At 36.7% G+C, this 72,089-nt stretch overlaps 1 long non-coding RNA gene across 1 annotated transcript; it reads right to left on the bottom strand.

The window, feature by feature from the left end:
* Positions 1-25,230: 25,230 nt before the first annotated feature.
* LOC139144154 (uncharacterized) lies at positions 25,231-44,024 on the bottom strand. Its single transcript, XR_011554766.1, has 5 exons — positions 43,914-44,024; positions 29,385-29,542; positions 28,303-28,425; positions 26,320-26,758; positions 25,231-25,916 (listed from the first exon to the last, which is right to left on the bottom strand). It is a non-coding gene; the product is annotated as an uncharacterized lncRNA (long non-coding RNA).
* Between the last annotated feature and the right edge of the window lie 28,065 nt (positions 44,025-72,089).

Below are 72,089 nucleotides of genomic sequence, written 5' to 3'. Positions count from 1 at the left end.
AAATCATTAAAAATGTAAACAACGTGTTTTCTCTACATATTTACAGCTTTTATTCTATATATGTTAGTAGCTAATGCGTATACCATGGAGGCAGTGACCTCTATTGCTACAGACTGTCTAACTACCTTTTGAAAAACACAGCTGGCAATCATCATGGTGTGGCTTGAAAACTACACACTTCAGGCTTGTACGGAAATTACCATGGTCCTCATTCCTAAACCTACTCAATACCTTCCTACAGTTTGGGCAAATTAATGTCGGGTGAACGTCTGGGTGGTCTAAGATCATATTTACACCGAAGAGGTCATTTACCTCCGTTGCGTAGTTCTTAGCCTCTCTAAAAGTTTCACTCGAACTATCGCTAAATCTACTACGGGAACATATCCTACACCTATTACTGATTTCATTTTTGCGGTCAGCCATTATTGAAATTCTGGAAACAACAAAAATAGCATGACATTCAAAATCGCGGCCATTGAAAAAGAGCTGATCGATCGTGTTAAACTATGTTTTCCTGGATGCAATGAGCCACGGTCTTTGACAGAAAAATACTAGGTTTCCACTAAAAAATGCGGCCGATCAGTTATACAGTCTTTTTCTTTAGACAATTTTGGCGTCCAAAATAACGATGCTTTTAGAAAAAATTTGAAAAAATGGCGAAAACTTACCTAGTTTCTGAAGTAGATGCCCGTTTTCGGCCCGGTTTTCGACGTATGGTGGAGGACTATTACCCTAGTTACTGGTAGTGTGTTTTGCACATGCTCAGTAGTCATTCATAGGGGTTTATGGGAGCAAATATCAGATAGAGTGGTTACGGAAAAGGGTAGAAACGGTAAAGTATTTAAATTCACCGATGGTGGCGCTACACATTTCAAGCTAAAATTACAAACTCTGATTGGCTGAAAGTTGGCGCATGCGCGCGTAATTGAACAAGCAAATTTCTAAAAGAGAATGCGATGTGTGCTTTTGATGACCTTGAACTTCTGAAGTTTCAAACATTTGTCTCTTCAGTGTGCTTTCTCTAAGTACGTACAGTCTCAACTTATTCAACAGAACTTACTTGCAATGTTAATTTGAAAGTTAAAATTTGCTTGGTTAATAGGATGAAAATACTGATAAAAAGATAACCAGCTTAAGATTCTTTATAACCTGACAGATATGCTGTTTTTTATGACGAAAATCTTGATTTAAGCAAGTCTTGTTTACTTTATAATTAGAACGTAATTAACTCTCGTTTATTAGCTCCTATAGGTAGTCTATAGAAGCTATTGGATGGGTATCTGTCCGGCGTGCACTGTCAGTATGTATGTATGTATGTATGTATGTATGTATGTCCGTTTGTGAGGCATCCGTCCACTCAAACATCTTGAGAACTGTAGTTCTTACTGATTTGATATTTGTTGTGTGGATAAAATATATGATTTTGAGAAACTCTTTTTATTAATTTTTGATATTGTTGAAAATATGCAAATTAGCACCAAAAAAGGCGTTTTTGGTAAAAAATCTTCTTCTTCATAACCACTGGTCAGACAGCTTTGTTATTTGGTATACAGGTCCCTAGGGATAACCCAACTTAGATTTGTTAAAATTGTGATGAAATATGCAAATCTTTATTTTTACGAATTTTTTTTCCCATTTTTGGTCAGGCCATCCTGAAATGAGCTATCAAAGATATCCACCTTCTTCATCAATACATGTGTCACAAAAGGTTATTCTCTTCATAACACAGCAGAGCTCTGTCAACTGTTGAGTCGCTTGTTTTTTCAAAACCGCTGGTCAGACAGCTTTAATATTTGATTTACAGGTCCCTAGGATGACCTAAGTGAGATAATTTCATACAGTCAGGAAATACTTAATTTTGTATCCATGTCTATAGTAGCTTCAGGGACTTTGGCCCTATGTTTACAATTTGTGGTTCCTAATATGCATTTTATACCTCCGCGATCACCTTAGTCTTTACCCATAAACTGACGTTACACTGCACGTGTAGTGTAAAAAACTTGAGTGTGAATGTACTGGTATTGTCAACACAAGCCATTTCATTGTGTATTTTCCATATTTTAAGCACTAACCCCAACATGCCTCAGCCAATTTGGTTCAAACTTAGGCCCGGCTATATATGTATTGAAATATGATTCAAACTGGCTGTCTGGTAGCCATTTGTAGCTCCGCTGTCAGCGACACGGAGCTTATCAGATAGGTGGACTGTCCGTCGTCGTCTGTCCGTACTCGCCGTCAACATTTTTGTTCAAACGTCTTCTTCTCTGAAAAGCTGGTCCGATTGTTTTGAAATTTTGTATGCAGCTTCCTTAGGGATGACCTTAATAGACAGGTTGAAAGCCCTCAATATATGTCAGAAACAATAGCAAAGTTCCCAAGATTTAAACAACATTGAACCGGTGAAATTGGCATTGAGCATAATTCCAAATGTCATAATGACCCCTACAGTGCCAGAGATTTCACAATCTTTATGTCATGTCTCTGTTTATATTGAAGTGATAACATTAATTAAATATCCCAGTAGGGCTCAAGTTCATGGAGTAATGGGGATGGAAATGCACATTAGCTGTATTTTAGATTTATTTTACATAGTAGACCATTTTCAGCCAATATTTCTATATGAGCCACACTGAAACTGCTGTCAAAAAAGAAGACCTTTGCGCTTGGTATCTGGTATTATGCTGTGTACTTCTTCCAGACCATTCCACATCTATAGTAGCTTCAGTGACAAATTGTCGCTATTTGTAAAAATTCAGGCATAAAGAATGTTTCATGGCTATACAAGAATATAAATAAAGAGTGCACAGGCACATATTAATATGTCTTATGTTGGGTATCTTTTGACAGACTGTTCTAATGGCTATTTTCATTCGTTATAGCAATTTATGGTGGTGAACTTTGAACTGAAGCAAACAAGGATGAGAGGAAAAGAGATGGAAGAGATGATGACATCACAAAACACAATGACAATCAGAATGCCAGTGATGACATGGGAGAGGGCAAGGACAATTAGACTGCGGCTGATAACATACGGAAAGACGACGATGGCGAGATTTCCGCTGAAGAAATTGGACAGGATGACAGTCAAATTGCTTCTGATGTCCCCAGAAAAGCAATTTATGGTGGTAAACTTGGAACTGGAGCAAACAAGGATGAGAGGAAAAGAGATGGTAGAGATGATGTACATCACAAAACATGACAGTCAGAATGCCACTGATGACATGGAAGAGGGCAAAGACAGTCAACCTGCCGCTGATAACATACTGGAAGACAACGACGGTGATATTTCTGCTGAAGACATTGGACAGGATGACAGTAAATTGTTTCTTCTCTCACCAGAAAAGACAGAGACAACAATGATGGTCAGGATGGCAGTATGATAAAGAAAAAGAAAAAAAAGGCCAAGGCAAAAAAAGCTTTAAAGAAAAGGCCATGTATGTTTACAGTGGCAGTGCAACCGGACGTAAACAGTTTAAGAAATAGCCTGCCCATTACAGTATGGTTGAGTCCTATTATTGTCCCCTGCAAAGTCTGAAAAATAGATAGGTATCCATCATGTATTAATTATTCTAGTTAATAGGTCCATTTTATTTATTCTATTGCTTTCTCATGAAGGACTTCTGTTGGCTAATTGTTGTTGTTGTTTTTCAGTAGGTAATTTTTACTGTCGCTATATTAAAGAACAACAATTGTCCCATCTGTGCCTGGAATTTATTTACTTCAAGGTATACGGTCACCTATAAACAAATAGTAGCCTTCCCAATACTTCCATCCATTACAAATGTTCTCAGTTCAGAATCATTTTGTAATGGACTGTAGTGGAGAGACTTGTCATGTAAGAAACTAAAAAAAACAGTCTTTTTTAGCTCCACGGTCAGCGACATGGAACTTATCAAATAGGTTGATTTTCCATTGTCATCCGTCGGATCATCGTCGTCTGTTGTCTGTCAACAATTGCCTTCTCCTCTGAAACCACAAGTCCAATTGCTTTGAAATTTTATATGCAGTTCACTTGGGGTGACCTCACTTGAGGTTGTTCACATCGTGGTGAAATTTGCATATTGTATTTCTGGGGCATTTTTTGGTGTTTTGGTAAAAAAATCTTCTTCTCTGAAACCTCTTGTCTGATTGCTTTGAAATTTGATATACAGTTTGCTTAGGGTGACTTCAGTCAGATTTGTTCAAATAGTTGTGAAATTTGCATATTTGTATTTTTAAGGCAATCTTTGTCATTTTTGGTAAAAAAATCTTTAAAAGTCTTCTTCTAAACTGCCAGTCAGGTAGCTTTGATATTTGGTACATATGTCCATAGGGATGATCTATTTCAGATTTGTTCAAATTGTGCAGAAATATGCAAATATGCATTTTTAAGGCAATTTTGCCATTTTTGGTCAAAAAATGTATTCTCAAAAAGTACTGGTCTGATAGTTTGAAATTTGGTATATTTATTGAAAATTATGATGAAATCTGCAATTTTGTAATTTTGGGGCAATTTTTGCCATTTTTGGTCAAAAAAAGGTTTCTCAAAAAGTACTGGTCTGATAGCTTTGAAATTTTGTATACAGGTTCTACAGATGAGCTTAGTAATATATATTGAATTTCTGATGAAATCTGTACTTTTGTATTTTGGGGGCAATTTTTGCCTTGTTTGGTCAAAAAATGTGTATTTCCCAAAATACTCATCTGATAGCGTTGAAGTTTGGTAAACAGATGAAATAAATGATATTTATTGAAATTATGATGAAATCTGCAATTTTGTAATTTTGGGCAATTTTTGCCATTTTTGGTCAAAAAATGTGTTTCTCAAAAGGTACTGGTCTAACAGCTTTGAAATTTGGTATACAGGTTTCTATAGATGAACTAAATGTGATCTTTTGAAATTATGATGAAATCTGCAATTTTTACTTTTGGGGGCAATTTTTGCCATTTTTGCCAGAATATTTTATTCTCAAATACTACTCATCAGATAGCTTTAGTTGACATGTTCTTAGGGATGATCCTATGTGATATATTCAAAGTATGATGAAATCTTCAATTGTGTATTTTTGCAGCCTATTTTAGCCACTTTTTCTGGCCATTGCATTGAGCTATCAAAGATTTCCACCTTCTTAGCTCACATTTGGTATATCAATGTGAGGTAATCGTATAAGCTGAATCAGTTCATTTGCATGCCATTTGCATGTCTGTATGTATGTATGTACGTATGTATGTATGTATGTATGTATGTATGTCCGTCCATGTCAAAACAGCTAAACCGCAGCACCTACTGTCTTAGTATTTGGTGTACAGGTGCACCTAGGGTGGAGATGTGAATTTGTTCAAATGAACATGTCAGTGCAAACAATATGCAAATGAGGGGAAAAAAGGAAAAACCCTGCAAGTTGCTAAAACTCTGTAAACGTTGTTTAGATTTAGCTGAAACTTTGTGTGCAGGTTCCTTTTGGCATTCTAAAGTAGGTGTTTACAATTTGGGATGAAATTTGCATGTTTCTATTTTAGGGTTATTTTTTCAGTTTTAAGTCAAAAAATGTTTTTCTCTGAAATCGCTCATCTGATTGCTTTGAAAATTTGTATACATGTTCCTCAGGATGACCTCAGTCAAGTGTAAACAAATTGAATTGAAATTTTAATATTTGTAATTTGGGGCAATTTTCCAAATTTTTGGTCAAAACTTTTTTTATTGAAAAACTACTAATCTGATAGCATTGGTATTTGGTATACAGGTTCATTAGGTTGATTAAAATCATTTTAATGAATATCTTGAAGAATCTCGAATTTTGTATTTTTGCTGAATGTTTTGGTTACTTTTCTCATTTTAAGTAAAATTTCTTCTCTGAAACCGTTAGCCCAATTGCTCTCAAATTTGGATTGGATGTTTGCAAGGGTGTTACCCTTCTAATTGTTGAAATTACAACAAAATTGGAAATATTACTGTTTTGGGGCAATTTTTGTCATTTTTGGTCAAAAAATCTTAAAAGATATATTCTTTTTAAAGCCCCTGAACAGACAGCTTTTATATTTGGTGTACAGATGTCCAGAGATGACAATAGTTAGATATGTGGAAATTGTCCTGAAATATACAAATTTGTATTTTTAAGACAATTTTGTCATTTTTGGTCAAGAAAACTTGTTCTCAAAATTACTTGCCTGATAGCTTTGTAATTTGGTACAAATTTGTATTTTAGGTAATTTTCTTTTGTGACCTTAAATGACCTACACCAACCCAGGACATGTTGTGAGAGAGTTTTGAAGGCTGTGAACATAATTTAGTCACACTGCGGCCCAGAACAGTGTTCATTTGTTCGGTATTCCGCGAAGCGCGAATAAGGTCATCATTGGGGTCACGTTCGTAGCAACGAACTAACAAAATGGCGGCGTCCATATGCGATGTCTCGAAAATCGTGAAACGAAAGCTACGAGAGGCCAAATTTCAATTAATTAGTAAGAAGATCGATCGTTCCGTCAACCTGCACGATTGCTTTGATGAACTCGAAGCTGCTGTTGATGTGGCACTTCAGAAATCCAGAGCGACGATGATGCAACTGGCGAGGATGCAGGAGATCCCAGTTTACCCAGTATTTGAGAGGGAGATGGAGCACTGGCGCTCTACAATACAACGTAAACTTAAACCATCTCCTTCAGTGCGAAACCCATGGAAGGCCAGCTTTGCGAGGAATGTTCCCATCGAAGTCTTTGACGTGTTTAGACAGTGTGCTACTCGAAATTCGATGGGAATTCATGATCGGGAAACCCCATGTATTGTCACCATTCGATTTACCTGGATCAACAAGGTGAACTACGTACTAGGCAGAGGGGTCGACTACCAAAACCAACAACTCCTTGTGAAGACAGTGAGTGCTAAGCGGGTAGAAGTGCTATGTACCGATGAGAAACCCATGATTGTGAAATACAGGAAATCTACAGAAGTGGCGACTGTACATTTTCATTTTGGATGCTGGAACAAACATGGTGTCGCCCAGCATGTTTGAAACCCTTTCATCGAGTGGTGCTGTTGACCATATTTCTTCCATAGACTTCCTTCGTGTTTCCAGTTCATCTACGATATTTTTTGACATTGGGAAACTGTTGATTATTTTTCTCTTCATTTTCTGAGCTTTGATCAAAATATCATTTGTTGTTAATATCCAAATCCACACATGTCATGCATGCTTTAAATATTAAATGAAAATAAATCAAAGAAAATATTCAATTGACACTCATGAATATCTGTAGGATGTGAATCAATTCTCTTTACAGTATTTATTTTAGTGATGGATCCGTCTATAGAAATAACAGTTAATTTCAAAAAAATAAACCACAGTACTTAAAAAAAGAGAATTTTTTCATGCATATAAACTTGAAATTCAGCCAGGGAGTAACACACAAGGCAAGTAGGTAAAGTTTGATTTTATCTGAGTAATTATAGGAAAATCTTTAATATACAAATGAACCATAAAAGAAGTATCTGTTGAAAGTTTGCCATAATTCTACATTAAACAAGTAAAGCCAGAATGAAAGACCTGGCATTATTAAGAGTGAGTCAATATCGCTAAATCTTGCATAAAATCAGTAGCATACAAATGACCCTATTTTCCGTAATTATCATATAATAGGCTATATGATTTCCAAGAATTTCAAAATTATTTGATGGTAATCAAATAAAGCGAAAGAAAGCCAGCCGTGCAGAATGCCCGGTCGTGACGCCTGTAATTGTTGCAAGTTATTATGTCTACTAGTGGACGATCCAGTAAACAAATCAACATGAAAGGCGCCGCATGATTTCACTGCTTTTGCAGTGACTGAGTAATTACATGGAGAAGTGGCCAGAGTAGTTTTAATTAGGGATGGTCAGGGCACATAAAATTTACAGATCTATTATTTTCGTGAAAACGAACAACTTCAGTGATGAATAAAACCACTGTATTTCATTCAGTCAGTGAATAGTAGTAATATCAAGCCAAGTTTTGCAAAGTTATCAGTAAACTTCAGTCATCAGTCATGAAGTGTAAAGTTTATTATAGTTGCTGACAACCCCTCCACATTTTTCGGCATAACCAATCCCAACTTTCTCACCGCGCTGCCCGAATTGTACGGCGGGAAATCACCAGCTTTCCGTACTGTTCTCATCGAAGATGGCATACCAAATTCAAGTCCGATACCGTAACAAAATTCGGCAGTTCTACCTGAGTAAACAAGTCGGATATGCAGAGTTTTATTCATGTTTGCGATCCAACGTCCCATCGTTGTGTGACGAAGACTTCCAAGTTCTGTACACAAACGATGAGGGATCACAGATAACTTTATCAGACAACGAGTTTGACATGAGTGACATGTACCGGTGCGCTGCTTCGGTGTCCAATGCTGAATATCTGAGGATAAAAATTGGAATTGTCGAGGGTTGTTCACCGGCCACAATCTGTGCCAGGAAAGGAAGTGAGGACAAAGGTGAGCATACACTGGAGCCGAAAAGACTCAGGTTCGATGAAACGCGGGTAAATGAAAGTCACAAAACGGCGGCTGAGACACAAGTTGAGTCCAACATTCCGGAAACTATCCCTGATTATGTTCTTCCTCAAGAACTTGACATACAGCTTAAGACAAGAGAGATGGATGAGTTAAAGGTTGAATTAGAATGTGTACAGAAAGCTATCGACGCGATTCAGACAGATATTCCTCAGGTACAGAGAGATCCTACTCGAAGACGATGTGGACTGTGTCACATGCAATCAAACCATACACGTGATAAATGTCCGAACGGCCGTTGTGTATCAGCCAAAGTGTGCGGTGACATAAACCATAGAGATCATATTGATGAACGAACAGAATTAAATAAGCTTGGAAAACAACGTGATGATTTACAAAAACAGATTGACAAAAAGTTGGCAGAGATTGACACGCGTAAGAAGTTATTTGACGCTGTAAACTCCAGTTTCGAACGGCAGATTGAGGCCAGTTTGATTAATTCAGACAAGAACCGCTACTTGGTGATGACGTCAATTGGAAGCCAGCCGCGCCGCTACCTCTTAAACGAAGATATAAGCATCCTGAAAGCTCATTTTCATGGTAAGGTCCCAGAAAATCTTACGAAGGAGAAAATGAAATTCCAGACGATTCTGCAAAGTTACCGTCAAAGGCACCAGAAAAAGCGACACAATCCTGTGCGGGAGCTATTGGAAAACAACACCAAATACAATGTTCGATTTCCAACATCGTCGCCCAGATTAGGAAACGATCCAGAAGATAGTACAGTTGCAAAACCAACAGCAGACACTGTATGTACAGAAACTCCACGCGACGAAGTGACACCGAATCGATCAACACCAATGCCCATTGCAGCTACTAATACTATGATGGCCTATCAACACTATCCACAATGGATGTATCCGCTGCCATATTATTACTATGATGCAACAGCATCACTTTCCTCGACTCCAATACAACAGTGCTACTATCCCCACGTACCGGTTGCAGCCACAGGCAAGCTCGGTGTTCACTCCAGGTTGTCACCATATGGATGCAAGTTTACCAGAAATCAGCATGTTTGTTCCTTCTCTACCACCTGACCGACAAGCATCACAGCAACCACCGCTGCCACCGTATTAAGCAAGCTCAGACAAGTACTTTCGTAAAGGCACTTCTCCAAGGAAATAAAACGTGCAGCCAACGGGGAGTGCATTACAAGTGTACATTTGCTTCATCGCATCACTGTCTATGGAACTATGCATCTCTGTGAACTCGCTTGTCATTCAAGTTGTTTTGAAAAAATATCTAATGTTCGTATTTGTTCAACATTTGAGCACGTCAGTTTGGTGTTTCTTGTTTCTGAATCTTTTTTCCCGTAAATGAGTTTATGCGAAAACGTGTTTGGAGCATATTTGATCATGAACGAACTCTAAGTTTTTTTCTCCAGCCCGATTTACGCGAACTTATGTGGTTGGAACTTGAACTCCCTGGGTGGATTTCACTTTTTTTATGGATTTATCGTTCCATGCATTAAATGTTATGAAAATTTATGAGATGCCTGTAGTAATTTATTTTCAAAGGTGTATGTTCAGATATGTGTTCGTCTTTCTGCTTGCGTGTCTCTGTGTGTAGTCTAGAGGGATCTGCAGAGACTTTGAACACTTTATGACAACAAAAATCAATGGAGAGACCAGTGGATACGTAGGTTTTCATAAAACTGTCTTCATTATATTTAATCGCAGCAAATTTCTAAAATCGTTGAAATGTATCGTTAGAATACTAGTCTTGAAAACAATCCAGAAAAGAATGAGACCCCAATTGTCAGTACAATTATTACAAAATAACCCGAATATACGGAAGTTCTGTTTATATTACGCATTGTCCTCGACACAGTGATTCATCCGTTGCTAGTCACATTGATTAATTAGAGAAAATAAACACGCCTCTAGAGTGAAGTTCACTTGTTACTTCAATGGTGATTTTCGCCTAAAAATTTCGGATGTATCCGGTTGCTTGGAAATAGCCAGCTGTATCTGCTGGTGTGATATCGTGGATCGCGTCGTGTATGGCGAATGCCATGTTTTCATAGACAAGTGTTCTACGATCTGGCGCGAGCAGAGATTGTTTTATTTTGCTGAAGCAAAATTCAGCCGGGTTAAATTCTGGTGAGTACTTGGGGTAAAAATATACTCTATTCCCTGTATGTTCAACCATTCAGCAAGTGTCATCGCCATATCACTGATGAAACGGGGCATTGTCAATTACTAGGTAATCGCCAACTTGTAACGCCGGGTAACCATCTTGAGAAACTGTGTTAACACATTGCTCTATGAAGTTTGTGAACGTGGCTGAATCCGAGGCACCATCAATTACCTGGCTGTGCACGACGCCGTTCAAACCTACCAGCAAATTGAGTGTCGAATTGGGTCTTTGATGGTAGCGAATAACTTCCACACAGCGATCTCCTCGAGGGCTAGTACCGTACTTAGGATTACCAACGTTTGGAGTCTTGAATCCAGATTCATCCATAAACTTTAATCGATGTGGTTCGACTTCATGCAGCAAATCCATAAATGCCTGAGTATACATTAAATTATCTTCGGTTAGTCGTTCTGTGGCAACTCTAGTGATCTTTTTACGTGTCCACTCTCCGCCAGAGAAATGTTTCCGTACGTAATTACTTATTGTCCGCACAGTTACTTGAGTTGGAGAAACTAAACTGAGCTCATCACGCATTTCACCGTAGGTTGCTGATGGCCTTTGACGTTTCATAACTTCGAGGAAAGCTATGTCTTGATGCAATAGTGCCCTTTGATTCACGCGTCGCTGTTTGGCAGTGTAGTCACCTGTTGTGCAGTACCTCCACCATATCTTTCGGACACCGGAGTCAGACAGTCGATATTTTTCTCCGACTTGCTTCAGTGAACCCCTCGGTACAACACCGTTGGCTGAATTTGCACCAAGCCGTTGCAAATCGTCCACGATTACTTTGCAAATCTCTTCACTCAAAGCTTTACCGTTTTTGTACCTTCTTTGGCGAGCGTTTGTTTGCATGCTTGTTTATGAAGAGAGACAGTATTAACAGCGTTTCCGTTACGATTTCAAAAGTTGCGTATGATTCTACGCTAGTGGGTTTTTATTGGGTAAAATGTACCAAAGCGTAGAATACTATGAAGTACCAAGGAAGGGGCTGTCAGTCACCATGGAGGCTCGTAAATTTTAGATGAAGTTTATTGATGACTTTGCACAACTTTGCATAAAATTAGTATTTACTGACTGACATACAGTAAATGTATTCATTTCTGAAAAGCTGTTCATCTCAACAAAGAGGACCTTTAAAAGTTAAGTGACTCGACCACCCCTGATTAAAAATCGCCCTGACCACTTTCACGTGTAATTACTCAGTCACTGCCAAAAACAGTGAAATCATGCGGCGCCTTTCATGTTGATTTGTTTACTGGATCGTCCACTAGTAGACATAATAACTTGCAACAATTACAGGCGTCACGACTGGGCATTCTGCACGGCTGGCTTTCTTTCGCTGTAAGTATTTTATTGTACATTTCAAATAAATTATCTCTTTTAACAAAACAGAGTATCATTGAATTTGCCTGAAGCAATCAGTCAATTGAATTCACCATATCTTGCTGTAAAAACTACCAAACCGCAAATATGTATTGTCCCAGTAAATGTTGTATGTCCTGTAAAGTAGGAAAAATGAGCACATTTTCTCAAATTGATGACAAGACAAAAAATAGCTACATTGTTGAAACTGCAAACATTCAACCTGACAGATGATTTAAACAAGCAATTAAAAAATAATATTTTCCTTTTTTACTTTGAAGACAACAATTACATGCTGTACATGACATAATATTGGTATAAAACTTCATATTTACATCGGAAAATTACAGTGTGTACAACTAACTGTCCCACAGTGATGTGATACAAATGTACTGGGTCCTTATGAAACCAAGCACTGGTACAGTAATCATTCCATTTGCACCTTGAATCTGAAATTCACACTTTTTACACATTATTTCATAATTTTCTTTAGTTTTTTTGTGATCTTACCACTCATTGCAGACTGTTTTATTTCTGTCATAAATTCACTGCTGCATATTTCACAGGAATTTGAGGGCTCTTGTTTGACATTTCCACAATAGCAGTAGGAAGGGTCATCATAGTATTTATCTGGGATATATTTCATTACAGTGGTGGCTTTTGAACCGCCATCCCCTTTGTAGTTGTCTGAAGTGGGGTCACACATACGTAGCCAATACAGCAACACATACTCATGTCTGAATATAAGAGGCCATCTATTTTGAGGGGTTGAATTCTGGCTATATTCAAGAAGGCGTAGATGTTTAGCCTCCCTACCCTCCATTGTATTAAGCCCAAGCCCCATTTTGAACTGCTCATGGATTTGAGCTACATGGCAAGGCACAACATAGCCTATGTGCCAAATGGTGTTGTTTACAGTGAGAAACAGTGCATGCAAATTGAAATACCATCTGCACTTCTGCTTGAGAACAACAATATCATTCTCATGCAGGGTAAATCTGGAACAGAGTGATGTAATATCTCTGAGCAGGACACCAATGTAACCATACAGGGCCAATTTTGCTTTCTCCTGTGCACTGATACTAGGTGTCCTGAAACACTCTATTAATGACATAAATGACCATGCAATCTTCCTAGATTCCTCCCCTGTAAAGCGGTGAACTCTCACTGATTGTGTGTTGGTACTTACCTTGTTCTCACCAAAATACTTGACAATTTGATAGTATAACTTACCTGCCCTGACTGTATATTTTAGTGTGTGGAGGAATTTAAAAAGGCAGGAATTGTCTGGCAGTTTTTCCAATTTCACACCATTGTCAATATCATTTTGATCAGTCTTAGCAACAGCATTAGTTAGAAGCATCTGAAAGAAATACTGCCAGGCATTGTTTTTTAGATGTAGTGGCTCAACTTTTGCACACTGTATATATTTACCTAGAGGTGGAACATATTCTTGCCTTGATTTTCTGGAGGCTATGAAACGTGTGACCTTTGAACGATCTGTTGTTTTTTGGGACTTACCTTTTTTCTTTGTCAAATTTGCTTTGAATTTTGTTACTGCATTTGCGTCTGTTACTCTTTTGTCATAGCTCCAATTTGACCACAGTTTACCAGGCCCAATATCAGCCCCTATTTTGTCGATACTGCTCTTTGTCACATTAGCAAAAGAACTGAAGTACTCTGCTGCATTAGATAATTCACCTGAAACTGTGGCTAACCCCTTTTGGTCAAATGGCAGCAAAGATACTTTGAACTTTACATGGAGGTCATTCACAGTGTACTCTTTGGCCTCTATGACCTCAAGCTCTTTGGCTAGATTTGAAGCATACTCTATCATGAGTGGATCATCTTCCTTGAGATTAGCCCCCAGCAATAGGAAATTATCATCTGGGCTTGCTAATCTATGACCAACATTGATAAAACTGACAAGCCAGGAAGTAGCCTGACCATATTTCCCAAAAGGGGCCCCATCAGCACCAACAGCAATTTGGAAAGTGCCCTTTGGTTTGTCAAACCAATTTAGGATGGTAGGTTGGTGCTCACTCAAACAAAGATACATATCAGCAACTTTCAAAAGCATCTGCTCTATATTTCTCTTCATGCCAACTACTCTGCCTGCGTCTGTTATAATTGGTTCAAGAATACCAATATCTAAAGCCCTTACATAATCAATGACCTTGTTGTATGTAAGTAACCTTGGTATGTTACATCCAAAATGAAATTGCAACACTTTTCTGGGTTGTTTAACTTGAGACAGATTCATCTCACTTTTACGTATGGCATTGTATTTTCGTTTAGACAAAACCCCATTCTGATACAAAACTTGCACACTCCTAGTCAGATTACCTTCACTTTTCTCAAATTTAGATATAGATTTCTTTAGCATAGCTGGTATGACCAAATCATTAATTTTAATTGATGACTGAAGGTACTTCTCCATCTGACTAGGACTGGCACAGTTGATCAAGGTATACCATAGCCCATCAAGAGCTGCCTTTGGTGGATTTGTGCTGACATTTCTCACTGCTGATATATGTGTTACTGATGATGACTCATGTATTATTGTTGCTGCTTGTATTGTCTGACTTCTACGTTCACACTGCTGACTTCTGGATAATGTAAGGCATTCACTATTTTCAGCACAAACTAGACTGCTTTTATGAACCCACTTCTGTTTCTTTGGGGATGTCAAATCTGCAATCTTAAATAAATGTAAAAAAAACATTCATTCTCAGTATCATGCCTACGTCAAACAGTAAGCTTCATTGTACATAAAATAATCTATGCAATAAACAGAAATTGACAGCCAACTGTACAATGTCAAACAGGGAGGTATGTCAAATCCCCAATGCAATACACATAAAAGAAAACCCCTGTGTCATGACAATGTCAAACAGGGAGGTATGTCAAATCCCCAATGCAATACACATAAAAGGAAACCCCTGTGTCATGTAAAGGTCAAACAGGGAGGTATGTCAAATCCCCAATGCAATACACATAAAAGGAAACCCCTGTGTCATGACAAGGTCATCAAACAGAGAGCTATGTTACAGTGCAGTGTGCAATTCAGGAAACAAAAAACCTTTTCCTCTATTTCAGGCAAAGTTGAAACATTTTAATACCATCTGCATTAAGTTTTAATAGTTGTTCGAAGAATACTCAAAAGTATGTCTCTGGTTCATAATAACACTAATTAACCTACATTCCTTCTTGTTAATAATCTTACCTCATGATTGAGCTTAACCCTACGTTTATTTATTCTCCTCTGTTTCTTTGCTAAACTGTTAAGATGCTTATTGGCCCTATCGACAAGTTTCTTCTTTGTATCTAATTTCTGCATTTTCTCTTTGTACTGATCTATCTCTGCCTCACGTCTACGCTTTCTGTCTCTTGCCCATGTTCCTAGGGTTAAACCTATGCAGTTTCTTTCCCTTCTCTGATCTTTGTAGCAATGAATTGCTCTGAACTTTTTCTGACACTAGTGTAGTTGCTATCTGAGCCTCTAACAGTTCTTGTTGTTGTCTCTCACTAGCTATTTGCCTTGCTTTCTTTTGTTGCACCGCATATTGTCCGATGTCAAAATGGTTTGTCCTTTTCCTGTTAGGCATGATTTCAGTATACTGTAAACTAGGAGGGACTTTCACAAAGGAGCAGAGCCTAAATCAAAATAAACAAGTGAAAACTAGTAAAGTGCATGTACATGAAAACCTGTTGTACAGTGTCGCTTGTCTGATAGCATCTTATGTACTGACTCTAAAGAACACCCGGGGTTAAAAAAAAGTGCATTTAGTGATCATGAGTCATTGGCATACAAGTGAACTGAAGTATATGGGCGCTTTCTTCATGTATGTAATATACTGTGAGCGTGAATTTAGCCGGGCGCTGCACGCTCATGGTGGGCGCCCGCGCCTTGTAGCTATAGAGCGCCTTTCGAGCGCTGCACGAAAGCGCCCGTCGAGAACATGTAGTCTGGAAAACTCTCTCGTTCAATTTTTTCAATTTTAGATTTTATCCCGGATTTGTCACATCAACATGTTCGATACTGAAAATTAAACAATCTGCTCGTTTTAGATTTTCGAATTTCCGCTTCAAACTCGAAAAAATTGCAGATCTGTTCACCTTGACAGTCAAACCTTACGCAGCTGGCCATTGTTTTCAATGGTAGAGCGACGCGGAGGCCGAACGCGGCAAACTCCATGAATTTCGCTTGGTTCAATTTCTACAAATCTTCGTTTTTGAAAAAGAAAATCAGCGTACATACTTAAAAACTTGTTGAGAACAATCGTATGGTTTTGAAATATTGAATTATGGACTGAGATTCGATATATTCAACGTATTTTCTAGATAGATATTGGTTGCTATGTTTCTATGTTTACATAGTTACCGATGTTCGTAATATAGAACCGGTTCAGATTTGCAACGAAGAAAGCATATATATTCCAGACAATGATGTACATAATACCTTAAGCAATCAAAGAATATGTCATAGTGCAGCAAACATTGTAAATCGATATAGTATCTGAAAATACTTACCAGTATTATCATTGTTGTCATTGACGAGAGAACCTTCCAAGCCGATGATGATTGACCTGATTAATTATTCATGAGGTTCAAAAAGTAGGGACAGAAATACCGGACAAAGAGGGCGCGCGCTGGGCCGCAGTGTCATATTTAATATCAATTTGTAGTAAAATTTGATCCAGAAAACAAAGCTGAGGTAAATTTTTTATTGCTAACCTATTTTTGCAACTTTTGCATGTAAGACACACAAGAACTGATGAGAAATTTGGATCCAGGATAATTCCAGATGTCGTAATCGCCACCACAGTGGAAGGCATTTGGCTATCTGTAACTGATTTAAATGATGTTTACATTCGAATGATAGCACTCATAGCATTAATTAAAACATCCCCAAGGTTGTAAATACATTTCCTGCCATGCCAGCTGGTCTTATGTAAGGGGTGGAACATTTTATATTCAGGAGGGGGTAGGGGATAGAAGATTGATGAGGTAGCATTACTTTTTACCAGATCCCTTGTACATTTTTTCCCACTCGTTATTTTTTGGCAAGCTTCTCTGGCTAATTTTTTTTGTTGACATTTGCTTATGTATGTAGGATCTGCTTGTTCCATTGCTATAGAAGTTGATATGCATGTTCCTAAAGATGACGTCCAGTACATGTACCTAAGTTGCAGACCTTATTTGCTTTTGTCATTCTGGTTTTTCTGGTTTAAATATTTCTTGAATTTACCAATTCAAACCGAATGTGAGCACACTGTCCTTGACGGTATTTTTCATCAACATGTGTCAAAAATAGTTATTCTCTACATAAACACAAAGGAGCTATATCAGCCGCTAGGTCGCTTATTAAACCGTACTAAAAATTCCTACAGGAGTCCTATATGGCTACCTCTGTTCTATAGAACTCATCCTATAGGACAACATCTGTGCTGTAGGATTTATGTGTCATGTCTTATGGGTTAGTACTAGTCCTATAGGCTCATATTTGTGCCATATAGGACACCCTACAAGATGATTCTGGCTGACTTTTAGGACTGTAAAACTTATACAGAATACAATTGTAGGACAGGTGACAAATCCTTCAGGGCATTCATATGAGAAATAAAGCCAGTTGCACAGCCAATAAGGAGGCAATGCATTATACAGGACGATATACTGTACCCCTTGCAAGATTTTTCTGAGTTTTCTATAGTTGCCATGAAATATACTAGTAATGAGCAAAGTATAATTGATGCCAAACATTTTCCACTGTGATCAATTAGCAGATGACAAGGTTGCATATGTTGCAATCTCTTGATATACCAGTACAGAGTTGAATATTTTCACCTGTTAGGGAACATTCTATTCTCTGTCCTTGATGAATCAACACACCACAGTCAATGACCACACACAATTTCAATGGTAAGGAATGTTTTTATTTCTTATGCATTCTCACTGTGGTATAGAAGCAAGATCTAGAAATGTGTACAGTAAATATAAAGCTAATCAGTAGAAGACAAAAGCTTTGGTAAGGCAACTTCCAACATAAATAAGGCAGTCTAGCATGTTTTACAAGTTATTTTTACAGCCATATACAGATATTATTTGTCGTGAAAAACAAAACTCCTCTTGCCCTTTTAGATCTTATTTCTTTGAAATCATTGGCATCTCAAGCCATAAGGTATATTACAAACTGCTGAGTATTTCTGATGATCTAATCTCTATTCATGTTCAACAGAGTTTGCCAAAGGAATAACAAATATGCTACCTGCAAGACAAATATAAAAACATTTTTTCATAAGGAAAGATGGCCTGCAAGCCCTAGTAAATTCTGTCTGTCTGTATATCACAGAGAAAATTTGAGGACACATGAACAATGTTATCAGAAAATAAACTGGCGCCTAATCGTTCATGTGGCCTGATAAATATGAGTGGCGTTGCAACACAGTCACACTCATGCACATCACATAAACAGAAGGGCTTCAAAACAGCGAAAGATTTGACAGTATATTCTCCTGTCTGATACCATAAAACATCTCAGATGTATACTATTTTCCAGAAATTACAACTTTGATGAACCATCATACTTGTATTCTGTACTCTTTGACCGAGTAACTGTTCAATAGCAATTCTTTCCCTAACTGACATCTGTTGCTGCTCTGGGACATTAAGGGAAACACATTCATGGCTGTACCTCACAGGCCTACTTTGTTCAGTTAAACTATAGCAGTTTGGAAAACAAAAGTTTTGACCTTGTTACATTTGGAAAGGCTTCCTTACTTCTACGTTGGATCTCTTGAAATGGAAAATGACTCACAATATGTTTGCAATGCAGTATACCGAGTACCATTGAATAAATTCTTCAAATGACCATTATTATTTCCCTCAAAAAGAAGGTTGAAATTGACAACAGTGGGCCCCAATTTCTTACGCAATCACCAAGATGCAGCAACTGATTGACATTAAAGGTAATCTCATGATTACCATGAAGCTCTTGCATTTGAATAACAAAGTGCTGCAGTGCCAAACTTGCCCTGTCAATTTCCCTTGCATCAACTGTATCTCCTAATAAAGTATAAATCCCAAATACTAGCAGAAACCAATGCCTGAGATACACACCAGGGAGGAGACCTTTCAGTACTATCAGTGAGTAATACAAAATAAGTGTCCTCCTTTCAGACTCTTTCCAAAATTTCTTCAAAGACAAACTTCATAGACGACTCACTTCAGAAGGCGGTGTCAATTTGGTCAATCTGTTGTCTTGCTGCCTTTGTCGCGAGGTGGAAGATACCAAGGTTTTGCATGATTTTCACTGTCAGTCCATAACCCTACCATTTGTCGAACCACTCCTAACAAGACACAATGTAAATAATCTGGAACTAACCCTTCAATTATGTTGAAATTTGGGAGTAGGAGTGTCTGCACACTTGGACCTTTTACACCAAGAACAGGTTCATCTTCCATCACAGCTTGTTCTGCACACTGGATAAATTTGTAATGTGTACAATCTTCAGGATTGTCATCTAACACAGTGTACGCATGAACAAAACCATTACCTTTTGGTACACGTTCACCAGGGTGTTCACACCAGTCACACCCATACTGATCATTGAACTGTTTAGTATTTCTAATAAGTGGTCGAGCAACAGAGTCAGAGGAACAGATTAGCATGTGCACTTTAGTTACATTTACTGTACCATTGACCTCCCAAGTAAAACCAACATCCGAAAGATTTATACATTCATTTACAAAGGGTCTCAAAAAACAGTCAATTCTTGGCTTCTCTGTCCCAAACCAAATTCCAGGTAGGATAAAGTGTTTTTGTTGTAGACTTGCAGGCAATTCATTGATTGTACACTGCAGCGGCCAAATTGAAAAGGAGGATGAACGGAAAGCTGGAATGCCATCGCAATTCCATAACATTGTTATGTCATTAATGCCAATAATATTGTGTTCTACTAACTTCCTATATTCAGTTCCATGTGATATAGCTGCTTCCTTGAGTTCTTCATGAACGTGATAATTTTCATAAAGATGTTGTAACTGATTTTTCATATGAAAAAGAATGAAAAACACCCTCATTCAAAGATATTTCAAGTGCAAATGCTTCTTCACAGTCAGGGCACTGCTCTGGTAAATCTGAGTTTTGTTCTCCAATGTACGAATGACATACTTTACAGTAAAAATGTTTCTTATAGATTGTTAGTGTATCTGTAAAAAGTTTTCTAAAGAAGTATGTAGAACTGGGTGCAATAGTTGGATCCAGTAAATGGACAAGCGAAAGCAAATCTTGCAATGCTGCCTTGGTTAAATGGTGCTTCGAAACAAATGCTTGGAGTATCAATGTGAACTGATCAGAAATGAGTCGATCATCAATTTGCTGGTCGCCATCATCTTCTCCATTGTCTGAATCATCCATCTGGAAAAAAAAAGATTGTAAAACTTTGTTCATAATTCCCAAATAAGGGCTAAATTTATGTGGTTTGATTAGTATCAATGCTAAGACAAATGAAAACTCATTAGGAAAATTAGGACCATGGCAGGAAAGTTGACTAACTGAGAATTTCTCAAGTAGCAGCTTTTAAATAGACAAGGACAATTTTATGAAAGCTATACTAGAGTTACATGTAAAATTCTCATCATTATCTTGGTATCTCGCTGTGCTGTGATCTGGAGTAAAATGGAGTGTATTTCTCTTGAATGCCATACACAAACCAGCATAACTTTACATGGTCTACTCCGGAATAAAAAGGACGCGATGCGTTCTACAGACTCAGTACGCCCAAATAATCACGTGATGCCGGTACAAACAAGCCCAAATGTGTACTAAAGCGCATGGAAATACACGTACGTTTATGCGCGTTTGCGCACATGGCTTTGTTTGTACTGTGGTCAATTCGAATTCCGGGTTTGGCCTATTGAAAGGTAACTGTTTCCACTGTATTAAGAACATCCTTATATAAATACAGCTGCTATAGTTTTCAATCGGGTTCGAACCCACAACATACGGCATCAGTCGCCTAGCGGAGAGGCAACATCGCTCAGCTAAATCTCCACTCCCAAAAAAAGAGTGGTTCAATAGCCGGCTAAGTAGTTACATTTTTCTGACTGAGACGGCTCCACACGTTGTAGAGTTCGTGAAGCACTCACGCACGTACACTCACTATCACATATCGCACACACAAACTTTATCGAAGCGAAGCAATGAATATAAAGACTCATCTGCATGCAAAAATATCCAATGCATACAATGTGGTCAAAGCAAGTCAAGTTACATACTGCATTAACATAAGAGATGCCTTAGGGACCGTCAATAATTAAAGCTGACGCACGACAAACGTAATTCTTTCGTTTAGGGGGGGAGGGGGTAAAAGCTCATTTCGTTTTGTGTGCGTCAAAATCGCATAAGGATTTTCTATTGTTTCTGAAGTGCGACTTTGCAGCGAGAATGAAAAACTACCTTCGCGTTCATCGAGAACAGAATGACCACAAAATACCACAGTCCCTTGTGGTCTATTCCGCTCTGCGTCTATGCGCCCCATAGACGTGTGAACATACATGTATGCCTGAGGCCATTAAAAAGCAAAGCTAAATAAAGAAAAGAAAATGGAGGCAAAGAAAATGTCTTCACAGGTCTGACGAAAGAAAGAATAAATCATAAACAGTAGTGATATTACAAATCAATGCGCATTGATACACAGTGAACAAATTTACTTACCTTGGCAAAATTTAAAAGTAATTTTTTTTCAAGAACTTTCAAGATTAAAGCACATGACATTTGTTTCCATCATTTAAGCATTTGTAACTTATTTTTGTGTGTATTGTGAATTAAACTGAATCAAAACAAGTAATTATTGTTTGAGTAATGTTTATAATTATAATTATTAACTCAAAGCTTAACTCTAGTTTTAACCATAAAATTACATCTGCTAAATTACTTTCCAGGTCCCTGGAAAAGTGAACTGTTATTGGGGTGCCTAGAAGAGTCCTACAGAAAAGCCCTATATGGCATTTCTGTATGGCATTTCTGTACCCTATAGGGCTCCCTGCAATACCCTTTATAGGCAGCCATATAGGGCCAGTAATGTTTATAATTATAACTCAAAGCTTAACTCTAGTTTTAACCATAAAATTACGTCTTACATTTGACTTATTTGATGTTTGCTTTCATTTGCATTGCAAACATGCAAATGAAACAACTGTGTTACCAAATTCATCACAGCAACATCAGTAAAAATAAATCTGGTGTCAGTAAGTACTTTTCATGATGCTCTTTTTCTGTAAGGATGACCCTGTCATTCAAAATAACCATTCGTTCACATACCCCCGACATGTGAATAGATTCAAAATAACCATTCGTTCACATACATGTGAGTGGATTCAAAATAACCATTCATTCATATATAATGGGTAGCTCATTTAAATATTTAGGCCTATACACATGTTACCCACGGTTTCTGAAATGAATGTGGACTGCCTAACTGCCTATTCCCCATGCACATGCATGCATTTAGCCATGCCAACTAACCATGTGCATATACTGATTTCACATGGTACTGACAGGCATTCCTTTTATAAGGGCCCCTCACAAACAACACACTTGCCTTGAACAAATAACTAATAAACTTCAACATTTGTCTCTCAACAGCGTCATTGTGACAGACACGAACGACATCTATACCAGCACACCCTTGCCACCAACAACATTACAGTCCCATCAACCGTGCAGGCAACCATTATCAACAACACCATCATGGACATTACAGCCGTCGACAATCCCAACGCCAATTAGAAGATGCCAACCTCAACAACACGACCACAGCTACAACCTCTAGACCACATGCAAGATTTCAGTCACAACTTACAATTAAAATTGTAACAAATTGAATACAGAAAGTGCAGTGCCAAGCTCCGAAACTTTCAAGTAAAGTAGCACACCAGTGGTGGAAGAATAGAGTTTTTCGTGCCCGAATAAAAAAGAAACGAGTACTCGTTATTGAAGTTATCATAACATACAAGTTTCGGGTTCTCCCCCCCATTGTAGCAAGTGATTGTTTTACGTATGTTCATCACTCAAAATAGCTTCAACGGGCGAATTAATTGATACAAAAATCACTTGTTGATCATTGGTAGCCATCTGTTCTTGGTAACAGCACACGTGAGTTCACAAGATTTAGCTCTGAATAAATCATTATTGACGCAATTGTTACGCAGATACATAAAAGTGCCAATATGGACTTGGGCCCCTTTTTGGCGAAAGATTTTGCCTTTGATAAAAAAATGGGGAGGCATGTGTTTGATATTCAATTGATGACAAAGTTTCAATGTTGTTACAAATTATCAAAACGGCATTGCAATTAATGCCACTGGCTTTTAAGCAGCACAGTGTGTAAAAAAATAGTGACAACATCACTGTCGCTCCCATATAGTTATCAAAACAAGTCAACAATTGTATGAAACATGGACATACATATACAGACAGACTGACATACACAGACTGGCACAGAGTGATGACATTGACCCCAAGTGTGCCTTGGCCCATGGAGAGTGATAAAGATATAACAAACAGCTGAATGTAATGATAAAATAGTTAAGTATAGGCCTATACAGGCACTGAGAGTGAATATGTTACAGCACTTTGATTAGTTTCTTTTCCTTTTCTACTTCTGTGATAATATTTAAGACAATCAATCTGCAAGGCAGTTTATGTATTGACAAATATGTTATCTTTACAAGCACACAGTAAACTGTTCTTGATTTTTCATTTACAATATTTGACATAGACTGAAATACATAACATGCAACCAATGTTTACACTTTGCCCATACACCAGATACATGGAGAAATTTCAACATACAATCATCAACTCAGAAACCCTACAGGAAAAAGTAAACATTGTTTTCTTCCAGAACAGCTGGTACATCCACATCTGGAACAACTTACAAACTTAACCAATTACACAAGGATGATAACACAAGAGATAAAGTTAAACTGTGGTGAACTTGACTATTCCTTTCAAATCCTTACCTAAACTTGACATCTTAAACTAAAATACACTGCATGGTTAATTGTGCACAAAAATACATCGGGGTGGACCATTTGATAAGGGATGGTGTCTGGAAGATCGATGAGGTACATTATCTTTTTTATCCGATCCATTGTACATTCTTTTTTTCCCCACTCTCCCACCTTTTCTTTTTGTCAAACCTTCTCTGGCTGAATTTTTTATTGGCATTTGTTTGGAATTTTTTCAAAATCTGCAAGGATTTTTTTACCGCATTTCAACACCAAATACAGTTTACCATATCAAATGCTTACTAAATCACCACATTATATACTCTTAGTTCCAGTAGGTATAAAATTAGCCCCCATAAATCTTAACAAAATGAAAGATATCCTAGTAAAACTGAAAGTTTCGCAAAGTTGCCCCAAAAATTCAAAATTCCGGATTTCAACTTAATTTCAATATATCTTATTAACAAAAACCCTAAGGACCGGTTTACTAAATATCAAAGCAATCAGACTGGTAAATTTTGAGAAACAAATTTTTTGACCAAAAATGAGAAAAATTGCCCCCAAAATACAAAATTGCAGATTTCATCCTAATTTTAAATATATCTAATTAACATAAACCCTAGGAACCTGTACACTAGATATCAAAGCTACCAGATCAAAAGTTTTAGGAGAAAAATTTTTTGACCAAAAAAGGCAAAAATTGCCCCCAAAATAAAAAAAAATTGCCAGTTTCAACATACCTTCAATACACTATATTGAGATTAATCTTAGATACCTGTATACCAAATACATGTATCAAAGCTACCAAATCAGCAGTTTTTGGATTAAAAAATTTTTTATCAAAAATTGGGAAAATTGCCCCAAAATTACAAATATGACAATATCAATACAATTTGTATAAGCATGATGAGGTCATTCTGAGGAACATGAATATGAAGTTTCATAGCAATCAGACGAGCGATTTCAGAGAGCAAGATTTTTTGACTTAAAATGGAAAAAATACCCTAAAATAAAAACATGCAAATTCATCCCAATTTTTGCACACATAATTAAGAATATCTAAAGAAATCTGCATACCAAGTTTCAACCAAATCTGACCAATGCTTACTGAGTTTTAGCCATTTGCAGAATTTTCCTTTTTTCCCCTCATTTGCATATTTTTGGCACTGACATGTTCATTTGAACAAATTTCACATCCCCACCCCTAGGTGCACCTGTACATCAAATACTAAGAGAGTAGGTGCTACGGTTTAGGAGTTTTTGATGTGGACGGACTAACAGACATACATACATACTTACATACATACACACAGACGCCATTTTGCCACCTTATACGAATACCTCCCATTTGCATATATAGATATGCATATATGGGAGCGTAAAAATGAGTCATACTCTAAAAAAAATACTCTTAGTGTATCAAAGTCCTGGTTATTTCCTCCGTCGAGAACATCAGCATCAGGACTCATAACAACACATATGGACTGCAAAAAAGTGAAAAGTTGACTGTCAAACTGAGCAGGTACATCTAAGAACACGACTGGTTGTTCCATCGTGCGATCAAAGTAAACAAGGGCTGTTCAAATCTTCGTCGAAAGGGTTGATCGGTGCTATCGGTACCGAAAATGCCCATTTCAAACACCAATCGATGCATTTCCTGTCCGGGATGTAGACACTAAAACTCTCTGCCTGTATCTGACACAGTTTTCCATTGTCAAATAAAACAACGACGTGATCATCACTCATGGAACGAATTACACCCTGCAGCCCATTCACTATATCATGGCTCAAATTCCGAAGGAGTATCACGGGCGATCCGACTTTCAAATGCAGCATTTTCTGCACTTGCATGTTCCGTAAGTAGGCCGGATCACCTAAAACAATAAATAATAAAAACATTAACAGAATTGTTACTCATCACACAAGTTATGAATCGAACAAGTTTACCTAAGAAAAGAACAGTGTTATTTTCCAATTTCCTTCTTTGTGATAGCAAAAACATGTAATCTTGCAAAATACATCGCCCAAGCTTTAAATCTATTTCCAAACACATCCACTGAAGCGCTGCTTACTAGTTTTCCAAACCAACAGTATTCGGACCGTTTCAGATCATCATATATGTTAAATTGTCTGTTCGTTTATTGGCAGGGGCTTTAACAATCTGGTACGATCCCTTAGAGGGACCGAACCGGATCGGGCGGCACGTACAGACTTAATCAAAGTGACAAAGTAACACAACAACAGCACTGACCACTAATATATTATGAATGAACATACCTTCATCTTTTGAAGCATAAATTTTCATATTTCCTTCCATTTTGAATAGTCGGTCTGAGTTGTACATTTTAACTTCTAAATTCGTTGCAAAGATATGTGTGCTTTTGCAGCCCTTGTCTGCTACCGGTAAAGGCCTGGAGAGACCTTTGAGGAAACGATCTGTATCATCGCTTATGTTTCCTCTGGCGGTTTCTTTAACAGCTTTTATTAATACAGGATCGCTTTGTCTATATATTTTGTCTAAGTTTATATGGTCTAAGTTATCTACCAATCAAGACATAAAGCAAAAATCGCCATTGTCGAGATATAGAGGATTCGCCACAGGCGGCAATTGGAGAAAATCTCCATAAGTGATTATTTGGACTCTGCCGTAGTAACCTTCCTTCTTTCGTATCTTTTAACACACCTCTTCCATCTGTTCGAACACCTTCTTGCTTATCTGTCGAGTGCAATAAATGATAGTATGTCAAATGAAATAAATGAAAGTATGCAAACTTTTTTGACGCCGCGGCATTTATAACAAATCGGCGCGAAAAAATTAACACCATATGAGAAAAACTGTACTATATCACAGATGAGTTATGTACTAAACTAATGGAGACTCAAGTAAATAAACACTCCGACATAGACAACTACATTACTAGTTCAGAGAATTTGACAAATGGGTTGATTTTTGCATGTGTAGTACTAGTAGGAAGGTGTACACGTACGTTCGATCGATAAACAAGTGGATGTTTTTCTCACGTGATAACGAAACATATGAGTATAGCGACAGCGCAGACGTTGGGCATCGTCGTAATCTTTGAGCCTTTTTACATTAACAGCTACGTATACCAAAGATACTAGTTTTTTTGCGTGCATGCAGCATTGTGGAGCGGAAATAAGGCTCTTGCTTGAAGGAATTACATTAGGGAATGACAAGTCACATTTCAGTTAATTAAATTCTAGTATTTCTTTTGTTTATACTCAATTTGGGCTATCAGTCTTGAAATTCAATCGTACAGTATAGCTAGCGATAAAGTGGAACACATCAACTTAAATGTTCAATTTCAGTAATCACTTCAACAGAGACATATATAAATTTTTCGTTAAAAATAATACAGTACCGGTATATGTACCTCAGACATTGGGAAAGATAACTCAAGCTCATCGTGTCACTGTGTTTTACTTTTAAAATTCCAATCGTTGTGGGAAGCACGCATATAAATCTTCGTTGGGTCTCTATTTTTCTAAGACCTCCCACTTTAGCCATGTTTCAGACTCCCTGTTCCACCATGTATATTTTGCAAAGATTTTAGTGAGGAAATGGGGAGTCTGTTTTTAACAAGAGGGACGCCCAAGAGAGCGACAACTTCCGCAAGACTCTGTTCATTCCTCATTCAAGCAACCCCACTGCTGTCAGGCGTCGTATGCATAACCACGGTCCCTCTATCAGATAGAGAAACTTACATTGTCAATCATTTCTTAGCCGTGAGCTTGACCAAGGGATGGATTCGAGACTAATCGTCTGTAGTCAGACACAGTGATTCTGGGACTTTCTCCGGGATTACTCTCGAAATACTGTCGTGGAGTAAACAACTCGTGTGTTAATTTACATAATCACGTGTTTTCTTAGTTTCTTCGGCTAGGTTACGACCGCTGTCAAAACATTACTTGAGATGACTCTAGGAAAATATTATCATTGTTCCCTGCGTTATCTAAATGGGTGACATTTTGCAACCATGTATTCATTCTCTCCTACCATTATTTCTATTTATCATTTCTATATTTTTACAGGGACAAGATCTGTTTTCATGAATTTTGTTTGATATCAAGAACTGCTCCAGTTGTTTGACTACTTGAAATAAAGCTGACATACTGGCAAACTGTACACAATCTCTTCTCTGCTAATAGATACACAACATCTAACATTTCATACAGCAAAGGGGTCATTTGAATAGTTTGTCTTCACTCACGTAATTTGACTGCTTGTAATATACTTACCATTGAAATCTCGTCAATCACAAGTATGTCGGCTGACAAAATTCGCTGCTTGGCAGCAATAAATGCAGGGTCACTTTCCAGCAAAACACATAGTTCTTGATTGAGATATCTTCCGTCTCGAATCTATAATGGTATTATGCACTTTGTCAGGTATTTTAGCATACTTTTGTACCGATTAATACTTAGATTGACTGGTATGAAAATATACTGTGCCGTTTAGAGAAAAGCTGCCGTTTAGATGAAACTTACTAGCAAACCCACCCAGGCATGTAGTGTGTTGTAGCCTCTTCATACTGTGGATGCAGTTACATGTATTTTCTTCACATTCCTGAACCGTCTATATAACTGCTTAATAAGACTTGTTTTACCAGTATTGGCTGGGCCAGTTATCAGTAAATTGTGACCAGCAGCCACAAGTTCAAAAACATCCATCACATCAACTTGGTGAACGATTCTCTCTGTCACTATCAAATTTTACCCGTGATTCACTGTAGAGGTCAGAGGGCAAGTTACAGTGCCATGATAACATTTTGGATAATTTTTCGTAAAACCTGTCATGAAACTAGTGAAACCCACTTTGGTTGTGATTACCATAATGTTTAGAATTTGTCTGTTTCAATCGATTATGTCAGAGAAAACATTTACACCACACACAATATTAAAATATCGACCAATCTATTTTATCATTAAGATTAATCGTCACCAATTTGATGCTTTAAGTATCAATGGAAAGTTTGACAAAATGATATAAAAGTGAAAGTACCTAGCACTATGCCAAACGACATGCCTGTGGTTCTCAAAAAAATCCCATATTGTGTAGTTTGTTACTATATCTTATATTGCAGGTAGCTGCCTCATCTGGCGATTGCAAAAAAGAAGCTGCTGATAGCTTAAGTCAAACATTGACCAAATTTCCAAACCTGTCTGATCATGCCAAAAAGTTAATTATTTAGATGGCCAAAACAGCAACGCATCAACAGGAAGAAGATGGGAGAGAGAAGTCGTAAGTTTTGCGCTACAGTTATGGTTAAGAACGCCCAAAGGGTACGAGGACATTAGAAAAAGTGGGTATATGGTCCTACCTTCTCCAAGAGTGCTTCAACTCTATAAAAACGTTATTGACCAGAAACCTGGCTTCAGCGAAGACGTTTTTCGGTGGATGAGAGACATGGCCGTTGAAAAGGAAGTCCCGACTTCAGGTTTTTCAGGCCGAATAGTCTACGATGAAATCCAAGGAGACCTGCACAAATATGTAATAAAGGTGGAATCAACAACTTGGTGGGGGCTGTCGATCTTGGAGAAGAGTGTACCGGTATGGATGTATTGAGACATGGTTCCAAGACGGCAGCCTTGGCGACCCATACCCTGTAGTTCGAGTTTCTCGGTCACACTGGGTTTACATTCCCCTTTGCACATTTTCCGACTCACCAAATTCAAGCGCACCAGATATATGTCCTTTTCTGGGAAGCTGTCAACAAGCTGTTAGACTGGGGTTTTCAAGTTGATTTCGCGCTTTTCGATGGTGCGTCAGCTAACCGGTCTTTCCTCAAGATGAACTTCGATGGAAATCCATTAGAAGACAGAATGCATGTAAAAAATCTGTGCAACCCATCAGATACCATCATACTGGGTATGGACCCGAAGCATGTTCTGAAGAGGCTGCGAAACAATGTCCTTCAGAGTGGCGATGGCTTTAGTTCAAATTTTCAGGATAACTCCCTTAGTTAATGCTTTCTCCAAAGAATATGAAAATTGTATATTTGCAGCCATGCTTTTGAAATATTACACCAGTAAATATTAAAATTTAATTTTTCATATTTTTTTTACATATTTGAATTTAATAATTATTGGATAGTATTAATATTACCAAATTAGTTATAAATATGTTGACACTATTTATTGTAAGATTTGTACGGCAGGATTTGTAAATAAAATTTGTTTTTATGACTTTACATGGGTTTACATATCAAAAAATTATTACAAATTCTTTCAAATTTCAAAATGTGATTTTTCAAAAAGTACTTCAAATACAGGAAAATTGTGCCATACAAATCTTATCTGTAACCTTGTTAATAGGATGTAAAAATTCCATGTCCATATCTCATTTCAAAGGTTGGATTAAATTGGTATACAATTATGTAGGAAAACTGTTATTCTGTCAAAAATGTTGAAAACAAGCCATATTTGCACCCCTCTTTTGAAGTCACAGAGCAGTCTTTTTGGTTAATCTCACTTTTGACACTTCTTTGACACTCATAGAATCTAAAAATGCATTTACAATAGCAGTCACTCACTCTGAATGCCAGCACCGCCTTGTCAAACTTTCCTGAAAAACAGCAAATAATGACTTTCCCTTTTCAAACATTTTATTAAAAGCTAGGGGACCTCTACCATAGTTAATACACTAAGGACTCCCCAACTTCTTCTTATTTGGTCAGTTTTTCAGAAGTTTCAACAGGCTATAACTCTGCAATGCCTTTGTGCCCAAATGTCTAGTTTTTTTTATTCCACAGAGAATGTTGACTACTTTTATATTTTTAATTAATAGTTTTATTGACGTTTATAACTGACGCTCTAGCCTTTCCAACCACCTTAAAAGATAGTGTAAATGTACACATGTACCGCTACCTATCGTGCAGTTTTTGAAAGCCGGTTGCAAGTCTTCAAGCAGCTTGTTGGTGTTGATTGTACAAACTATGTGTACTAGGCTACTTCACTTTAATTTACTAGTCTAAGAGAGATATTTGGCAAATAACCACAAAACAGACAGCTTGTTAAATGTTTGATTCTGTAGACATTTTTTTTCTTGTTTACAGCCATTAACAAGAAGCTTACCCAGCTTTCACTTCTGAAAGAATACGAGGGTGTTGCTTTATGGAAGCAATCTATCACCAACCATCTGTATTGGTCTGCAGCAAGCACTCCAGAGGGAAATGGAGAACCGATTTTGGCCAAATGGCAGTCAGTTTTATATCATATCCAAAATCAGCATACTGGACATAGCAATCCACTGTTTGATCAATGTGCCCATGGCCCACTGGATGAGAACCAAAGGAACAAAGTGTTTTTGACACCAAGTTGGATGAGCCAATGGTTGTAATGTATTTCTTATAGTCACTGTGGATGAAGTGCAGAGGGACATTTCCATTCAAATTCATTACATTTCATTTAACAAGTCATCATTGATGACAGTCTCCACCAGTGTAAGTTTGTACTTTTGTTTTTTGATTAATTTTGATTAAAGTTATTCAAACACCATTAAACAGGTGGGGATATTGCATCATCAACAGTTGTGTCATTGGTTTTCAAAATCAGGCAGACCCCCCCCCCTTTCACCCAATACCAAACAATGATGAATCCCCTTTTACAGGCAAAAAAAATATGGTGACCCCCCCAAAAAAAACAAAACAAAACCAGTAAACATGCAACTACTGAAGTAATGAACCAACTTTATAAGACTACTGTAGAATACTTTTATTTTCACTATTTTCGCTGGGCTGATTTTCCGCTAAAATAAAATCTCCTAAAAAAATCCCCGTAATATAGAAGAACAACATCTACAGAAATTGCCGTGAAATGCTTTCCATCAAGCATTGATGAACCACAGATGCAAATCTTAGACATTGATGACTTATCAGGTACTTCATCAAAACAGCTAAAGCATATTTACATCACTTGCTTGAAACTGGCATATTTACTGGCAAGGCAAAGCAGAAATTGTTGAGAATTTATGAAGAACACAAAATTTTACAGTATACCAGGGAATAGGGATGATGATAATGATGATGATGACAAAGGTGATGGTGATACTAGTGAGAGGGGTGATAATGGTGATGATGATGACAAAGGTGATGGTGATACTAGTGAGAGGGGTGATAATGGTGATGATGATGACAAAGGTGATGGTGATACTAGTGAGAGGGGTGATAATGGTGATAATGATGATGATGACAAAGGTGATCGTCATACTAGTGAGAAGGTATGATAATGATGATGGTGGTGATGATGACAAATTAATGGCCGAAAATGAGCTCCATGGTTGTGAAAATGTAAAACCAATTTTAGTAACGCTGCCACCCTTATTTCAAAAATGATTCAAGTAGTAATTTGTTGACAGGATGTTGCAAATCATTTTTCATTCAATTATAACACTGACAGATTATCAACTGTATCACATTTCATACATTTTGATGCAGTGCTTCTGGGCATTCACCCTAAAAACCAAAATTCATTATGTATGCAAAGAAGCAATTAAGTTAAATGACACTTCAAAGTGTTACTGAATTGTATTACACCACTGTGAGATCAACATATATACCATGTTTCATTAAATTCGATGCAGTATTTCTGGACATATCACTCAAATTAGGAAAGTTCATTATTTACGCATATTGAATTTTATCAACATGGCACTGATAAACGTCATTATTCACTGTTAAAGCAATGAGAGCACAACATCTGTACCAAGTTACATGAAATTTGATGAACCATTTCTTGGTATACTGGCCTTAATTAGGAAAATTAATAATGTTTGCAAATCGGCAGTTAATTGATATGATACTGCTACATATCTTTACATGCCATTACACTATTGGAGGATAAATATACGTACCAAATTTCACTAAATTCACTTCAGCACTTCTAGACACTAATTATGAAAGTTCATCAAATTTACAAATTAGCAATTAATTGACATGATGCTTCTTAATGTCTTCACACAGTATTTCAGTACTTTGAGATTAACATCTGTACAATGATACTGTTACATAACATTGCACGTCATGACACTACTGGAAGATTTACATCGGATCAATATCGCATTACATCAAATTTGATGCAACACTTCCAGACATTTGGTACTAATTGTGAAAGTTCATCAAATATGCAAATTAGAAATTAATTTACATCATACTTCTTTATGTCTTCACACAGTATTACAGTACTCAAAGGTCAACATCTGTACCATGTTTCATCAAATTTGATGCAGCATACCTTGACATATCACTCTAACCAAGAAAGTTCATTTCATATGCAAATTATTTTTTTTTAACATGACAAAGATAAATGTCTTTATTCACTGTTAAAGCAATGTGAGCTCAACATCTGTACCAAATTTGTTGAACTATTTCTTGACATATCTGCCTAATTTCGAAAATTCATTGAATATGCAAATAAGCAATTAATTGATAAGAAACTGCGACATATCTTTGCACGCCATTAGACTACTGGAAGAACAAAATCTGTACCATGTTTTATTAAATTTGATGTGGCATTACTAGACATATCACAATAATTATGAAAGTTCATTGAACATGTAAATAAGCAATTAATTGACACGATACTCCTTAATGCATTCACATAGTATTATGATACTGACAGATCAACATCTGCACCACATTTCATAAAATGTAAAGCAATATTTCTAGAGATAGCCAACTAATTAGGAAAAGTAATGAAAAATACAAATTATCAATTAATTAACATGATACTGTAAATATCTTTGTACACTTTTGTACGGCTGTGTGCTGAAGATTTGTATCATGTTTTATTAAATCTGTTGTGGTATTTCTAGATATCACCCTCATTACAAAAGTTCACCAAATATGCAAATTAGCAATTAATTGATGCAATACTGACATATGTCATTGATTAATATTAGAAATTTGTGTGAAAAACATCTTCACAAAGTTTCATCAAATTTGGCACAGTCTTACTAGAAACAGCACTCTAATCCCAAATTATGCAAATTAGCATGAATTATGGAAGCCATATCAATATGAATGGTCCTGCATATGTATGCCATAGTGTAGCCCCTATGCATGGTCATAGCATTAATATTAATACAATCCTTGAACCCACGTGGATCATATATGGTGACCCTGAGGATGGATATCAAATACAGGAAAGAAAACGGCTGTGACACAGCCATTTTTGATCGAATCATTACAAAAATCGGTATATATATATGACACAAGGATCAATATATGAACCAACTGTCAATGCAATCGCGCCCAGCATCTCTGAAAAATTTCCGTGAACGAACGCACAGTCATTAAATATAGGAAACAAAATGGCCGCTACACAGCCATTTTAGACCGGATCAAAACAAAAATCAATGTGCATATGTACCGGTACACCATGCAAATTCACTTTTTTTGTGGCTATCAGAAGTTAGCCAGTCAAGACAAGCTTATCCCCATATAAATCAAACCCACTGTAAAGTAATTGAATCATAAATGATCCAAAAAGTATATACTTTTTCAAGCAACTTTTTATGTCATTTTTTATGTCTTTGTCCATCTCCAGCATACAATCATACAGGCACTGCAGACATGACAGATGTATTTGATATTAAATGTGATAAAACCACTGTCATTCAGCCCATTCCTGGGAAACAGATACCGTTCAAGTACAAACCACCTAGCTCATTGATGCCACTAATTATCAGAGAAGTAAGAGACACCACACAACTCAACTAAGCTGTAAGTATTTACATTATTTTAAAAACAAGTTCAGCAAAGCCAATTTTACATAAATGCCAGCTATCGGGTTGGTTATTCAAGACAGGCCATTTCCGCTATTCATAACACACATAGTTTTTAACAAAAACTGCTGAAAATAGTGCCTGAAGTTTCACTCTAGGACTTCCATCAACTTCATGAATCTTAATTACTTCATCTGAAAAAAGTGCCAAGGTTGGCATTTTTCCCCATCAGTCAAACACTTCAAATTTATGAAGCCATAGTTTGCAACTTCAGCTACTATAATTTAGCAGTTTTTGTTAAAGCTCCATAACCCTTTTCCTGCCAGACAGTATCACTTCCCCATCAGCTAAATCAGTAAAAAGTGGTATTTAGCCAAAACATGAAGTATTTTCACCTACTTGGCTTGGTATTTTATAGCTTCTTTAGTAAAAAAAAATCACGTTTTACAGTATTTCTGTTTTCAACAGCCTTCAAATTTACAGTATTATATTGAAATACACCATATGGAATATCATTATTTCGCAATAAGAGCCAATATGGCCACCGGGCGGTCATTTTTTAATAATTTTTTCATGTTTCTGAACGATAACTAAACTGTCCCTGAACAGATATCGTTCAAACTTGGCACACAGGCATTGTATCGTGTAGTGTCCATGTGCATGGCAATTAATTTTGTGATGCGATCCAAGATGGCTGCCAGATGGACATTTTGTTTGCAAAATTTTTGTCATGATAGTAATACAAGTTTGTTTGTAAGTAATTTTTTATATTCCAGATAGTTGAGCTAATGCCAAGGTCTGGTGTATACCTTTATGAGCAGCAACTACGGCTTGCAGAAAACAAGTTATGGAACGTGGGAGGGACATGCTGTGCCCTTCATTTGCTCAAGATTTTCTTTGAACACAGTGAATTGATCGGTGCAAACCTAACAGGTGCAAATCAGAAGAAGGCCCTTGATGGTAACATTATTGAAGCAATAATTGGTAAGTAATTTTAGTCCACCGCACAAAGAAGACTTAATGCATCGTCTTCACAATCTGACTATTCCTCACATCGAGTTGTTTCAAATTCAGATCAAAAGGGTCAAATAGGCTCAAGTCAGTGGAGGCAGCGTTTCCGTTAACGCAAAATCCTGCGTATTTTACGCAAAATTGTTCTGAAATACGCAAAAAATAGCGTCAATGACACCGTGCTCCCATCCTGGACTATTTAGTGTTTGTTCTCTGGTCAGATATTTGAACATGTGTGAAAGGGATAAAGTGCATGAAGTGAAAATACTTATATGTAATGTACTGGAGACAGTGAAATATGTTTAATGTATTAATTCAGAATATAAAATGGAAAAAATACAGAATTAGATATATCGAATACTGTGATACAACCATTAACTCAACAAGTCATTTACAATGACATAGTCCCCACTTGTAATAGGAGTATTAGTCTTGATGGGGCAGGAAAATGTGGTCATTAAGAAGTATCACTGGAGTGTACCGGTATATGTTGAGATCTATGGGCACATAGGTCTATGTCGTTGTTCCCAATTTGAAACACATGAGGCATGTCTAAGTTATGGTTCTAAATCGGGAAAAAAGATCAGACCTCTAGCAGTATTGGCCAGCCAAGAAGTACATATGCGCATTATAAATGAGGTACAAGATGTGACATCTTAAGGTCTAATATCCTATCAAAATTGGAGGGTATAGAACTTGTGGTTACTGAGATATGCATATATATGTATAATCAAGGTCAAAGGTCATCGAAGTCACATGACATTTTGAAAAAAAAAATTATATTGCTAATTAATCCCTATATGCCAAAAAATCAGATCTCTAGCTCTATTCGCTTGCCCAGAATTAGATGTGTACATAATTAATGAGGTAAAGCGTGTGTTGTCATAAGGTCTCCCATCCTACTGAATACAAAGGACATAGCACTTGTGGTTACTTATTTATTGACATAAACATACATTTTAGGTAAAAGGTCTCGAGGTCACATGACATTTTGTCAAAAAATTTCTCTCCTATAGTTATCCCTATATACCAAAAATCAGACATCCAGCTCTGTTGGCTTGCTCAGAATGAGATATGTGCATAATTGTTGAGGTACAGTATGTGGTGTCATACGGTGTCCCATCATACCAAATATGAAGGGTGTAGCACTTGTGGTTACTGAGTTATGGACAAATATGTATATTTGAGGTCAATGGTCACCGAGGTCACGTGACATTTTGTCAAAATAGTTGTTTTGCTAAGTAATCCCTATATACCAAAAATCCGACCTCTAGCTCTATTGGCTCGCTCAAAATTAGATATGCACATAATTAATGTGGTACAATATGTGGCGTTATAAGGTGTCCCATCATACCATACATGAAGGGTGTAGCACTTGTGGTTACTGAGTTATGGACAAATATGTATATTTGAGGTCAAAGGTCATCAAGGTCACATGACATTTTGTCAAAAGAATTGTATTGCTAAGTTATCCCTATATACCAAAAATCAGACCTCTAGCTCTATTGGCTCGCTCAAAATTAGATATGCGCATAATAAATGAAGTACAATATGTGGCGTCATAAGGTGTCCCATCATACCATACATGAAGGGTGTAGCACTTGTGGTTACTGAGTTATGGACAAATATGTATATCTGAGGTCAAAGGTCACCAAGGTCACGTGACATTTTGTCAAAAAAATTGTATTGATAAGTTATCCCTATATACCAAAAATCAGACCGCTAGCTCTATTGGCTCGCTCAAAATTAGATATGCACATAATTAATGAGGTACAATATATGGCCCATCATACCATACATGAAGGGTGTAGCACTTGTGGTTACTGAGTTATGGACAAATATGTTTATTTGAGGTCAAAGGTCACCGAGGTCACATGACATTTTGTCAAAAAAATTGTTTTGCTAAGTTATCCCTATATACCAAAAATCAGACCTCTAGCTCTATTGGCTCGCTGAAAATTAGATATGTGCATAATTAATGAGGTACAATATGTGGCGTCATAAAGGTGTCCCATCATACCATATATGAAGGGTGGTAGCACTTGTGGTTACTGAGTTATGGACAAATATGTATATTTGAGATCAAAGGTCATCAAGGTCACATGACATTTTGTCAAAATATCCGAGATGTCTGCGTGAACGGATGGACTCACAGATGGACGAACAGACGAACATAACCCAATCTATAAGCCCAACGGACTTCATCCATGGGGACTAAAAATTGTGTCACTGCATCCTTTTTGCAATATGAATACGATGAGAAACTAAATTTTTATTTTTTGTGGCCTTATACATGGGAGTCTATGGAGATCTGCCTAATACATGGGAGTCTATGGAAGTGTAAACTAAAAATATGCAAATTTCGCCACGATTTGCCCAAATTTGGCAAAGGTCATTCCTATGCACTTCCATACCAAGTTTCAAATCAATCGGACTTGTGGTTTCAGAGAAGAAGATTTTTTGACCAAAAATGGGAGAAAATTACAAAAAAATTCATGAAAAATAGCAAGTCCAAGATACTGACCCAAATTGTGCACAATCATTTCATGTCAGCCCAAAGTACTTACATGCCAATTTTTCATGTAATCTGCTCAGTGGTTATTGAGTTTTTTCAATTTTGACTGTTTTTACATTTTTTCACTTAATTTGCATATTTTTGGCAATGACAACTTCATTTGAACAAAATCTCATCTACAGCCCATCATCCATGTACACATCAAATATCAAGATGAAATGTACAGCGGTTTTGGAGTTTTTGATGTTGACGGACAGACATACAGACATACAGACAATCATACATACAGACATTTCCCTAGCCTATAAGAATAGCTTCCATTGCCATATATACATATGGCTATGGGAGCTAAAAACCACAATTTAGCTAACTAAACCTTGGGCAAACATAAAGAAAAACGAAGTAAAAATCACAATAAAGCTAAATAATCAGTGGAATATAATGAAACTCACAATGAACCTACTAACTATGGATAAATTTCAGAAATGTTAATGAAAAGTTACAATGAAGGTATAACTACAGGTTGTAGACTATAAGGAAATTGAAGTACCAGATATGAACTGAAAATGCTCACGTGTTTCATTATATATTGCATTTATGTGCAAGTTTGAACCTTTGCTACATGCTTTGCTACATTTAAAGTGTTATGATCAACACAATGAATTTCACCACAGATCAATTCTAAAGGTCATTAAGTATTCAAATATGTAATTAGCTGAAATAAAAATAACTAATTTCTTTGAGTACTGTCATTGTATCACAATATAGCATGTGTAATTACCTTTGGTCAAGTCCTTCAAGCTCTATATGCCAAACCGTGAAAGCTTGTTAGCTATTTATGCAAATTATGGATTAGCTGACATGAAAATGGAAAATGACTTTCAATACTGTTATAACCTGGTATAATGATCAATGTACACAGCATGTTTCGCCAAATTTTATCAAGTAAATGCCAGTATATATCCCTAATTTGGAAGGTTCATTAAATATGCATATTGGGAATTGGCTGAAAAAAATGTCAAATGACTTTCAATAATCTTGTATCATAGTATCTTTAATGTACATAGCAAGTTTTGCAAGTTTTGCCAACTTTGGTCGTCAAAACAGATAAATATCGCTAATAAATGCGGGATATCGGACCGCAGGCGGGCGAAGATTGCATTATAAGCGCGCCAACCCCAACTCACTGCATGGACATCACATTTACGAAATCGAAGTCCAAAGTCAACTACGTCATTGTTAGAATAAGAGAGGTTTTCCATCACACGGGAGCATACCACCACAAAATTTGCACAGATGGCGTTGCACTGGCATTGAAAAAGGGTGCATCGGAGCATGGGAACGCGGGCAGTTTCCCTCGCTATGGGTAGGAAATGCATTGAGCAAGACACACTTCCGGGTTCGCAAAAAAACGAGGATCCCATTTACGGGGCGCTCAAATATAACTATTTGCTGTGATACATAGCAGAGGCGTATATGTTTGTGATGCTGAGAATAACATCAGTAAATAAATGACGGGTTTTAAAAGTTGACGTTTTTTGCGATGAAACAGACTTCTGAAGGTAGCTCGCTTGGGGAACACGTCATCCCGGCCGCTGTCCGCTTTGACCCCAGTAATTCACACTGGTTTTGGTCGGCCCCAGGTACCCAAGTCACTTCGACCCCGTCACACTTTTGCCTACATGTCCACAGAAACGATTCAATATGTTCCACAACAAAGCCAAGACAAAAATTGAAAATATCAATAAAATGGCTTCACAAAGGCTGAAATACATGATACTCGATGAAGTATGAAGTTTATGAAATGAAATCAAAATTGACAACACAAGTGTTTGTCTCGGGTAATACCACTTGAAGTTGAACTATTCTACAGACTGTTTTTTCCATACAGTGCAGTATTTGTCAGTGACAAATTAATCTTTGCAATACATTTTTTTGCGATGAGCTGGAAATTTGATTAATATCGAGTTAATGTACATAAATATTCCGTTATTTACTGGGACACATTTATTTTCTCGATCCGCTATCTGCGGACTACGTGCTGAAGTACATTGACTGTTCATGTCAACGATCGTTTCTCCCTCTGCAGAGTTTCTGTATCCCGTTCAACAACGCTGTACCTCGATCACACGATAGTGACGCTATGTAGCTGTGCAGTATTGAAACTTATCATAAAATGGCCACCTCGTCTAACAGTAACACGTATTGTCGGGATTATCGTACGGAAAAAAGACTGCAAAAGTAAGACTTATGAATCTTCATCAGAATTGAACACATCATGATTGTACACGAGTATCAACCGTGAATGCACATTGAGCTCGGCAGTTACACAAGCATGGTACGCTACATGCATAGCCCTACGAGTATGGCGACAGTGTCCCGGCTTTGGCTACGCCGCCTACCGGAGGTGGGAGGCGGCGTAGCCAAAGCCGGACACTCTCGTCATACTCGTAGGGCTAGCTACATGCACTGCCGCGATGCCGATCGTATGCATTCCAAGGCCTATCCCGGAATTGTTTCACAAACAACCTCAAAGGAGAGCAAACATACTTCTATGGACAATGACGAACACGTTTCTTGGCAAAGCAAAATCAAACAGTGCAGAAGTACATGAAGTAGGTCATGGCCTTGGACTCTGTGCACGAACCTGATTGGACACTTCAATACCTTTGACCCAAAGTTATTATTCATCAGCACTTCCATGCCATGAGGCTAGGTAGAGAACGTATGTACTCATTTCTGGCGATCGAGCAGCGAGGGAAACAATCAATTACCAAGGATAAAGCTAATTTGCTAAACGATATTTTATCTTGAATAGTGAGTTGAATGAGTAATAAAATATCATATTTTTAATGTTCAATACGAGGTTGAAACACGGAGGGACCGTGGTTGAAACCAGAGCTATCCAGCTGTAGCCAACCTGGACAAGCACATTTCACAGCACCCTCAAACAGTCGATTGTTTTCACTTGTCATACGCGGCGTAACAGAAAAATTAAAACTTTCATAACTTCATTAATATCCAAGCCACGCCCACCAAAACCTTTTCAGTTCTAGCCATTTGAATTCTGAAGATGTCTACCAAATTTGACTGAAATACGTTCAGCCGTTTTTGAGAAAATGGACCAACAGACAGACAGAGAGACAGACAGACACACAGACAGACAAACATCGCTGCGACATATGCTCACGTGTTCACACGTGAGCAAAAAATGAAGCAGAGAATCTAGGTAATTAAATGTAGGCTAATGTAAGGAAATTGTAATGATGTGAAGCCCAATTTGGAGCTAAGCAAAGTAGAGGCCAATATTAGGATATGCAAATGGGGAAAAAAACTCAATTTAGCTACTAAACCTTGGGCAAATCGAAATTAATAATCATAATAAAGCGAAATAAATGTTTGGCTAATGTACTGAAAGTGGAATAAAATCTGATAATTAAGCTACCAACTTCAGATAAATGTAATGACTTAAGCCTGTAGACTATACATGTGATGGTGAAGGAAACAACCAGTGTCAATCCTTTCAGATGTGTTGCGTGTATGTGATGGCGAATTTGTAAGGGAAAATACCAAATTAATGTATCATGATAATTATAGTGTCGTATATGTATATAAATTGTGGTTAGGATTGACGAAATGTCAAAGCTATGATGTATTTTTTTGAGATTTGAAGGTGGAGACTCAAAATGGACAAATGTGCATTGGAATCACAAGATGTCATCATAATTTAAAATTTAGTAAGATAATGTGTATCTATCAGTATGCGAAGTGTAAAAGTTTGAGTATGAGTAGTTGGTAGTAGCCAAGTCTAAAATCAAAATGGTAAAAAAGGGGCAAAAATACAGAGTTCCATATTGATCACAGTGTAAATATAAGAGCTTGAGGTATCCCTCCAGACAGTGTTGACAAATTTTCAAAGCTAACAGTTGAGTAGTAGTCGACAAATAACTGCCTGATCCAAAAATTGTAGAAAGTGTTCACAAAATAAAGATGTTCAGATGTCATTATAAATTGTAATACATCAGCGCAATGAAATTGAAGGACTTGAATAACAAATTTTAAAACATGTGCAAATGTAGAAGAAGCAATGCCTTGGGACATTGGTATTGAAACCAGTATTGAACTGTTTTTTGGATTGGTGTGAATCATGAACAATAACCCTAACCGCCTCTGAAATGTTGATGATTGTGTTTTTGTCTAGTTTGATTTTGCATGTGAATGGTAGTAAACACAGAATGTCATCGAGAGTGGCTGTGGTGGGGTCGACCTGTAAAGCTGATAGTAGAAGGTCTTTTTTGATGAACAGGTCCAGGAATAGGTCATCTCAAGTGGCAAAAATTTCTAGTTGTTGCTCCAGGGTTTCTGAACAAATGCCCTGTATTGACATTGTCAAGGATTCTGTCATCACAGGGGATATCTGTGGAGAGAATAAAACCAAGTCATCATACTTTAGCAGAGGTCAAGACGACATAGAGGTTGTTTAGAATCCTTGAAAAAATGAAACATTGTATGTAAAATGTAAGCCGCAGAGCTGTGCGTCGCGTGTGACACAGATTTGTGATAACTGCTACATTGTCTTCGCTGGTACACGTACATGACCCCTGTGACCCTACTATAAATAAAACGCGGTTACGGCTATTGACTCAATGGAAACAGACGTGTTAAAAGAAACAATGTAGGTAACTCATAAGGCATTACTGTCGTTTCAAGAAATTGTCCTCAAATGACCTCACATACGTAAACAAACTGCTGTAGTCGTGCTTCGTTTCTATCCTCCAGGTACGATTGCTGTATAAATGTAAGCGCCAAAAACTGTCAGTACAATTATTGTTCTTACCTTCATATCTGTGAATATATTCCTCATAGAAAAATTTATGTGCTCTCTGTAGAGACCTTAGTGGCATTTTTGATGTGGTTTGCACAAAATTTTCGACATCACTATAAGAAAAAGCCGGCAAACAAAACAAACAGCAGGTCCAGACTCTTGATGGCGCCATTGTTTTTAAATGCGACTTTGTTTGTTTGTTTGTTGTTTATGCGTCAATATCCTCATTTGCATTCCAATATGGCCGCTACCTGAATCACATGTTCTACCTGTCCAATCAGGCACTTCATTTCCACGACTTATTTCCATACCCCATACGGGTCAGACAGTCATTTCTTATGAAAGCTGTGTAACATCGTACACACTCTTACGAAACATTCCAGCCTGCTCATCGCGCTATATTACACCTTGGGCAATATACTGTACACAGTAACCGCAACACGATGATCAGTCGCATAAAAATTAGCATAAAACTCATGATCGTAGATACCGTCCAAAAATGGCAACAGAAAAAAAGGGTGACACTATTATGCCAGAAGAGTGATCTCCAACACTTGCCCCAGACAGAATACAGGCATTGAACTGTCAACAAGATGACCTTGGTGTCAAATTATCAACTCTGCAAGAAGACAAATACTTATTGCTTTGTAATTACACCTCACCCCTGGACGCAATACCGGAGGAAGAAGAAAAGGTATGAATGTTTCACCCCAAGGCTCAAACATAACCCAATTTCCGAGTGGCGATTTCGCCACTTAAATTTCAATAAAGCTTACCAAAATGCTGTCAATCGAAGCAGTACACTCTATATTCCATGGTCGGTGGCAAGAAATGGCACGATTTCCACAGCGATCCGTGGCGATACCTCCCTGGTGCTAACTTACTTCCTGAAAAAGACTGTGACCTCGGGTCACTGTTCACTGATTGGTCGAGAGCCAGAGTCAACTACGTCACCTTGTTAAGTTTGAATTTCCATGAATTACGTTTACTTTCACTGGTAAGGAGACATTGCTCGAGGCACAGTGAGAGGATGGCCGCTTACAATTACTGGTAATTACATTTCTTGTATTTCTTCATTGATTTAAGACGTTATCCTCTTCGAGTATTGTCGAAGACAGAAAGCGGGCCATAACGTATAACGGGGCTACACAACAGTATAGTACAGATGTTAATTTTTCTCACTTAACGTTGCAACATACAAGAGCTACGACTGCAGCTAAGATGTTCGACGACGATGTCAGACTATGCTACTAAATCGTTCTCAACTGGTTAAGAGTTGATATTGATAGACTTTTAAAATTAATTTATAATTAGGATTCTATCCAATCTGGTTGGACAGCAAGGCATTTATCTCGGACGCAAATCAGTGTACGAGAAATACATTGCCAATAGCCTGGACAGGAGTGTTGAATTATGAGGTAGGTCTTTACTGCCACTTTCTATTCAACTCCTTCTTAACAACAACAACAACATACAATATAATAATTATAATAATAATAACAACAACAATAGGAAGAAGCACAAACAAATTAAGCCAAAACTTTGTGTGAAAACAGGCAGGTAAATGTGAAGTCATTGACAGTAGTGATCTGATCCATCACTTATCTAAATTTATATAATTTTCTTTTACATAGGTATTCGGTGGCGTTGTGAAGAAACTAATACCGTCTGTTAAACAGAGCCAGAAACGCAAGGCTTTAACTGATATATCCAATAATTCAGGTAGGCTCTTTGAACTTATTCAAGATAATTTTAATAAGCCATCCCATGAGTGTGTTTCCGTTACCTGATCCTATAGCAAATATGTGGCCTAATAATCGACACCTGGTAATGTTGTCAGATATTGATCAGTCTTGAATCCAATACAAAGCATTGATAGCACCTTTGGCAGAATACAATATGAAACTAACATTTAAAAGTGTCCGAATACTTGCATTGTCATTTTTAGCTCCCATATATGCAAATGGGAGTTATTCGTATAAGGTGGAAAAATGTTGTCTGTATGTATGTATGTACGTATGTATGTATGTATGTCCGTCCACATCAAAAACTCCTAAACCGTAGCACCTACTGTCTTAGTATTTGGTGTATGGGTGCACCTAGGGGTGGAGATGTGAATTGTTCAAATGAACATGTCAGTGCCAATAATATGCAAATGAGGGGAAAAAAAGGAAAAATCTTGCAAATGGCTAAAACTCAGTAAGTATTGGTCAGATTTGGTTGAAACTTGGTATGCAGATTTCTTTAGGTGTTCTAAATTATGTGTGGAAAAATTGGGATGAAATTTGCATGTTTGCATTTTTAGGGTATTTTTTCCATTTTTAGTAAAAAAAATACCGCAATTATACGGTGTCGCTCACATTTTATCAGAACTGGTACATACCAGTATGGGTACCAAAGATCAACCAGAAAAACAAGAATGACAAAAGCAAGTAAGGTCTGCAACTTAGGTACTGGAGGTCATCTTTAGGAACATGCATATCAACTTCTATAGCAATGGGACAAGCAGATCCTACATACATAAGCAAATGTCAACAAAAAATTAGCCAGAGAAGCTTGACAAAAAGAAAAGGTGGGAGAGTGGGGAAAAAAAGTAGGAAAAAATATAAAAGGGATCTTTTAAAAAGGAATGCTACCTCATCAATCTTCTATCCCCTACCCCCTCCTGAATATCAAATGTTCCACCCCTTGGTTGATCATGTTTACATAAGACCAGCTGGCAGTATATTTACAACTTTGGGGATGTTTTAATTAATGCTATGAGTGCTATTATTCAAATGTAAACAGCACTTAAATCAGTTACAGATAGTGAAATTCCTTCCACTGTGGGGGGGATTATGACATCTGGAATTATCCTGGATCCAAATTTCTCATCAGTTCTTGTGTGTCTTACATGCGAAAGTTGCAAATATTGGTTCGCTATGAAAAAATTTACCTCAGCTTTGTTTTCAGGATCAAATTTTACTACAAATTGATATTAAACATGACAAAATTATGTTCACAGACTTTGAAACTGTCTCACAACAAATCCTTGGTTGGTGTAGGTCATTTAAGGTCACAAAGAAAATTACCTGAAATATAAATATTTGGGGGTTTCTCAACACTTTGAGCAGAAATTTATCTAATAACATCCCTCGGGACTTTTGTACCAAATTACAAAGCTATCGATATCAGACAAGTAATTTCGAGAACAAGTTTTCTTGACCAAATATGACAAAATTGTCTTATAAAAATACAAATTTGTATATTTCAGGACAATTTCCACATATCTAACTATTGTCATCCCTGGACATCTGCACACCAAATGTAAAAGCCGTCTGTCCAGGGGCTTTAAAATGAAATATTTTTTTACGATTTTTTGACCAAAAATAACAAAAATTGTCCCAATATTTCCAATTTTGTCGTAATTTCAACAATAAGAAGGGTAACACCCTTGCAAACATCCAATCCAAATTTGAGAGCAATTGGGCTAGCGGTTTCAGAGAAGAAGAAATTTTACTTAAAATGAGAAAAATAACCAAAAAATTCAGCAAAAATATAAAATTCAAGATATCTTCACGATATTCATCAAACTGATTTTGATCAACCTTAGTAACCTGTATACCAAATATCAAAGCTATCAGATTAGTTATTCTTGAATAAAAAAAATTTTGACCAAAAATTCGGAAAATTGCCCCAAAATTACAAATATAAAAATTTCAATTCAATTTGTATACACTTGACTGATGTCATCCTGAGAAACATGTATACCAACTTTCAGAGCAATCAGATGAGTGGTTTCAGAGTTAAACATTTTTTGACTAAAAACTGAAAAAATTACCTGAAAAATAGAAACATGCAAATTTCATCCTAAATTTTACACATCTGCTTTAGAATACCTAAAGGAACCTGCACAACAAGTTTCAACCCTATCTGACCAACGGTTACAGAGTTTTAGCAATTTGCAGGGTTTTTCCTTTTTTCCCCCTCATTTGCATATTTTTGACACTGACAAGTTCATTTGAACAAATTCACATCTCCACCCCTAGGTGCACCTGTACATCAAATACTAAGACAGTAGGTTCTGCTGTTTAGCTGTTTTTGACATGGACATACATACATACATACATACATACATACATACATACATACATACAGACAGACAGACAGACATGCAAATGGTAATTTTATACCTACTGGAACTAAGAGTATATAATATGGTGATTTAGTAAGCATTTGATATGGTAAACTGTATTTGGTATTGAATGGGGTAAAAAAATCCTGGCAGATTTTGAAAAAATTCCAAACAAAGAAATGCCGATCAAAAATTCAGCCAGAGAAGGTTTGACAAAAAGAAAAGGTGGGAGAGTGGGGAAAAAAGAATGTACAATGGATCGGATAAAAAAGATAATGTACCTCATCGATCTTCCAGACACCATCCCTTATCAAATGGTCCACCGCGATGTATTTTTGTGCACAATTAACCATGCAGTGTATTTTAGTTTAAGATGTCAAGTTAGGTAAGGATTTGAAAGGAATAGTCAAGTTCACCACAGTTTAACTTTATCTCTTGTGTCATCATCCTTGTGTAATTGGTTAAGTTTGTAAGTTGTTCCAGATGTGGATGCACCAGCTGTTCTGGAAGAAAACAATGTTTACTTTTCCCTGTATGGTTTCTGAGTTGATGATTGTATGTTGAAATTTCTCCATGTATCTGGTTTATGGGCAAAGTGTAAACATTGGTTGCATGTTATGTATTTCAGTCAATGTCAAATATTGTAAATGAAAAATCAAGAACAGTTTTCAGTGTGCTTGTAAAAGATAACATATTTGTCAATACATAAACTGCCTTGCAGATTGATTGTCTTAAATATTATCACAGAAGTAGAAAAGGAAAAGAAACTATAAATCAAATTGCTTTAACATATTCACTCTCAGTGCCTGTATAGGCCTATACTTTACTATTTTATCATTACATTCAGCTGTTTGTTATATCTTTATCACTCTCAATGGGCCAAGGCACACTTGGCGTCAATGTCATCACTCTGTGCCAGTCTGTGTATGTCCATGTTTCATACAATTGTTGACTTGTTTTGATAACTATATGGGAGCGAACAGTGATGTTGTCACTATTTTTCTTTCAATTTATTATATTTGTGTATATCATTTATTTTTTATCGCAATCTTATACAACAAAATTTTCTCAAATTCTAGGCATCTATGGTGGTCACAGCTGTGAAAGTTTGAAAAAATTTCTATCATATCATTTTTGGTTAATATGCATTTTTAATCATGTTGCTTTTGATTTCAAACTGTCTTGTCGAAAAAAATTGACAAAGATATGTAGTAGCGCTTGAAAGAAGGTCAAAATATGTATTTGTAAAAATTATCATATATGTTGCCAAACCTGCATTTGACAAAGACTTTAATTACAGTGTAAAACATTCTTCTCCTGGTGGAAATTTTTGACAATAGGAGGCATGGCAGAAAAAAGCTGTGTGTGTATAATTTGAATAATTCTTTTCTTTCTTTCATAGAAATAGTGTGATAGTAGAAGAGTTGAAGAAGAAAATCTTGAATCTAAAAAACAGTCTGGAAACTTGAAAAAGAAAAGTGTGGAAATAAAGCAGGGGCAACAACAACATATAATGGGTACACTATTGATGAGTTAAAATCTTTTGTGAGAGAATGTAATGACCTTCGCTCAAATGTCCGTTCACTGATAACTAAAATTTTCAGTAATGATGAGTTACTACATCATTCAATCAGTGGGAAAACTATAGCGCCAAATCAGTGGGGTCTTCAAGGCCAGCTCTGGATCAAGCAAAATACAATGTCTTTTTCGACATAATAAAATCGTCAACATCAGCATCAAAAAATGAAATCCATGTCAAGGTGCAAAATGTCATGAAAGTTATATGACGTTCTTCAAAAACATAAAATAATGTCTGTGCCAAAAATATGCAAATGAGGTAAAAACAGGGAAATCCTGCAAATTGTTAGAACTATGTAACCACAAGCCAGATTTGGTTGAAACTTGGTATGCAGGTTCTTGGTGGTGACGTTAGTTAGTTCCTCCAGCCATTCAAAAGATCTAGATCGACAAAGAAACGGCAGAAGAAGAAAAAGAAGAGGAAGAGGAAATAGTATAACTCGAGCAATAACAATAGGGGCCCAGCCGGTCGGCGTGGGCCCCTTATTACAACTACAGAGACAACTTTGAAGTCAGAGACACCTTTTAGGTCTTAACAATGGTTAAGGCTGTGAACATAATTTTGTCATGTTTGGTATCAATTTCTTTTGCAAGTCTCTGTATTGTTCATTGTTGGAGTCATTTCTGGTAAAGAGCAGTGATATATTCATCCAACTTGCATTTCCACTTAACATTACTTTTTTCTCTTTTATTCCCAGATATTAATTTACATACGTGGACTGATTGAATACTACAGAGCAAAATTCCCTAATGAGACCGTATTCCCTAAATTACACCTACTTGAGTGACATGTAATTATCAATCAAATTGAAATGACAAGTATGAGTTCAGGTTTTCTGGATGGGCATGGCACTGAGGTCATTCGAACCATCACTTCAACAGAGCAGAGCTATTCCTCAATACCAAATGACCTTGAAACGTTGAAGTGTGTGATGCAAGACCATCATGTTAAAACTCACCCCTGAAACAAAAATAGAGTCAATGACACTGTGCTCCCATTTTACAGAAATACTAAGTACTAGTACACATGACATTGCATTCTTGCAGGTTGATTAATAAGAAAATTCCATTGTAAGTCCAACTTCATCGTATACCCAAGCAATATGAAATGCTCCATCTCATAATGACTTTTACGTATCTGACAAAAAACAACCCTAGGATCAAGACTATCATGTTTTAAGCAATCCAACAAATACTTTGGGAGAAAATGATTTTTTGACAAAAAAAGGGAAAAGTTACCCCCAAAATCCAAATATGAAAATTTCACCACAATTTGAAAGAATCTGACAAAGGCAAATGCTGGGATCATACATACAAGTTTACAAGGCAGTGGGATGTGTGCTTTCAGAAAATAAGATTTTTTGACCAAAAACGGGAAAATCACCCAAAAAATACAACTTTCAACATTTCACCACAATTTGAAGAAATGTAACTAAGTCACTATAAAGCGCCTGCATACCAAGTTTCAACCAAATCTGGTCAGTGGTTACAGTTTTAGCAATTTGCAGGATTTTTCCTCCCCTCTCCACACATTTGCATATTTTATGACTTTGGCATATTCATTTGAACAAATTCACATCTCCACCCCCGGGTGCACCTGTCCACCAAATACTAAGATGGTAGGTGCTGCGGTTTAGGAGTTTTTAATGTGGACGGACATACATCCGCACATACTTACATACATACATACATACGCATGCATGCATGCATACATACAGACAGACAGACAGATAGATATGCATACATACATACATTTATTTTTACAGCTTTGAACCTCCAACAGCCGCCCAACCTATCAATATCAGCTTGTTCAACTTGTTACTACTGCTTATAATAATGTAAACAAGAGTTAATTACATTCTAATTAAAGTAAACATGCCTTGCTTATCAAGATTGTGTCATAAAAAAACCAGCAAATCTGTCAGGTTATAAAGAATCTTCAGCTGGTTGCCTTTATCTGTATTTTCATCCTATTAACCAAGCACATTTTTACTCACAAATTAACAGTGCAAGTAAGTTCTGTTGAATAAGTTGAGACTGTACGTACTCAGAGAGAGCACACTGAAGAGACAAATGTTTGCAACTTCAAGTTCAAGGTCATCAAAAGCATTATACGGAATCATGTACCTCTTTCATTGCACTGTTTAAACAGATTGCATAATTGCTATAAATAGAACATGAGGAATCTTATAGCCCAGCTTTACCATAAAACCTTATCACTTTGACCACTCTTTCAATTGACCGCTCTATTTTTTCCCTCAAAATGTAATTTTATTTTATCCTTGTCAAGTTGACCACAACTGGAAATCGGAACTTTCTCTATCTCTCTTTATTTGGCCAACCTATCATGACAAACTATTATGAGCAATGTCTTTTAGATAACACACAGAGAACAATACATGATGGTACAGAATATGTCAAAGTTGGGATTCAGGAAAGGTACCTTTACATGTTTTAATCATCCTAGATGGTAAACATTTGGCTATGAACTGTTAAAAATGTTGAACTTTCTAATAATTCTACACTAAAATTATTTTCACTTTGTTGATTTCCTAATTAATTCAATTATTTAAAATCATATTAATTATTTTTTCTGGGTGAATTGATAGGGTTTATACAGTACAAGCAAGAGTTACATACAATGTAAGTCAAATTCAGTTAAATATCAGTTACCGTCTAACATTGCATCATTCCTATAAATAACACCTCAGCCTGGAACAGCACAATCATAATCTACTCATTCACACAGGCAGTACTTGACTTTGAATGAATGACCTACTACTTTTCACCTGAGTACCAAATTTGAAAGCACGGCTAAAACGTAACACAAATTTTCAAATTTCGCCTTGAGTTCACAGAGTCATCTTCAGGTCACTCCTAGGAACCTGCACACCCAATTAGGAAGTAATGGCATACAGTTTCAAAGAAGATTTTTTTAACCATAAATGGCAAAAATTGCCCAAAAATACAAATATGCAAATTTTGCCATAATTTTGATGAATTCTATTTTGAGTTATCACAAGGCACCTGCACACCAAATTTTAAAGCGATCCAACCATTGGTTTAAGAGGAAACATTTTTTTACTAAAATGGCCAAAAAAAGGAAAAAATAGCGTTAATGACACTGTGCTCACATGTGGTCAAAACTGTTGCATTCAAGACATTAGAAAATAGGAAAGCAAGGATGACAAAAGCAAATGAGGTCTGCAACTCTAAGGTAGTGGCTATAAAGTTGAGAGATATCTATGCATTGTCTATGGCACAGCAGATTCTATGTACATAGGCCTCAGTGAAACTTGTCGAAATTGATCACCAAAGGGACTGACAAAATAGAACAGTGTAGAAATGTCAGGTGTATAGAGGTTCATTTGTCATTAGAGTTGCATGTGATGCAATCTTCGTAACAGACATTATGTGTAAACTTAATTCACAGGTTTTTCAATATGGAGCCTGTACTGTGATCAGGTGAAGCATGTTACGTATGTACAAGTACTTCTGACTGGATTTTGTATACACAATTCTAGCTTATTGTAGATTGTAGAGTGAAGAAGAAACAATAATTATGTTCAAAAAAATGTGTATTTTTTATTGAAAAACAAAAAAATGTAATAAAGCGAACACGTGGGTTAGTAGTAAATCAAATAAAACAAGTACATGTTAATGGAAACGAAAAAATCAAAAGAACAACAAAATAGCTGGCTATATGTACGTGGAAGGTAATTTTAATGTCTTCCAATTGAAATGGCATTGAGCTGGACTGTCAGTTTGAAAGTAAATGTTGTTAATAGTCATGGAGAGTTGTCAACAGTAGTTGCTGTAAGCATATCCATTTTCAAAACATCACACCTGAGAACTGCAATTTTTGCATAGTAACCCGTCATCAAAGCAACAATTTTAAAAGTAGCAGAACTATTGAAATTGTCAATGTGGCCTATTTTAATCTACTATAACTTATATGAAAATAGGTGATCCTGATTGATTTTAATATTTGTGCATATTCCATCAGTTGAAATATGGAAGTGAAGATCATCAAACATTCCCGGATTAAATCAAAATCTCACATGAAAATATGTCTTGGCTAAAATATTATCATAATCATTAAAACAAATGCACTCTCAAACACTGAGTGATTAGGGTTCCAAGACAAGAAATTGACCTAAATATTTGACTCAAATTTGCTTGAATACAAGCTGTCACAACGCTTTTCTTAAGTGTGTTTCAGTTTTTTTATATCTTGCTTAGTTTATTTGTAAGCACAATTTTAAGTTAACTACGGTTAAATTTGCTGCTGTGGAAGTTTCTCTGGCCTAAAAATTGTTTAAGAAGGGTAAAAAGAATTTGGAGACACACTTGCAAAGATCCCTGGGACAGCTTGCACTCACACAAATTTCAGCTATATATCTCAAAGCATTGAAACAAAACATAGGGAAAACCAATTTCTGAAAGGCTATGCAAATTGCCTGTCACATGATACTTATGCAAACAGTGGTGACACTATGGTAACAAAAATGTTCCCCTATATCTAGGCATTTGGAAAATATATATTTTACGGGGAGTCTGAGCTTACTAACCAATAGAGAATCATTAGCTTTCAAAGGTTAATTTCTTGTCTTGGAACCTTAAATGAACATAAATGTTGCTCAAAGTGGGCTAATCAGTTACGTGACTTAGAGGGAGCCCTGGGATATCTATGTGAGTGACTGTTTCAGTTCATTGATGATGTTTGATGCGTTTGCTTTGAAGGGTAGTGTGCGGCCATCACATTTTTGGATCAGGTCCTCCCGGAGCTTCTGTTCAGTGGTATTGTGTGTATCGATGTGCAATAGCTGGAGGAGATGCCTCGCCTGACGTGGAAACAATCTGAAGGTGTGGTTGTCATCGTCTATTTTGATCATCAGTGAAATAATGTAACCTGTTCTGATGTTTGGCCCCTTTGTTCTGTTGTAGAACTTGCACCTGAAGTATGAGAGGATGAAATTCATTCATATTGCGTGATAGTACATGTAGAATGGAACACTGATATACTCTAATACATTATTAATGACTGAGAAACTAGTATATGTATGATATCATATTGATGGTGTAAATCCAGCTTGTGATCGGTGGAGATATAAGAATAGCAGTACATATATGTATGATAGAGCATGGGTAGAATTTGTCAAGGATGCTGTGAATGTGATCCATGGTTTTACCGTAAGTAACTTTGGAGTCTCGGCCATTAATCATAATGACGTTACACATTTACATTTTGAGTGTATTGAGATTATGATGTACATTGGTGGGAAAGTATAGTTACCTGTTTTTGTCATTGAGGTAACCATGACAAGCTATGTTGGTACATAGCGATACTTTTTGTAGGTGAGATAAGCCTTTCAGTTGTCCATGTTGCCAAAGGTCGGCATCATCGGAATCTACCGATAAGTTGTCGAGGTCATCTGTGGCCATTTCTGAATCCTGGAAGACGTGAAAAATTACAGTTAATGTATTAATTTTGTTTTTTTGTTAACTGGTATGAATTATGTAGAAGATGTATTGGTGGTATGATTATAGTAAAGGGTGGGCTACTTATCTGTATATGAAGTTCATTTGGTGATTGTAATTGTATGTGAAATCAGTAGGAACATCAGTAGGAAATTACTAACTTTGATTTGCATGCAGGGGGCACAGTACAATAAATTACCTACAATGCTCATTTGTATCTGTGAAGTACTGGTCTTATAACTTTATCAGATGTGTATGTAAGCACTAATGTGGAGCATCATATATTAATTTTGAAAGTACATTAAGGTATTTTGGTGACTGATTGTAAAAAACAATTATACAATCATTAAAGTCACATTGTATAGGTACTACAATTGCAGTACTTTTTAGGCAGCACGTTACGACAAACTAATGGGGTCATTTTCAGAGAAAACTATGGATGCAATTTTCTGGAGTCATTTCCGTAGGAAAAAAATCAATATTTTTTCAAAAAACAGGTTCAATTAGCCTCCTTTTGAGAAGAAGCCATTTAGAGGCTCTTGGTAAAAGGAATATGGCCATTAATTCACATGAATAATTGAAAATTAAGGTACCTGCAATAGTAGCCATTGGCACAAGTAATTATGAAAAGTTCGTATTTGCTAATGATGTAATTTAACAGTGATTATAATTTGGAAAAAGATGGATTGGAAAATATGGGCATTAGTTTTTTACGGGTTAGAATAAGTGGCGATATTGCACACAATGTTGCGACACTTTTGATTTATACAAGCTACATAGCAAGTTATTTAAAATTGATAAAATGGGTACAATGATCCAGATCTTTCTTCCCATAGGATTACATTGACAATTGCGTGACACACCACATCACTTCTCAGGGCTCGAAATTAACTTTTTACACTGGTAGTCCACTTGGGCTACCATTTTCTGAAGTTGGTAGCCCAGTGACAATGGCTGGTAGTCCATGAATATTTTAGTTTAGGGATACTGTACTCGTCCGAATATAAGCCCCGATTCAGCAACACAAAATAGCAGTAAACTAAGGGCTTCAACTTGAGAAACCCCATGTTATGTGTCACGAACGCTTAATTTATGCTAATTTATGTACATTTTAACACTTTCTATCACTTTCAAAATTGGCTTACACATCCAAAGAAATTCTAACTTGAGTAAAGAAAAACAGAAAAAAATATTCTCATGATCTTTATGAACTGGCATGCCTTGTTACACTCGAGTTTCTCTATACAGAACGTAATACATTGATACTGATCGACAACCATAGATAAAAGACAGCGAAACTTAGCCAAGCTTAACTCATACAGTGTTTTACATTACTATTTCAAATCAAACTGATTACACAATCTCTTGATAGAGAAGTGAGTTTTGTGAAATTTCAGCATCAAAACCCCAAAACTTGACACAAATACGTCTTGTATGCTGCTGATCAACAGCATAGTGTGAACTGGCATGCAAAGACTACATACGGAAAAGCAACTCAACATTCTAGTATCAAACGCTCGGCATCTTGTGAAAACAACAACATAACAATGAAAATTTTAACAGTCACCAGAAAAAACTCTTCACAGATGAAATGATAATTGCTTCAAACAAATGAAACTGCATGTTGACTGCATTTAGCTCGTCCCAAAGTGACGGACATGATGTCCGGGACATCGCACGCCAAGTATTTCATGTCCCAGGCTTTGGTAGTCCGTGTGGGCTACCATTTCATGGACTTTGGTAGCCCCAGGGATAAGTTGGTAGTCTGTGGACGCGGGACTACCGCTAATTTCGAGCCCTGCTTCTACTGTTGTCATTTGTCATGAATTTAGAAGGTTTAAAGTAATACTTTGCTATTGCCAGGACTATGTAATCATATCCTTTGGTTTCTAAACTTTCATGTAGTATTGAATTGACATTTAGTGACACTTAAACACATACCTGTTTTTTGACAGCTGATTTTCTCCAATATTTTTTCCTAGGCATAATGTTGAATTAACCTAGCAAATGACAACAGTGAACAATATTTCAATTATGACAGTTTCATATCACTGGTAGCACTTGGACTACCTGAAGTGTGTGCCTCAGATAGCATAATTCTGTAATAGTCATTCAATAACATATTGAGGTCAGAATCCACAAATTTGTCCACAGCAGTATAATCAGAGAGAACGAAAATTAAAACACTACAGTGACCTAAATACAATTGTTTTCACACAGCACAAGTAATGTGAATGAATACATTGCTTTTTGCTATCTGTGCATTACTCAATTTCAATGAAAAGTGATACTAGAAAATGTAAAAGCATAGGGCCAAAGTCCCTGAAGCTACTATACCGGTAGACATGGATACAAAATTAAGTATTTCCTGACTGCATGAAATTATCTCACTAAGGTCATCCTAGGGACTTGTAAACCAAATATTAAAGCTGTCTGACCAGCGGTTTTGAAAAAGCAAGCGACCCAACAGTTGACAGCTCTCTGCTGTGTTATGTAGAGATTAGCGTTTTGTGACACATTTATTGTTGAAGAAGGTGGATATCTTTGATTGCTCATTTCAGCTAGGATGGCCTGACCAAAAATGGAAACAAATTCCTTAAAAATACAGATTTGCATATTTCATCACAATTTTAACAAATCTAAAGTGGGTTATCCCTAGGGACCTGTATACCAAATAACAAAGCTGTCTGACCAGTGGTTATGAAGAAGATTTTTTACCAAAAACGCCTTTTTTGGCGCTAATTTGCATATTTTCAACAATATCAAAAAATAGTGTCAATGACACTGTCCTCCCATTTTACAGAGATACTAAGTACTAGTACACACATGACATTGCATTCTTACAGGTTGATTACTAAGAAAATTCCATTGCAAGTCCCAATTAATCTTATACCCCGGCAATATGAAATGCTCCATCTCATAATGACTTTTACACATCTGACAGAAAACAACCCTAGGATCAAGACTATCATGTTTTACAGCAATCCAACAAATACTTTGGGAGAAAATGATTTTTTGACAAAAAATGGGAAAAATTACCCCAAAAATACAAATATGAAAATTTCACCACAATTTGAACAAATCTGACAAAGGCCAACCCTAGGATCATACATACAAGTTTTCGAGGCAATTGGATTAGCGCTTTCAGAAAAGAAGATTTTTTGACAAAAAACAGGAAAATCGCTCGAAAAATACAACTTTCAAAAATTTCACCACAATTTGAAGAAATGTAACTTAAGTCACTATAAAGAGCCTGCATACCAAGTTTCAACCAAATCTGACCAGTGGTTACAGGGTTTTAGCAATTTGCAGGATTTTTCCTTTTTTCCCCTTCATTTGTATATTTTGGACTTTGACATGTTTATTTCAACAAATTCACATTTCCACCCCTGGGTGAACCTGTCCACAAAATACTAAGATGGTAGCTGCTGCGATTTAGGAGTTTTTAATGTGGATGGACATACATCCGCACATGCTAACTAACATACATACATACATACATACATACAGACATACAGACAGACATGCATACATTTATTTTTACAGCTTTCAACCTCCAACAGCCGACCAACTTGTCAATATCAGCTTGTTCAACTTGATACTGCTGCTTATAACAATATAAACAAGATTAATTACATTCTAAAACAAGACTTGCTTATCAAGATTTATGTCATAAAAAACAGCATATCTGTCAGGTTATAAAGAATCTTCAGCTGGTTATCTTCATCAGTATTTTAACTTTCAAATTAACATTGCAAGTAAGTTCTGTTGAATAAGTTGAGCCTGTAGGTACTCAGAGAAAGCACACAGAAGAGACAAATGTTTGCAACTTAAGAAGTTCAAGGTCATCAAAAGCATTATAAGGAATCATGTAACACTTTCATTGCATTGTTTACACAGATTGCATAACTGCTATAAATAGCACATGAGGAATCTTACAGCCCGGCTTTACCATAAAAACCCTATCACTTTACCACTCTTTTAATTGACCACTCTATTTTCTCCCTCAAAAAGTAATTTTATTTTATCCTTACCAAGTCAACCATAAATGGAAATTGGAACTTTCTCTATCTCTATTTATTTGACCAACCTATCATGACAAACTATTATGAGCAATTTCTTTTAGATAACATACAGAACACAATATATGACGGTTCAGAATATGTCAAAGTTGGGATTCAGGAAAGTTGCCTTTACATGTTTTAATCCTCCAAGATGGTAAGCATTTCACTATGAACTGTCAAAATAGTTGAACATTCTAATAATAATTCACTAAAATTATTTTGGCTTTGTTGATTTCCTAATTAATTTAATTATTTAAAATCATATTAATTATTTTTTCTGGGTGAATTGATAGGGTTTATACAGTACAAGAGTTACATACAATGTATTAGTCAAATTCAGTTAAAACATCAATTACCATCTAACATTGCATCATTCATATAAATAGCACCTCAACCTGGAACAGCACAATCATAATCTGCTCATTCACACAGGCAGTACTTGACTTTGAATGAATGACCTACTACATTTCACCTGTGTACCAAATTTGAAAGCATGGCAAAAAGTACCACAAAATTTGCAAATTTCAGATTGAGTTCACAGAGTCATCTTCAGGTCACTCCTAGGAACCTGCACACCCAATTAGAAAGTAATGGCATACACAGTTTCAAAGAAGATTTTTTTAACCAAAAATGGCAAAAATTGCCCCAAAATACAAATATGCAAATTTTGCCATTATTTTGATGCATTCTATTTTGAGTTATCACAAATCACCTGCACGCCAAATTTTAAAACGATCCAACCATTGGTTTAAGAGAAAAACATTTTTTACTAAAATGGCAAAAAAAGAAAGAAAAAAATCATTAAAAATAGAAAGCATCAAATATTGACATCAAATCTATATGTTTAAATGAGTTGGGCCTAAGGTACCTAAAACCCAAATATGACAATGATCAGATGAGTAGTTCCTGAGTTATTGATTTTTGACCATTTTCGCTATTTTTTTCTACCTCATTTGCATATCTATGAGACTAAAAAGTTCATTTTAACAACGGCACATCTACACCATATATGGCATCACTACACCAAAAATCAGCTTAATACGTGCAGCAGTTTCGGAGTTTTTGCGTTGGACGGACAGACATCCATACATACATACATACATACATACATACAGACAGACATCTCACATACAGACTTTTTCCAACCATATAACCTCCCAATTGCCATATATGTATGGCAAATGGGAGGTAAAAATTAATAAAACTCGTTTCTCAAAATCATATATTTTATCTACACAACAAATATCAAATCAGTAAGTACTGCGGTTCTCAAGATATTTGAGTGGACGGACGCCTCAAAAACAGACATACATACATACATACATACATATATACATACAGACTGACGGCCGACGCTGGACGGATACCTATTCCAATAGCTTCTATAGACTATATTAGTCTATAATAGCTAATAAACGAGAGTTAATTACATTCTAATTAAAATAAACAAGACTTGTTATCAAGATTTACGTCATAAAAAACAGCATATCTGTCAGGTTATAAAGAATCTTCAGCTGGTTATCTTTATCAGTATTTCATCCTATTAACCAAGCACATTTTAACTTTCAAATTAACATTGCAAATAAGTTCTGTTGAATAAGTTGAGCCTGTAGGTAATCAGAGAAAGCACACAGAAGAGACAAATGTTTGAAACTTAAGAAGTTCAAGGCCATCAAAAGCATTATAAGGAATCATGTAACACTTTCATTGCACTGTTTACACAGATTGCATAATTGCTATAAATAGCACATGAGGACTCTTACAGCCCAGCTTTACCATAAAAACCCTATCACTTTGACCACTCTTTTAATTGACCACTCTATTTTTTCCTCAAAAAGTAATTTTATTTTATCCTTACCAAGTCAATCATAAATGGAAATTAGAACTTTCTCTATCTCTATTTATTTGACCACCCTATCATGACAAACTATTATGAGCAATTTCTTTTAGATAACATACAGGGCACAATATATGACGGTTCAGAATATGTCAAAGTTGGGATTCAGGAAAGTTGCCTTGACATGATTTAATCCTCCAAGATGGTAAACTGTCAAAAAAGTTGAACTTTCTAATAATTCTACACTAAAATTATTTTGGCTTTGATGATTTCCTAATTAATTCAATTAAAATCATTCTAATTATTTTTTTCTGGGTGATTTGATAGGGTTTATACAGTACAAGAATTACATACAATGTTAGTCAAATTTTGACCAAAAATGACAAAAAAAATTCCTCAAAAATACAGATTTGCATATTTCATCACAATTTTAATAAATCTAAGTTGGGTTATCCCTAGTGACCTGTATACCAAATAACAAAGCTGTCTGACCAGCGGTTATGAAGAAGAAGATTTTTTACCAAAAACGCCTTTTTTGGCATTAATGTGCATACTTTCAACAATATCAAAAAATTAAAAAAAAAAGTTTCTCAAAATCATATTTTTCATCTACAAAACAAATATCAAACCAGTAAGTACTGCGGTTCTCAAGATATTTGAGTAGACGGACGCCTCACAAACGGACATACATACATACATACATACATACAGACTGACGCCGGACGGATACCCATCCCAATAGCTTCTATAGACTATAGTCTATAGTAGCTAAAAAACACATCAGTTGATTAATAACACAGTACTTATTGTTTCAACGAATGTACAGATTCTTGCCTAAAAATAAAGTATGGTGAAACTTTTACGACATTTTTCCATTTTCACATGTAAAATTAACAGTGATTAAAATGTTCTTTCAAATTATAGGTGATTGCAAAGGAACAAACGATGCATAAATATAAGGCAATGGACATGGTAGAGCTATTGTTCAATGTTGCAAGGAACAAGAAAGCAAAACCAGACAACACAGCGCAGGCGGAGTTGGCCATAATGGAAAGACTGTTATGCATATAAACACATGAAATTAGTCATCATTGTATGTATACATGGAACAAATCCAAAAGTATGTTTCTGTAATGCTGGTAAAAACAACAAACTGTTGTATGTGTTGCAAAAGTATATCAGTTATCCATCAGCAAATTGCTTAATAATAAACAGGTATGAAGAAATTGTCAGTTTGTGTGTGCGAACATGCAATAAATATAATTAATCTGGTTGTTTAGTTGTATATAATAGAATTGTAAAAACATTGAATAGCAATTGGTTTTAACAAGGTGACCACTCAAAATACAAGGGACCATGATCACATGTTTACAACTGAATTCTATAGTTGAAAAATTATCAAATGCCATATGTCAATTCCTAATGATCACAAGACAACTACATTTCTCTTTGGAAAGAAAGCTATAATACTGATGTCTGATGTCTTTGCTTCACATTCGAACATCATACCTAATTACTCTAGGGAAATGAGTACTTGCATACATAAGAGGTCACAATCACATTTAAGACCATATTCTACCTGTTTTTTTTATTTTAGAGGAAGTTTGCAAGGGAAGGCTGCAAGGAAAAAGACGGGGATTTTTATTTTCAGTTTAAGATTTTCTGGGCAACTGATGCATAATTTATGTGATTTGACAGAAGAGAGAAGACAAGGTATTATTCATGAAGACATGCAATTCAACTACTCCCATTTGCCAGATACAGATCTCTCTCCTTCATGCTCACAATCAGATAATATCCCATCCCCAGCATTTGATCGACCAACCTTTTCATAGACTTAAATTATTAGATTTTCAGCCTCCCCCACAGAACATTTAGACAAACAATTTCATTCACCCATCCGTACCTTTCAGTCATTCCTGTCAAAAGGATTTCAACCCTGTCCAATCATGATGACAAAACTCATTCACCTCCATTTTCTATCCTAACAGCCAACTCATCACAGATGACAATGCTGTCTACAGTCAAAACCTCCTGCAAACAGACATAGACGCCATCAACGTCACCCAAGAAGTCACTGCAACTATCACCAACAACAATGTCGTCAAACTGATGCCAAAACTGTACTGTCCACATCATCTGCTTCAAAGGAAAGAAGACAAACAAAAGAATAAGATGTTGCGCTACAACTTGTGACTATTTCCAATATATTAACCCCTTGACTACCTATGGCGCTGGATATATCCGGCGCCATATTGAATTACCATATACCTTGAGTGCCGGAAATATCCGGCACAGTTAAATAGACGTATTTGCTTCCTTTTTGTCGCTAAAAATTCCGTTATTTCGGCGTCGGCACGCAGCGCGACTAAGATTGATGTATTCCGACCTGGCCTGAATGTGATTGCGTCCCCGTACGTCCGAGTATGGCCAAAATCCGGAAGCAAATGTCGTGACCCATGACCTCGACCCTAAAAGGTCAGGCTGATCACAGAAGCGTGGCGCTGATTGTTTACAGTTTTCAGAAGTACGGACGATCGCGAATATGTTTATATTTAGTTTTTTTTAATGAAATGAAATGTTTATTTATTGAGTCCAAATGATTTATATGTAAATATGTTCTATTAACAGCAATATTTGTGAATGAAACCAGAGGAAATACAATTTTTACTATAAGCCAGTGAAATTTTATAGCAGCCATATTATCAATATGACTGGTTACATGACTGGTCATATGTTTGGTCATGTAATATGTTGTTCCGTAAAATGTATATTTAAATATTGTGAATTATTTTTTGATTAATCTTAACCATTTTCGATGCATGTTTCTGCAAGGAAGACATAAAGCAGGTGTTTACAAATATAAAATGTGTTGATTTCAAATACAGAATCATGTCAGATACTGATGTTTGTGGTTCATTTACTCTGCCTTTTGCGAGAAAAATCTCAATAGGTACATGATAAACATCTAAAAAGAAAGTAAAGGGTAGTTATTATTACATATATGTAAAGACAATGTCATGAAAATTGCAACTGTATTCAAATTTGCGTCATTTTATGGATTCAAAACACGTCCTGATGCTTCAAATATTCCAAATCTTTGCCAACTCTGGTCACATGATGTGTCATGTGATCAGTCACGTGACCTGGAAATACAAAACGTATGTATGAAAAAGTGGGAAATTTCATGCTGATTCAGAAAATATATGGTTTATTGGTACTTACTTAATTTTTACTCTAAGCAGTGTTCATGCAATGACCACATCAAAGATTTTATCAATATTTCCATAAGGGCCCTGGTATATAGGAATACATTGGCCTTGGTAGTCAAGAGGTTAAAGGGTCAACAACTTTTTAGTCCCCACGGACACCGTACGGGGGGGAGGACTTATAGGTTTGATCATGTCCGTGCGTGCGTCCGTTCACGCAGATATCTCAGACATGCCCTGGTCAATTTCTTTCAAACTTTGCCCAAGGATAGTATCCTACCCCATACAGATGCATGTTGATTTGTTTCAAAATGCGATCAAATTTGGCCGTGTTAGACGACTTTTTAGTTTACACCTCCATAGACTCCTATGTATAAGGCACTTCTCCATAGACTCCAATGTATAAGGCCAAGAAAAATAAATTATATATAATTATGCGCATATCTAATTCTGAGCAAGCCAATAGAGCTGGATGTCTGATTTTTTGGTATATAGGGATAACTATAGGATAGAAATTTTTTGACAAAATGTCATGTGACCTTAATGACCTTTTACCTAAAATATACGTTTATGTCAATAAATAAGTAACCACAAGTGCTATGTCCTTTATATTTAGTAGGATGGGAGACCTTATGACAACACACGCTTTACCTCATTAATTATGCACATATCTAATTCTGGGCAAGCGAATAGAGCTAGAGGTCTGATTTTTGGCATATAGGGATTAATTAGCAAAACAATTTTTTTTTCAAAATGTCACGTGACCTCGATGACCTTTGACCTTGATTTTACATATATATATATATATATATATATATATATATATATATATATTATATATATATATATTATATAATATATGCATAACTCAGTAACCACAAGTTCTATACCCTTCAATTTTGATAGAATATTAGACCTTAAGATGTCATATCTTGTACCTAATTTATTATGGCATATGTATTTCATGGCTGGCCAATACAGCAAGAGGTCTGATCTTCTTTCCCGATTTAGAACCATAACTTAGACATGCCTCAAATTGGGAACAAGGACATAGACCTATGTGCCCATAGATCTCGACATATACACTCAAGTGATACTTCTTAATGACCACATTTCCCTGCCCCATCAAGACTTATACTCCTATTACAAGTGGGGACTATGTCATTGTCAATGACTTGTTAGTTTATATTTCACCTAAGGGAGGCAGTTACCCACCCCTCTCTTTCCTCTTCCATTATCAACTACAGTTTCTAATACAAATGCTTCAGTCATGTCTCGACAAGCTGAACACTGTTTCCCTACCTATATATACCTGTCACTAATTTGAATTAACTGTAGTTTATACTTAGAATAACATAATGAAAAATACCGTCAAGGACAGTGTGCTCACATTCGGTTTGAATTGGTAAATTCAAGAAATATTTAAACCAGAAAAACAAGAATGACAAAAGCAAATAAGGTCTGCAACTTATGTACTGGAGGTCATCTTTAGGAACATGCATATACTTCTATAGCAGTTGGACAAGCAGATCCTACATACATAAGCAAATGTCAACAAAAAAATTAGCCAGAGAAGCTTGAAAAGGTGGGAGAGTGGGGAAAAAATGTACAAGGGATCTGGTAAAAAGTAATGTTACCTCATCTTCTAGCCCCTAACCACTCCTGAATATCAAATGTTCCACTCCTTACATAAGACCAGCTGGCAGGAAATGTATTTACAACCTTGGGGATGTTTAATTAATGCTATGAGTGCTATCATTCGCATGTGAACAGCACTTAAATCAGTTACAGATAGTGAAATGCCTTCCACTGTGGGGGGGGGGGGGGGGAGGGGTACAACATCTGGAATTATCCTTGATCCAAATTTCGCATCAGTTCTTGTGTGTCTTATATGTAAAAGTTGCAAAAATTGGTTCACAATGAAAAAATTTACCTCAACTTTGTTTTCTGGATCAAATTTTACTACAAATTGATATTTAATATGACAAAATTATGTTCACAGCCTTTGAAACTCTCTCACAACATATCCTGGGTTGGTATAGGTCATTTAAGGTGAAGTACTACGAATTACGTCAAAATTAAGTTGTGGTGTCATTTTCTTGAAACTTTGCACAAATATTCTTGGAAGTTGTGCAAGTGCAAAAATGAAATAAAAAATGGGGGTCACCACGCTTGTTTCCATGGAAACGGACGTTAAAATGGCGTCGTTAGAAATAAATAAAAATGATATAATTCACTTAAACTAAAGAAAGCAATTATAAAACGCTTAGTAAATGAGTTAATTTTAATAAATTCCAAGACTTAAGATCCATATCTATTGAATGTATAGTTTTCATGATGTTTGTAAAGAAATTTTAACATAAGTATCGTTTACAAAATGACGATATCGAAATTATATCACTACATAATTTTCGAACTTTCTTCCTGTCGCTTTGAATGGTGTCATTTTGACCAAACTTGGCGAATAAACTCCTGACATAATACCATTTAGTTTACACTTTTAATAAAAGGGTGTCACCACGCTACTTTTTACAATATCTCCAGGTGAATGGGTAATTTGCGCCATATAAATGGGAGAGAAATGTTAATTTTTCACTCATATTGAATAAAAAACAGCTTCCTAGGGGGTCAAAATATGACAAGGTTATAGGTCACATGTATTTCTAAGACACTGGGTCAAAAAATTAGGTAAAAGCGCAATTTCAACAATGACAGGTGATGTTAAATACATGCGCTACAAAATAACCCATTTGCGGCAGGCTGGAGTTAAATCTGCGCAGAAACGTTCTAAAGCGTGTGCGCGTCCGAATTCGTCGTCCTTTACCTTAAGGTCACAAACTGAGAAAATTACCTAAAATATAAAAATTTGGGGGTTTCCCAACACTTTGAGCAGAAAATTTATCTAATAACATCCCTCGGGACTTTTGTACCAAATTACAAAGCTATCAGACAAGTAATTTTGAGAACAGGTTTTCTTGACCAAAAATGACAAAATTGTCTTAAAAATACAAATTTGTATATTTCAGGACAATTTCCACATATCTAACTATTGTCATCCCTGGACATCTGTACACCAAATATAAAAGCTGTCTGTCCAGGGGCTTTAAAAAGAAAATATTTTTTAAGATTTTTTGACCAAAAATGACAAAAATTGCCCCAAAACAGTAATATTTCCAATTTTGTTGTAATTTCAACAATTAGAAGGGTAACACCCTTGCAAACATCCAATCCAAATTTGAGAACAATTGGGCTAGAGGTTTCAGAGAAGAAGAAATTTTACTTAAAGTGAGAAAAATAACCAAAAAATTCAGCAAAAATACAAAATTCGAGATATCTTCATGATATTCATAAAACTGATTTTGATCAACCTTAGGAACCTATATACCAAACATCAAAGCTATCAGATTAGTAGTTTTTGAATAACCAAAAATTCAGAAAATTGCCCCAAAATTACAAATATGAAAATTTCAATTAAATTTGTATAAACTTGACTGAGGTCATCCTGAGGAACATGTATACCAACTTTCAAAGCAATCAGATGAGTGGTTTCAGAGAAAAACATTTTTTGACTAAAAACTGAAAAAATTACCCCAGAAAAAGATACATGCAAATTTCATTTTAAAGACTAATTAAAAATACCTAAAGAAACCTGCACACAAAGTTTCAACCCAATCTAACCAATGGTTACAGAGTTTTAGCAATTTGCAGTGTTTTTTCTTTTTTACCCTCATTTGCATATTTTTGACACTGACAAGTTCATTTGAACAAATTCACATCTCCATCCCTAGGTGCACCTGTACACCAAATACTAAGACAGTAGGTGCTGCGGTTTAGGTGTTTTTGATGTGGACGGACATACATACATACATACATACATACATACGTACATACATACATACATACATACAGACATGCAAATCGGATGCAAATGAACTGATTCAGCTTATACGATAACCTCACATTGGTATACCAAATGTGAGCTAAAAATCAATCTTAGGAGACAGAGTAACGGGAAGAGTGGAAATGGGTCGAAGAAGTGGGCCACCACTGATATTAACAGCAGCCGAAGAGGAAAGGATTGCCAACTGGTTGATTAATATGCAACTAGTTGAGGTTTTGGTGTCACAAAGACTCGGCTCCTTCACACAGTGAAAAGAATTCTTGATCAGGATGGAAGAGAAACTCCTCTGATATGAAAGATCCTCCAAACTTACCAGGGTAAAAGTGGTATCAGAAGTTTCTACAGCGAAATCCTAAAGTCAACTTGTTAGCACTCGGAAGCTTGATGTTAAGAGGGCAAAGGTGAGCAAATCAGAAGTGGACAAGTGGTTTCAGGATTTTGAAGTATTCTTGTCTGATCACCAACTTTTAGACAAACCAACAAACATCTGGAATTGTGATGAATCTGGATTTTCAATGTAAGTAAAGAGAGGCAAGGTACTAGGCCCATCAAAAAGAACATTGGCACTTCCACAGATTACGGCAAAAAGCAAATCTCAAATCACTGTACGGGCTTGTGTAAGTGCAGCTGAAGGTGTCATCCCCGTATATTTTATTTTCTCTGAAAACAGCACCCCGAGCACTGGCAGGATGTGTACCAGGTTCAAGCTGCTACTTTACGGAGTCTGGGTGGATGGAGTCAGCTGCTTTTTATTCATGGTTAGGGAATCACTTCATTCCAAATATTCCTCCAGCAAGACCAGTGGTCCTTCTGTATGATAGCCATGAGTCGCACCTTGATCTCGAAACATTCAAGTGGCTGAAGACAATAATGTACTACTCTACCGCCTGTTACCAATGCATCTCATTTTCTCCAACCATGTGATGTGTCCCTATTCTCCCCATTGAAAGGTGCCTTGAATAGAACTGTGACTGAGTATATGAATGAAAATTCAGGTGAAGAAGTAAATAAGAAGACCTTTGCCAGGGTGTTCCGAAGTGCTTGGCAACGGAGTGTTACTAACAAGAACATCATTGATGGCTTTACCAGATCGGGAATATATCCAACTGACAGGTCAAAAATAAGTGACAAATTATTGTTGCCATCAACAACATTCACCGAAAGTGGTATCCCAAGATGCAAAGCAAAATTCTCCTGTGGTGGACAGCAACTCCACAAGAATGTTTTCAATGTTGGAGGAGGTTTGACAACACCTGAGAAAGAGAAATACAAACAACAGATGGCAGAAGGATATGATTTGGAAGGCAGTCCATCATATCAATTGTGGAAAAGGCTTCATTTCCTAGAAAGTAGAAGCCAACAACCCTTTTCGGCGCTACAACCTACCAACACCATCACCACAGTCTGTCACCTGTTGCTGCCGGGGCAATTGTTTCTTCGCTTCGATAAAGTGTGTATGTGCGATGTATGATAGTGAGCATGCGTGCGTGAGTGCTTCACGAACTCTACAACGTGTTGAGAGGTCTCAGTCAGAAAAATGTAACAACTTAGCCGGCTATTGAACCACTCTTTTTTGGGAGTGGAGATTTAGCCGACTTGTTCTGTCTCAGGCCTCTCAGCTAGGCGACTGATGCCGTATGTTGTGGGTTTGAATCCGATTGAAAACTATCCGTATATTACACCTACCTGTACAACCACCTGTCTGTCACCTGTTGCTGCTGCTGTAAGTTCTACCAACACACCTACCCTTGGAGCAGCCACTTCGCCCACCCCACAACAAGTGAAAACTTTCATTGCCACACCTATGTTCACCCAACCAACTGGTAAAGATTTTACAGCAGTGGACACTCTTACTTCTGTGGCCACAGTTTCATCTGCTCTGAGGGAAGTTCTTCAGTACCCAGAAACAGGCAAGCAAGTAAAAGGAACCCAACTAGAAGAAAGACTTTGCTGTTACAAAATTTCTTGTATGGTCCTTCAGCAATAAAGATGATGCACGAGGAGCATATTGGTTTCTTAGTTGGAGTTCAAGAAAAGCAAAGTATTCTGTCATAAGTCCATTTCATATTTATTACATGTCCCTGTACCTAATAAGGCAGATTCCATACAAAACATTGCCCTTTTTATTTGCCCACGTGTGAACACGTGGGCATATGTCGCAGCGATGTCTGTCTGTCTGTGTGTCTGTCTGTCTGTTGGTCCATTTTCTCAAAAACGGCTGAACGTATTTCAGTCAAATTTGGTAGACATCTTCAGAATTCAAATGGCTAGAACTGAAAAGGTTTTGGTGGGCGTGGCTTGGATATTAATGAAGTTATGAAAGTTTTAATTTTTCTGTTACGCCGCGTATGTACGGCGCTTATCTGACAAAACGTGCTTATCTGACAAAAATAACTAATTACTGCTTGTAGCCTTACTCATTTGTGGAAAGTAATCCCTCACACAATACTTCGTCTGTTAAAACACACGAATGAAATTTTAATTACAGAAGTCTAAAATCACAAATTTCACAAAATAGCCATAAAATAGTTAAAAAATACAGTAAATTTCATTGATTGCGTAAAATCGCCGAGCACCTCAATTAATCATTGTGTATACATCGATCAACACATAGAGGCTGTCTTAAGGGGTAGAGGAGAGGGCACGAGGTCACATGAGGTCGTGCGCTCTCACGGTGGCGGGAGTATCAAAACCATCCACATCACAATGCGGCAATGGCAAGCAGAGTACTTTTGTTTTTGTTTTTCATCACCTTCCTCGATCGCTAATTTTGCCATTAAAGTACATAAATTATATTCAATAAACATGCAAGTGGATGATAAGAAAAGCACCTACATGTTGCAACACGGGGTTATCTCCATGGGCTCGTACAGTACTTTGTACAGTGAGCGAGCGCGAGCCCGGCCGATGGAAGAACAACCACAATAAAAAAACTACATGTCAACAATTTGAGAGTAGTTTACAGAAACAAAATCCTTCGTATAGAAGAATTCGTATTAACGTTAAATTGGCACACTCTGTGTACACAACATCGTACGAAGCGACGACATGTACCGCGCGCATGAAGTGCGCTGGCTAAAGTGACTCCCCAGGGTATTGCTAAAAAGAGTTTTGTCAGATAAGCACGTTTTGTCAGATAAGCGCCGTACACGCGTATGACAAGTGAAAACAATCGACTGTTTGAGGGCGCTGTGAAATGTGCTTGTCCAGGTTGGCTACAGCTGCAGCTGGATAGCTCTGGTTTCAACCACGGTCCCTCCGTGTTTCAACCTCGTATTGAACATTAAAAATATGATATTTTATTACTCATTCAACTCACTATTCAAGATAAAATATCGTTTAGCAAATTAGCTTTATCCTTGGTAATTGATTGTTTCCCTCGCTGCTCGATCGCCAGAAATGAGTACATACGTTCTTAGCCCTGCGTACGATGCTGTGTGTTCCGCTACAGCTAATAGCCCCGCTCACCACAGCCCTGCAAAGGCCCGTACGTAGAGTTGGTGACTTCAAATCCATTTTTGGACTTGACGTAAAAAGCCAAATTACTGCCGAAATTCAGCGTTCTTGGGCCAAGTCATATCCCTGCCTACCTCAGCTACTCGATCGCTTCCAAAAATGCCAGTCTTTTATTCTTTTTTCGTAAATAACCGTCGATGTCGGCAACTCTCTCGCTAGCCCTGCGTACGTACGCAGTGTACGCTGTGCATTCCCTGTGTGCGTTCCTAACACACAGCGTACACTGCGTACGTACGCAGGGCTAGCGAGAGAGTTGCCGACATCGACGGTTATTTACGAAAAAAGAATAAAAGACTGGCATTTTTGGAAGCGATCGAGTAGCTGAGGTAGGCAGGGATACGACTTGGGCCCAAGAACGCTGAATTTCGGCAGTAATTTGGCTTTTTACGTCAAGTCCAAAAATGGATTTGAAGTCACCAACTCTACGTACGGGTCTTTGCAGGGCTGTGGTGAGCGGGGCTATTATTAGCTGTAGCGGAACACACAGCATCGTACGCAGGGCTAATACGTTCTCTACCTAGCCTCATGGCATGGAAGTGCTGATGAATAATATTACTTTGGGTCAAAGGTATTGAAGTGTCCAATCAGGTTCGTGCACAGAGTCCAAGGCCATGACCTACTTCATGTACTTCTGCACTGTTTTGATTTTGCTTCGCCAAGAAACGTATTCGTCATTGTCCATAGAAGTATGTTTGCTCTCCTTTGAGGTTGTTTGTGAAACAAATTCCGGGATAGGCCTTGGAATGCATACGATCGGCATCGCGGCAGTGCATGCATATTTAATGAGAACATTTCAATCAATTCCTTATTTGCATATTTTAATGAACTTTCCTGATTGGGGATATATATTTGGATTTAGAATTAATCTGTGGTGAATATTATTCGTTATGTTGATCATAACACTTTCAATGAAGTTGCAGAAATGTGGCAAGGGTTCAGTTTGCATATACTGCAATATATAATGAAACACGTGGGCATTTTCAGTTCATATCTGGTTATGTCTAGCTAAAAAAATGGAAGAATTTGATGATAGCTACGAAAGCAATTTTTTGCTCAGCATATGTTGCAGCGATGTCTGTCTGTTGGTCTGATATCTTAAAAACGGCTGATCAGATCAGAATCAAATCTGGTAAATAGATTCAGTTAGCAAATGGCAAGAACTGATTAGTTTTTGGTTGGTGTGGCTTGCATACTTTTTGCTCATTTGCATAATTAATGATTTTAGATAAAACCGATACACATTAAAAACGGC

The sequence above is a fragment of the Ptychodera flava genome, chromosome 11 (assembly GCF_041260155.1).
Source record: "Ptychodera flava strain L36383 chromosome 11, AS_Pfla_20210202, whole genome shotgun sequence".
NCBI lineage: Eukaryota > Metazoa > Hemichordata > Enteropneusta > Ptychoderidae > Ptychodera > Ptychodera flava.
The sequence above is the reverse complement of the archived record's forward strand: the minus strand, read 5'-3'. Positions and strand labels throughout refer to the sequence as shown.